This window comes from Equus przewalskii, chromosome 8 (assembly GCF_037783145.1).
Source record: "Equus przewalskii isolate Varuska chromosome 8, EquPr2, whole genome shotgun sequence".
In the NCBI taxonomy this organism is placed as follows: Eukaryota; Metazoa; Chordata; class Mammalia; order Perissodactyla; family Equidae; genus Equus; species Equus przewalskii.
Genome location: NC_091838.1, coordinates 65,449,079 through 65,521,167, shown reverse-complemented (window position 1 = coordinate 65,521,167; position 72,089 = coordinate 65,449,079). Strand labels below are relative to the sequence as shown.

General features: G+C 38.7%; 1 long non-coding RNA gene across 1 annotated transcript; it reads left to right on the top strand.

The window, feature by feature from the left end:
- The first annotated feature begins 18,393 nt into the window (after window positions 1–18,393).
- Window positions 18,394–24,791, top strand: LOC139085334 (uncharacterized). The gene is made up of 2 exons (XR_011543617.1): window positions 18,394–18,501; window positions 24,463–24,791. It is a non-coding gene; the product is annotated as an uncharacterized lncRNA (long non-coding RNA).
- The last annotated feature ends 47,298 nt before the right edge of the window (window positions 24,792–72,089 follow it).

Here is a 72,089-nt window from a genome sequence, read left to right as displayed (position 1 = left end):
ATCATTTTGTTTCTTTTTAAGAGTTTTCCAACAATGTTCCCTCAGTTTGGGATATAGTAAATTGTTGAATTGAATTGAATGGAGAGAGAAATTCCTGTGGTTTGGAATCATTGCCTCCTTATTTCAGCATTTCCTAATATTTTCAGACCAAATTTGGTGGTAAATTTCTAAAATGAAGCAGTTTTCCAGACCATTCCATCCAACAAGATTTAAGCATATCCTACCATGGATAGAACATGAATCCCTGGGTTCAGCATAACCCTTTATCAGCTGAGTTACCTGGAGAAAGACACTTAACTTCTCTAAGCCTCAGTTTTCTCAGCTGTAAAAGAGGCTAAATTAACAGCCAACCCCAGGGTTCTTGAAGATTAGGTGGAATAATGATGTGAGCACTCAGTCCAATGCCTAGCACAGAGTAAGCACTCAACATATATTAATATTGAATCAACTGAGCAGCCGTTCCAATTAATAATGCTTTTCTTCTAGGCCTACAAAGTATGGCACTCTGTGTGCAAAAGAATCCTAACTCCTTTGTACTGGGATTTTGTGACATCTTTTGATTTTTAAGAGGTGATGTGCTGGTGTGAAAATGGATCTGGACTAAAGTGAAATATCTGAGCTCTAGTCAGAGGACATGGAATTTGAATGAGTCATTTTGCTTCCCTGTATCTCTGTTTTCCTTATATCTAGAATGAAAATGATGCTCTTGCAAATTTCTTTTGGAAAAAGACTGTTTAAATGAGAAAATCAACTCAGTGGTAAAATCTCTAACCTGTCCAATGACCTACAAAGACTAACGATCCTGACCCACTAATGAGAGAAAATTCAGTAATTTAGCCACACTTTCTAAACCGCTCTCTCCAGTGATGAAGTACTCAAGGTTAGGTGGGGTTAAGCATGTAGTAAGTGGACATGGAACTTAGTAACGCTAACTGGCCTACATGAGAACTCCATTATGACCCCTGAAAACTTCCCTAGATGTTTTCTAAACCAAAAGAAACATGATAAGATACACAGAAATGGGCATTGTAGGCAATCTTTTGGCTCTTCCATCACTCTGAAAAGGAAGGAGCATATATACTACCCCAGCTTAATTGTTGATAAAGCTATTTCAGCATCTCTGGGGGCTGCACAATGTAATGGAATGCACATGAAATCTGGAATTCCAGGTTCTGGACTCAAGTGCCAGTTCTGCCACTTTCCAGCAGATTGAGTGCTCAATTTCCGCATGCAAAAATGAGGGAAATTAAATAATTCTGCACCAGAGTGTTGCTCTGAAGACTTATTGGCAAAGCACAGGTAAAAAGCCTAATTTAATTACGGCTCTTAAAAACCAGGTAAGAGCTAGCCCTGATGGCCTAGTGGTTAAAGTTCAGTGCTCTCTGCTTCAGTGGCCTGGGTTTGCTTCCTGGTCACGAAATTACACCACCTGTTTGCCAGTTGCCATGCTGTGGCGGCAGCTCACATAGAACTACAATGACTTACCACTAGGATATACAACCATGCACTGGGTCTTGGGGGAGGGGGAAAAAAAAAGAGGATGATTGGCAACAGATCTTTCCCTATAAAAAGACAAAGACAGTTAATGTTAGTCTCTCTCCTTATCTGAGCAAGGCTGTCCTTTGAGAGCAACTGGCCCTCACCATCCAAGTTTATGGAAAAGGGAAAGAAATAAACTCTGGGATCAAAAATAATTTTCCAAATCAACTTAATTTTGTTTGCATCAAATTCTTACACCTGAGAAATAGACGTCTTTGACCTCTGCCTGGTGGTGGTTTATAAAGAGAGAGAAGTTGCTGGTTAGTTATAACAACAATTACATTTCTAAGGGACGTTATATACAAGATCCAAATGTCGGATAATTTGGCTAGATGATTTATATATCCAGAGACTCTATTATCTCATTTTTCCATCCTTAACCCCCACTAATAACTACTTTCACAATCCTGTTGCATGCTCTAGAAACTCAAGATAGGTCAAGATTTCACAAGGACGTCTCACCTCACACACACACACACACTCACCCCACATGCACCGCCACCGGCTACTGCCCGTACTGTGCCTGAGGGAGAAGAGGTAGGATTCCCTTTCACCTCCATCCCAGTCATTTATTAATTAATGCCACCCTCAGTTGTGTCTGTTCAGGCTTTTCCAAAATCACCCAGATATTTCTCTTTTTAATGGCTAATTTTGTGCATATCAGTCTTCCCCAATTGATCAAAGCAGTAGTAACATGATTGACTTGTCCAAGACCTTTTGTTCATCTTTGAATCCCATCAAAACGCTTAGTGTGATACCTGGCATATGCTGGATTCGGAACAGCTATTTGTTGAATTGATTTAATCATAGACTCGTTAGGATTGGAAGGGAATTTAGGGGTCATTTAGTCCAATCTCCCACTCATTGACAATTGCGTTTTAGAGCTGTGTCATCCAATATGAAAGCCAGTGGCTAGATGTAGCTACCGAACACTTGAAATGTGGCTAATGGGATTGGAGAAATGAATTTTTAATCTTATTGAATTTTAATTAATTTTAATTTAAATATAAAAGCTAATGTTTCCATTATTGCAAAAGTTTTAAGCATATTTGGAATAACATGGGTATGAGAATCTATTTTTTCAACTGTAAATGCTCTAACACATAAATACAGATCATGTGTTTATAATGAAAATTTAACTTCCTAATTGACTTCTGTGAATGTTAAATACACCTTAGATTTTGAATATTAGGTACAAGAAAGGCAAAATATATCATTAAAATATTTATATTGATATGTTGAAATAATAATATATTTTTAAAATTAATTTCACCTGTTTCTTTTTACTTTTTTTAAATATGACTACTGAAAAATTTAAGATTTTATGTGGGCTCACATGATGTGTCTACTGGACAGTTCAATTTAGGAGTTTCCCAAGTAAAAATTCATTCATCCTTGGCTTCCTCAATGATTATATGGACAGCCTATTCCATAAAATGGCTCCATTTGTTGAAAGGATTTTTATATTTATGGAGTTGCAATGTTTTTGCATTCTTCTGCTTATAGATTCTATTTTAGTTTCTGAAAAAACAAATCTAGAATAAAAATTTTTCTTTTTCATGTAGCAACCCTTCACAAATTGAAGAGAATTATAACAGTGATAATAAAAGTAATATTAACTGAGCATTTATTGTATTCCAGGCATTGGACTATATGCTTAACATGTTGCTTCATTCATCCTTTGAGATAAGCAATGATATTCTCATTTTACGGAGGAGGAAACGAGGCTGAGAGGATACAACCAATTGCATATGAGAAGTACTTAGCATAGTACCTGGCACACAGTAGACATTTAAATATGAGTTGACATTACCGTCATCACTATTACTTCTGCTGCTTTTTTTATGATTCCAGCTATTGCAGATGACAAGGAGGCCCTTTCTTCTCTGTTACCAATCAGGGATTGAATTCTCCTGCATTGTCAGCTTGCCCATATGAGCACAAGCGGGCCTAATACTATCTCATACTGTGGTGCCATGGGGAAGGCAATTCAGGTGCACGTTATGGACAGGAGTCAAGTGCTGTTGACTTTTGGTTGCAAGAGTTTAGTCCAAGTCCACACCAGGTTAGTTGTCCCAGGAGGAGCTGAGGTTAGAACACGTGGCCAAAGGTACTGCAGACAGGTGAAGTTGGAAGGATCTGGTGATATGGAATAGGCACCTGAATCAAACAAACAACTCATTTTGCATAGCATTAAGAACAAAGTGGACTAATCTAGAAACATACTTACGATGCTGTTCCTGGCAATACTATATTGAGACTATGACGTGATTCTTAATATTTCTGTTAAGCTACCATGTGACCTTATTCTCTATCAACTATGATATATTTTCTATTTTCTGAATCAGAAACTACATTTTTAACACAGGCTGATTGAATACGTGGTTTTTGGTCATATTACCTTCAAACTTGAAAGGCTCTCTCCTTGAAGAGATGGCCATTTCTGAACCAATTGGATATCACAATGAGAAAAGAGAGAATAAAAGAGCTCAGCACAAAGTAACTCGACATATAGAGAGAGAGGAATTAAATTGTTGCTTTAGTGAAGGTGCCACAAGTGTCATTCAGCATATAAGTATATGAACTTTGTCTCAGTAAATGAACTAGCCAAAATGAGAACGTTAATTTATCAGAACAGATGTGGTTCAATGACATGAATAAAGAAAAAAATTAACATGACTTATTAGCAGGCATTACTAGAAAAAACATTGAATCTAGGAAGTTATTGACAAAATAGGGACCTGAGTAAGCAACATAACTTTGTGGAAAGGTGGATAACCGATTAAGTGGAGAGATATATGGGGATGTGTGTGCGGTGTTTGTGTGTGTGAGTATAATATATAAATATGTAGTTACCACGTATTGATCCCTTACTACGTGCCAGACATTGTGCTAAAGCGCTTGATTTTCTTTAAAAAAAATCTTATTTAGTTTAATGACAACATATTATGTTTGTCTCATTATTGTTCCCCATTTACAGACAAGAAAATTGAGTTATAGGAAAGTAAGTAATTTGTATAAGACTAGTGGCTAATAAGTGGTAGAACCAAAATTTGAAACAAGTATTTTAGTCCCCAGAGTCCCTGCTCTTAAATAGTTATATACAGTATGTACTAACTTTTTGAAATTCAAAATGATATTAGCTACTATTGACTGAGCACATATTACCATGCAGAGAACTGGGCTGGAAATGTCACGTGTACTAGTTCTAAATCTTAGAGATAGATTTTAACATCTCCATTTTACAGATAGAGGAACTAAGGCTCAGAGACGTTAAATAACTAAGAAACTAAAATAATGGTGGAAAGAAATCCTCCATCTGAAGAACAACACAGACAGTATAAATAATGCAAAAATGTACAGAGGGCATGCAAAACTGGAGGGTACTTATAGACATCTGCTGTTGTTGGCATGGTATGGCCAAGAACCACATATAACTCATTGCCGTGGACCTACATTGGGGGACATAATTCTACTTATAAAATATTTATATCTACATGTGTAATTACAGATGACGACCAAACTACTAAGAAAATTTAATCCTTCTGATGTGAAAAAAAATAAAATCCCTAAAATATTTCCATGATTTTAGGGTCATGAAGTGCTTGTGCCATCACAAAAGAAAGCAACAGGAGGGTTTGTATATTCAGAGGTCAGTTCTTTTTATTTTTGTGTGAGGAAGATTGTCCCTGAGCTAACATCTATGCCAATCTTCCTCTATTTTGTGTATAGGTCGGCGACCGGGATCCAAACCTGTGAACCCCAGGCCACTGAAGCGGAGCACGCAAACCTAACCACTATCCCACCGGGCTGGCCCCTCAGAGTTGATTTCTATGCAACTCTAGTAAGATAAGTAGCACATCAACAATAGTCTTGGGCTGGTACATTTTTAAGTTTTTTTGAAAAAGCAAAGTGAATTTCTACTTCTTCAGACGTTTAGTGAGCACTTATGCTATAGGAATTAAAATTATAATAAAAACAGAACATCTTTCTGATTCAGTGCTCTGGTATATTGTACTCTATTTGATTTAAACATGAGGGGGAGCATCACCAAAAAAAAGAACAACACAACAAAACCATATTGTAGAGCTTCTCACTGTTCCATGGATTTGTCCGTAAAATAAAAATCATGCCTTGCATACGTGCTATAACATTGCTGTAGTCACTATTCCCCAGCATTGGCAGGGTTCTAGTATTGGACAGTATTGACTATGCATCACTTTTCAGAAATCCCAGTCACTTCCAGCCTGGTTCCCAGACTGATGGACAAAATACATGTGTAGATGCTAAGTCAACTGATAGTGCCAAATGTATTAGTTTAGATAGACTAACCAAATAGACTCAAATTATATAGTGATTCAAAAGCAATAAATGTTTCTTTCTCACTCATGAAACAGTACTAGGCTGCTGAACACATCAGAGGGATTTCCCTTCTCTACACAGTAATTCAGAACACGGGCGAGGGAGATTTGCCATCTTCAGCAAATGGCTTCCAAGGTCACCTTGGAGATTTTACGCATTCTAGCCTGCCAGAGGGAGGGAGAGTATGAGAAGTATACCTCAGAGGTGCAGGCTCAGAAGAGACATTTTTCACTTCTACTCACATTCCATTGGCTGGAATTTAGTCACTGGGTCACATGGAGCTACAAGGATGGTGAAAAATGATGTCTGATTGAGTGTGGGGAGAAAATGGAAGCATGGATTTCTGTTAAAAGCTTGAAGTCACCTCCACATGGTGCACCTCCAGTTATCTGTCGATGAGCATCCTGCTTCACGCAAACAGAATGTATTCACCCCTCCCCAGGACACAATCCAAATTATTCTCATCAATTTAGTATATCCAGCTCAAAGTCTGGAATGTCTGAGCTGTGTGAAGTTCTTACTTTCAAGGATGGATGTGGTTTCTCGTGGTCCAGTAAATTACAAAGTAAAAAGGCAATGGTATCTGTGCTACCACAAACACACACATCCAGTAGACAATGTGGAATAAAGACAGGATAACTATAACCAAAATTCCTATTTGGAAAATAGACATATGAGAGATACTCAGATATCTTTGGTCAATCAGTGATGGAGTCCTGCTGGGCAGGCCTTATGAAGCACCCCTATTCCGGGAGTAGGGAAAGGTGTTCGATTAGACCCAGATTCTCCTCCTTGGAAGGAGCTCCCAGGACCACTGTTCTCCATGGCCTTGACTCCACTCACTGGGAGACTCTTCCACAAGGCCAAGTTTGAAGGGATTGTTGAGTGTAAGCAAGCCTGGGGGGATGCACAGTTTTCATAGCATCCTTCCTACTTCTGCAGCTTAGAAGTTGTAGATTTATATATACATATACTCAGATGCTTTCTGAGGTGAGATCTATGTTTTGGTCAGTTCCAAGTGCCAGTAATCAAACCCAAGTTTTCCTCCTGGATATGTCCCAGGACTCCTTTCTTTACTTCCTCACTCATATGCCACCTTTTTCAAATTGACGGTGGCTTCCTTGAAACCTGTGAAACAATAGGCTTGGGACGAGTGGTGGGCTGGGAGGGTAGCACCATCAATCTGGACTTTGCTACAAGGGACAGATATTTTTTCTAACTCTGAAGTTTTGAAGAGTGTTTGGTACTCAAAGCCTTTTTTAGTCTAACTTTCTACACAGCTAGGAATTTTTCGCAATTGCATTTTCCAACCTTAGAGGACCCACATGTCTGGACTCTGTCCTTCCATTTCATTTCTGTATATGAAGTGGGAAATCTAAGCTCAATTCTCATAGCTCCTTATTTTTAAAAACAAGAGGGGCCGGCCGCATGGCCGAGTGGTTAAGTCCGTGGGTTCCGCTTCAGTGGCCCAGGGTTTCGCCGGTTCAGATCCTGAGTGCAGACACGGCACCACTCATCAGGCCATGTTGAGGTGGCGTCCCACATGCCATAACCAGAAGGACTCACAACTAAAAGTATACAACTATCTACTGGGGGGATTTGGGGAGAAAACCAAAAAAGAAAAAAAAAAGATTGGCAAATTGTTAGCTCAGGTGCCAATCTTAAAAAAAAGAAAAAAAAGAAATTGTAGGGACCAACCTGGTGGCGCAGCTATTAAGTTTGTGTGTTCCGCTTCCGAGTCCTGAGATTTGCAGGTTCGGATCCCGGGTGTGGACCTACGCACCACTTATCAAGCCATGCTGTGGCAGGCATCCCACATATAAAGTAGAGAAAGATGGGCACGGATGTTGGCTCAGGGCCACTCTGCCTCAGCGAAAAATGAGGAGGATTGGCAGCAGATGTTAGTTCAGGGTTAATCTTCCTCCAAAAAAGAAAACAAAGAAATTGTAAACATTAAAATTCTGGTTCATTTCGAGGGCTGGCCCCATGGCTGAGTGGTTAAGTTCACGGACTCTGCTTCTGTGGTCCAGGGTTTCACCAGTTCAGATCCTGGGCATGGACATGGCATGGCTCTTCAGGCCATGCTGAGGCGGTGTCCCACGTAGCACAACCAGAAGGACCTACAACTTGAATATGCAACTATGTATTGGGGAGCTTTGGGGAGAAGAAGAAGGGGGAAAAAAAGATCAGCAACAGATGTTAGCACTGGTGCCAATCTTTAAAAAAAGAAAATTCTGATTCATTTCAAGAATCTCCCTTAGAAAGCTCAGTAGGTACTAGGTCTGCTTTCCAAGTGATTTCTGATGACAGATTTTACCAAATATTTTTCCCAGTGTAACAGACAACACTACTATTCAAATATTCACTCTCTATCCTCCAACTCCATGGAAGCAGTATACTTTCCCACCCATTGATGTCTACTATGGACATATGACTTGGTTAGCTAGTAGGGTGTTAGCAGATGTGACATAAACAGATATTTGAAATGTGCTTGGTTACTGAGTTTGCCCTCTTACAAACATCACTACTATTACCACGTAAACATCTTCCTCTGAGCAGCTGCTGCCTTTTTAAGTCTGGGCCCCAGAATGAATGCACATGGAGTATAACCGAGCACAATCTGCAGCTAGAATTCAAAGCCAGCCAGGCCTGCAGATTGAAGTAGGGTTGCCTAGCCAAAACCAGTCTTGAACAGCTCTCTCAGCTAACCCACAGACGTGTTAGTGGGAAAAAATTATTGCTGTTGAAATTGCTGAGTTTTGGAGTGGTTTGTTATATAGCAACGGCTAACTGATACACTTTGCATAAAATGGATCTTCGTCTTTATAGGCTCAAATATCTTTTTCCTTGCTGACAGTTGCTTACTGTCCTACCATGGGACACAGATTTTTTACTACTAAGATGAATGTCACCGTTGCTGTTGCTCCTACACCTGCCCCTACTCCAGCTCTTATCTCATTCTACCTTTAGCTGAGCTCTTACTGTCTTCTAGGCACTTCATATGCTTATTTTAGCTAATCCTCATATGACCAATGAGAAAAATGAGACTCAGAAATAAACAGAGAAGTCAGGAAAAAAACTGTTATGTCAAATTCCGACATGTTAGATTACATGTCTGTGTATAATCACGTTCATCTCGGATGATCTCAAGGGTCGAAGTGAATGAACTATAGTTTTGCACACACACACACAGACACACACTCCTTTAAATCCCTGACAGTGGCGACTACAAGCTTGCTTAAGGTAAGGAGACAAGAGAGGTATTTTTCATATATTTTTCCAAGACAAATGTACTATATTTCTCAAAATTCCTTGGAAATTGGAGGCCATGCTACTTGTTTCCAAAAGATCAAATTTACATAATTTAATCAAAGTTATTCAATGCAATGAGATTAAGAACTCAGTCAAAAATGTCCGTTGATCCTTTAAAAGGAAACAATCAATTAATGACTAATATTTGCATTCAAATTATGCATATAATTATAATCTGAGATACATATTTAGTGAGTAAGGCAAAATCACCCACTAGTTGATCTCATCCAGGGTTATATAGTGTTTTGTTTATTTCTGTATGATTGGGGAAAACTTCTATTCTAATATATAGTTAAAAACATCCCTCTATGATAGGTCGTAAAATAGAAAGATAACAATAATCTGATGCAGGTACACAATTATAAAGCTAAAGGAGACCTGAAATCTTATCTGCTTTATTCATGCTCAAACTTTAATTTTGTTCTGCTTGGAAGGGATGAGTCCAGACCCCAATGTCCTTTGTACCTGTGTCTCTACCATCTCCCAATGTTGTCCATAAGGAGTACAATAAAACCTCTAGAACTCATTCAAGTACAATTTGAAATCCACTGATTTCTCTTTATATGTAAGAAAAATAGAAAATGAGAGAAAATAAAAGAATGATTGAAGGTCGTACAGGCAATCATCCAAGTGACATTTTGTTCGTTTTGCCCTCATCTTAAATATTTCATCTAGATCTATCAGTTGCTGAGAAAGATCAAACCTTCAATTACAATTTCTTCCATTAATTCCTGTGTCACATTTCCTCCTGTAAATGTTCCAGAAAAATCTAATAAACAAATAATAATCCATATAAAGCCTCCCCTCTCTAACAGGATTGCCAATTTAATAAGAGTGTTCAAGCCTTTATCTTAAAGAAATATGTAAGTGGAAACATGAAAGTCAGAGACTTTGGAGAATGCAAGATGCTCAGCCATCCTCAGTTCACACCATGCACACTGATATGACGTAGCAGACACCATTCTGGATTTGCATATATTTACAGGTAGCTTCAAGTCTTCACTCTACTACACAGTACTTCTGTGACTTGGGGCCACCACCTAACCTCTTTGAGTTTGAGCTCTCATGTTTTAGAAATGGAGAAAAAATAATATGGAAAGCATTTTGCAAACTCTAGAATGCTATAAAATAGTATTATTACCGTACACTGCATTCATAAAGACTGACCACATAATTAAATCACATTCTATCCATTTACCAAAGTAATTTTTTATTTAATGATCATTTCCCTTTTGCCTAACTCACACCTATGTGCAGCAAAAGAAGAATGGGAAAGTGGTACCTACCCTAGACCCATAAATATGGACACGATGTCAACTTATACCAGGAAGCGATTCCAATTTGATCAACTAAGCATGGGTAATAATTTTTGGAAATGCATTTTTGGCAGTGTAGGGGGTAGGTACAGTATTGGAGATGGGGAGGAGTTAAGGTTGTAGATGGAAGAGCAACTTGTCTGATTATTCTGAATCTTTGCAATAGCAGGAAAAGAAAAGAAAATACATCAGAACTCTAATCAGTACATTTTCACTTTAAAGGGTAGCTGTTAACTCCCTTGTCTTTGTCTGTTCACAAAATACCATAGAATGAGTAGCTTATAAATAACAAACATTTATTTCTTACAGTTCTGGAGGCTGGGAATTCCAAGATCAAGTTGCCAGCAGATCCTGTGTCTGGTAAGAGCCTACATTCTGGTTCATAGACAGCTGACTTCTCGCTGTGTCTTCACATGGGGGAAGGGATGTCTGGGGTCTCTTTTATAAAGGCATTAATTCCAATCATGAGGGTTCCACCCTTATGAACGACTCACCTCCCAAAGGCCCCACTTCCAAATACCATCCCGTTGGGGATTAGAGTTCAACATATGAGTTTTAGGGGTACACTAACAGTCAGTCTGCAGTGTCCCCTCAAGCCCTCTGTATTCAGTTGTAGTAGAACCACTTTAAAAGATTATTTACTTGAGCCAGCCCTGGTTGCCTAATGGGTAAGCTTAATGCACTCAGCTTCAGTGACCTGGGGCCCACTTCCCAGATGCCGGGAGACCTAAACCCCCATCTGTTCAATGGCCATGCTGTGGTGGCAGCTTACACACCAAAAAAAGAGGGAGATTGGCAGTGGATGTTAGCTCAGGATGAATCTTCCTCAGCAAAAAAAATGCATATATTTAATTAATTTACCCCTCTAAACCCACACCTCATTTTCTCCTCCCCACTTTGTGCCCTTGTATGATTTATATCAATGGGTGTCTTTGCCATCTGTCTGTGCCAGATGGAAACGCTGGCAAAGAATGGAGGAAGAGAGGTGAGGTTAGAATACTTCCTCCCTAATGGAACTATTCCCTTGAATGGTCACTGAGGGGTTGACTATATCCCTGAACTGAAAGACACAGCTCTGGTCAGGTTAGCCCTCTCCACCTGACTCATCCCGGGTTCCTGTAACCACCGGTTTAGGGTGATAACAGCACTTGGATGTTACTGTCCTGGGGACATTATCCTGTCATTTGTAGTTTCCCTGCTCCCTGTTAAACCCTCTTCAAATAACCCATTGTGAAAACATCATTTGTTTCCTACCGGCCCGAAGAATTCAAGCACCTACTCTGTGTCAGGCAGTCCTAACTCCACTTGTTTAGATATATATGTTCTGTTTGTTTTTTTAATGTGTAAGAATCACTTTTTTTATTTATGTATAGTAACACTTGATATTGATCATTATTTCATTGAAAGAGAGTACCCTTCTTGACTCTGCCTTCCTTATTCATGATAAGAAATAAATTAGACTTACAAGATCCAGGCACTCTACAGAACAGACTCTTGACTGGCCTCTCTGGACAGTGGTTTTAATGAAGGCTACTGGAAAGCTCGAAACCAGAGTCTCCTGCCCTGTGCTTTTCTGTAAGCTAAGTGAAGCTGATTGCTGCATAGCTTCCAAAGTACTGTTTAAAAGGCCTGGCTTCTCTCTCCTCTTAGACCATTTCCAACTCACACATGTGAACAATCTGAGCCTCGCCAGTGTATTTCCTGACAGACGCAGCATGTGTCAGTTTTATTGCTCATTCAGACTTGGGAATTGAATTGAACGCAACAAATGCTTATTGAGCCAGAATTTTGTGCAAAAGCACAGATTAAGTGCTGTTGAGAATACAGAATTAAATTATTGTTATCAAGAATGAAAAACTTGAAATTTAAGAAATATTTAAAAAAAATTTTTTTGCAGGGGACAAGTCATGCTAAGCTAACATTTGTTGACAGCCTTCCTGCTTTTTTTCTTCCTTTTTTCCCCCTAAAGACCCAGTACACAGTTGTGTATAGTTGGAAGTTCTTCTGGTTCTTCTATGTGAGCCACCATCAAAGCACGGCTACTGACAGACAAGTAGTGTGGTTCCACGCCTGGGAACCGAACCTGGGCTGCCAAAGTGGAATGCACTGAACTTTAACCACTAGGCCATCAGGGCTGGCTCAGGAAATATTTTTTAATTGAAACAATAACTATTGTTACACAACTATTATTTTACAAAATTTTACTAGCTATTTGTTCATTGTTTCATTCCATTTAAATTTCAGAAAAATGTTGCAAGGGAGTGATTATTTCTATTTTTTTATTTTTTATTTCTTTTAATTGCAGTAACATAGGATTATAACATTATATAGCTTTCGGATGTACATCGTAATATACTTCGAATTCTGTGTACATTACATCATGTTCACCACCCAAAAACTAATTATAGTCCGTCCCCTCACATGTGAGCCTAATCCCCCTTTTTGCCCTCCCCCAACTTCCGCTATGGTAACCACCAATCCAATCTCCGCTGCTATGTGTTTTGTTTGTCGTTGTTTTTATCTTCTACTTATAAACAAAAAACATAGAGGCTTAGACATGTGAAGTATGTTACCTAGGATCACACAGCTAATAAGTGGGAAAATAGGATTTGGATCCACTGATTCAGGTGTGCTGGGTGCCAAAGCCCACGTTCATCACTGTAACCCTTGAAAATGGCACTAATATTATTCTGGATTCAACATAGTTGAAGGAAATGATCTTCCAAAATGTCTGCTGCTCATCTAACCATAATGCCTTCTCCCTTTGAGCAGCTGTCAGAATACAGGCAAAATTATACCATGAAATGTGTATTGACTCCTGCAAGTGGAGTCAGGATGAAGAGGTGGAGGGGCAGGGAAGCAAGTCTCCTCCTTGGCTGAGTCTGCCCAACAGTCAGATGGTTTTTACAGACTGGCTTTCAGACCTGGAAAAGTGAAGAGTCCTGGAGAAAATACAGTATGCTTTCATCCCTTTGGAAAAGCATAGAAATCTCGCTATTGTTCAGTCTTATTGGATGCACACTTGTCTGTAAACAGAGAATATTAGAGTCTCTTAATGCAATCGGGGTGCTTATGAATTAAGGAGAAATGCCTTGATTTCTTCACTTAGACAAAGAATCCTTTTTTTAACATGACTAACCATCTGCTTCATGAACCTTATTTCAAGTTGTTACAAAGAAACGTTTCTTTTTTATTATCACACAGTACCAGTGTGTCTTTTCCTGGTTACATACTATATTGGAGTGCAGCTATGCCCTAGAAATTTCCTGTTTAAGAAAAAGGAGCTTAAAATAGAAGAATTAAATAATTGACACTCTGATAAAGCTAGCACTCTCTCTCCGCTCCAGGACAAAAGACTGATCTTGGGAAAAACCTATTACTAGTCTCTTTCTGTCACAGGAGTCTGGTTGTGTCTACATCATAATTCAAGAGGTAAGTGATCTAAATTCTTTATAGCAGAAAAAAATCTCAAAGGAACCTCTTTTCTGTTCCACTTTCTTAAACAGGAAACATATTTTGCTTTTTAGCCTAAATGACCACATCATTTGCATCTTGGGAAGCAAATGAAGTTTCTTCCCAAAGCTATGATTTCTTAAAGGAGCTCTCCATAATTAGTGAGTAAAGCCAGATGTCTTTTCTACAAGCCATCTTTTTTCAAGATGAAATTTGGCTTGAGGGGTGGCAGGTGGATGGTGGAGATGGTCAATGTGCACGTGATTCGGGAACAGAAGAGAAGTAAACCTTTAACTTATACTGTATACTCTTGCTTTCGTTCACTTATTTTGGAGGTAGGAAGTTACCCACTGTTTAAAGAGATCAAGTATGAACCAGACACAATAGTTGTATATGTACTATGGAGCACAGAAGCCAGTGAAAAGGGAAAGGCTGGTGATGATGTTCCATGCAAATCTTACCACAATACACACTCCAATCCTCTTTCCTAGTTTCTGGGAGCACTTTTCTTGCCTGACATGGTGTGGAATGGAAGGTGGATTCAGGACATGAGCCAGCTATGTGAATCACTCCCCTGAGTCTCCGTTTCATTTGTAAATTGGATGAACTGAGATAAGACAAACCTCCTCTGTCTCAAGCTCTAATATTCCATACACTAAAAAGCAATAGTTTTCATAGAATTCTTCCTCATGGCAAAGTCATGTCTTCAGCAGAAGTTTTTGAGCTGCCAATGTAAACATCAGAATTTCTTAGTACGGAATATAATCGTTATCAATATGATGATATCTGGATCACCATTGTTCTGGTCCCTGATCTCATATCTTGTTCCATGTGTAGCAACGGCCAAAGTTCATACTTTGGGAAGAACTGAGATATTGACAACCACCTATGGTGAAGGTTGGCCATTGTGTCTGAAACAAAATAAGATTGACCATTGTACTTGGAACACAAGGGTTTAATAAGAGTTCATTTTGCAAAAAGGCAGATAACATTGTTTGGAAGAGACTGTAAGAGAGTTTGGCTAGAGTAAACAGTCTCTGATATTAGAACTGGCCTGGGCAGATACATTCTCCAGACTTCGAATACTACAGTTGTGACGTATCATCGTTTGACAAGATAGTTAAGTCGCAGCTTCATATTTCCCAAATATCATTCATATGCCACTTGCAGGAATTTTGTGAATTCACATTTTTGTTTAAATAGATTCATCAATTTAATGTCATTGATTTATTTAAAAGAACTTTTTCACTATTTTAAAAACCATAGGTAGAAGTAAACCAGACAATAAAGAATAAACAAAACACTTCTGCCAAATTTTAAAAGTTAAAAGTAAGCAAAAATTAATGTTAAAAATGAGCACTAAAATCTCTTTAACACAGTCTTTAAAACATATGCGGGCATGCTCTGCCCACCTACCTCTCCAGCCTCCCCAACACTCTCTCTGGATTCCTTCGCTCCAGCCACAGTGAACAGCTTTTAGTTTCCCCTATCCTGCCTCTTCCTCGTCAGGGCTTTTACGGGCTATTTTCCTGACAAGCAATCCTCTTCCAGAGCCCCTTCCCACACTTCTGTTTGATCCTCCGGTTTCAGACTTCGGTTCAAGGTCACTTCCTCAGGAAAACTTTCCCTGTCTCTGTGACTAAGACAAATTTTCCTATATCTGAAATCACTGTGCACCGTTCCTTTATATACCTTACTCTGTGGCAATTCACATTTCTTTGTTTAATGCATGTCTTCCTCAAAAGACTGGAAGTCCCACGAAGCCATGCCAGGTTTTGCTCACCCTGGCATCTAGCCTGATACTTGATAAATAGTGAAAACTGGAATCCTTATGGCAGGTCAAGCAAAAATGAGGGGTGGGACATGAGGGAAAGTCTTGTATTTTTCTAGAAAGAGAGAAGCAGTTTTCCCCCTGCAAGAAAGCAACTATTTCTCAGGTAAGGGGACACAAATGGAAGTGATTCTGGGATGGAGAGGTTGAATTTCAGGGTTCTCCTCATCCCCAAACCTCTATAATCTAGCCATTCCAATCGTTGGGATTCCATTCTTTCTCAATTCTTATTTTTACATATAAATACCCTGGTAACTCTGTGATTTAACAGATTAAAATAGACATGGATCCATTAAGTAAATGTTTATTCATGAACAATCTGAGGTCATCTTGTATACCATTAATGATACTTATACCACACTTTAGGAAACCTTGTTAGAGTTAGTACGGTGTTAACATTCTCAGAGGCCAGCTTCTATCATATCCTTTTTTTGAACAGAGTAACTTAAGGGCTCATCCATGCCTACAAAATCAAAAAACTTGACTAAACTTTAGGATCTCAACCCATCTTTTCAATCTTATTGCCCAATAGTATTCATCACTTATCCTATGTTCCCAACAAGCTGAAAATTCCATAAATATTCCCTCCTCTGGCCTCAGGCTTATGCTCCTTCTTCTGTTGGGAATGTGGTTACCCCTGACCTTCTCATAATGTCTAAATCCTACTTATACTTCAAACCTATCTTAAATATTTCTTCTTACTTAAAGCTCTCCCTAATTCTCCTAAGTAGATTTAATCTTTGCCTCCATTGAAAGGCATAGCCCCAAAATTTCTTCTAGTTTCCGTTATAAAATGTATCACTTCTTACTTTGCATTGTACTACTTTATTCCCATATCATAACACCACCAATAAACAACCAAATAATTAAACTGTATGCTTCTCGTGAGGCAGGGTTTCTGTCTTATTCACTAATTTCTCACAGTGCCTGGCATAATAAATACACTCAATGAAATATATAATTATATAAATGAATTTGATATGTTCAATGTTAAAGAAATGCATACATTTTCTGGGTCTGACATTATTTATTTACTTATTTTAAATATATTTTATTCACATATTTTATTTATTTATTTTTGTTGGTGAGGAAAATTGGCCCTGAGCTAACATCTGTGCCAATCTCCCTCTATTTTGTGTATGTGGGATGCCATCACAGATGGCTTGATGAGCAGTGTGTAGGTCCATGCCAAGGATTCAAACCTGTAAACCCTGGGGCTGCCAAAGTGGAGTGTACAAACTTAACCACTAGGCTACCTGCCCAGCCCTGGGTCTGACTTTAACATCTCATCCCATCGCCTATGTGTGGGATACTTTGGTGTGGGCAATCTTTTTCTTCCTGCTTATAACTCAGTTTTTCACAAAGAGTTCCAAGTAGAGAGACTGGGCCTCTCCTGTAGCAAATTTCAGTCTGGCTGGGGTAACAATGCCAACTTATGGCTTAAGAGCAGGGTCTAATTGTGAAAATACATCAGGCCAAGGGAAGATGAGGAGGCAGGGAATGCATCATAGGACCTTGGAGATCAAGGACATCCACGTTCTTTGATAAGCCATATTTTTATTAAGTTTAGGAAGGATCTCTTAAAGTGGGATGCCCCTGTTTTTAGATAAGTTTTTATTTTTTTTGCTAACGTAGTCTGAAAAGTAGAACTAAATAGTTCATAATAGTGATAGACAGCTGTTATTTGTACAAATCACAGTTATTTATGTTTCAATTCCATTCAGCTACTCTAATGAGTGCATCTGCAGCCAACTTGGCCATCTTGCCTGAGCTTTCTCTCATCCACAAACCATTTGTGGACTACTCCCAAATTAATCATTCTCCACATTCACCACAGCACCCTCCATACCACTCTTCAGCTGAAAAGCTTTCAACTGCTGTTGCTCTTTGCCTAACAATTTAAAAACTGTCTTTAGCTGGGCACTCGGTGTCTTCTACGGTATGGACCTAACTAGCTTTTTAGTTTTTCATACTCAAGTTCAGAAAAGTAAACTGACAGTCTCTAAACTGGGATGTTTCTAAAATATTTTGATTTAGTTAGAACTATTAAAAATATTGTGTGAGTTATCAACATTTAAAAATCAGAAGAGAACACACGAAAACCTAGCTTTCTGTCCTTTAAAAATTCAGACTCTGTGGCAACTCTGAATCTTCATTCTTGTGTGACAATACTCACAAGTAGCAGCAAGTAGCAGTTGTCCCCTTTAGATAGTCAGACTCTCTCCAGGTCTTTGCAGGCCCCATCGTTCCCTATGACTCTTGCATGTATCAGCCTTATTCATTTTCATTCCCTGTCAAACCTCTGCAGATACCTGTATTTGAGGCCCCTACGCTAGCCATACTGGATAATTCGCTGTAGTCTAATTGTCTTGCCTCTACTTGATTCTTTGTATTGTCCCTTCTATATAGGTGACCCTGCCCCATTCTGTCTCCCATCACAGCCAGCGTCCTCATAAATACTTTTCTAACGTGTCCTACCAGATATGCCCTATCCATTTTTTCATCTTCATAATATCTTATAATTTATTTATGAAATTCTTTTTGTCTATCTTAAAATATGATTAATTGTGTTTTTGATCCTTCTTGAGTTGGACAACGTTTGACAGATGACTAAGAGCATAGACTTTGGTATCAAACCAACTTGGATTCAATTCTCCACTCAGCCACCCACTGGCTCTGTACTACCAAGTAAGTCCTTTTATGTTTTAAAATGTCAGTTTCTTTATCTGCAATGTGAAGCTAAGACTCTTACTCGTTTCATAAGGTTTTGTGAGGATTAGAGGAGATAATATATGAAGAGGGATTAGTATAGCTCCCGGTACCTAATAAGCGCTCTCTAAATGTTAACTGTGCTAACTCTTATTATTAACATGACAGCATTCCTGGCAGTTGTTTTCTCTGTACTTTTTTAAAGCAAAGAAACTTTGCAGCTGAATAATCAAAAGGACAATGGTCCAGTCTTATTTGCAGTCTATGAAAGACACAGCAACAAAAATCTTATTTCATCTCTTTTACTAGATAGTAAAACATTAATATCTGACATTTACATAGCACCTGCAGAACATAAAACAGCTGGGGTTGGCGTTTCATAAAGGAACCCTCAAAGGGTTCTACCTTCGGGACAGATCTCATTAAAATTAAAGCAACATGACATTATCACCCTCCTTAAAGGAATGGCAGCATTATACATTTTAACAGAGAAACTGACTGTAATAGAGCTCAAGAAATTATCTACTCCTTGTATAAAATTCTGTCACTCTATTATTCCTTCCTGGAATACCACGCGTAGGTCAGATCAACTTCCTTAAGAAAGAAATAATCAGAAATTAAATGATAAAAACATAAAGAGACTATTGTATGGGGTCAAAACAAATAATGAGGTCCTTACCATTTGGGAGAATGATTGCAGATGAAGGAGGAGAAGACGGAGGAGGAGATGCACTTATTACCCCCAAATACTGTGCTTAGTACATGATCTCGCATGATCCTAACTACACCAAGAAGTAGGCACTAGTACACTCTCCAATTGATAGACACAAAAACTAAAACTTAGAAAGGCTACGTAAATGGTTTATTGTTATACAGCCAGTGAGTGCTAGAGGTAGGATGCCAACTCAGTTCTCTTTGTTCCAAGAGCTCTATTCTTTTTCATTATGTTCTAATACTGAAGGGGCTCTGTGGAAGTGTCTAAACAAATGAAATTAATTCATTCAATAACCGTTTATGATCTCCAGGAGTTTTGCTAAATTCCACATAACTAGAATTAAAGAAGACTTTGGGACACTGAGAGAAGTAAAATTAAAGTATGCAAATGGAATTTCTACTAAATACTCCAGTTAACAATCATTACCTACAATATGGGATATTTCTTCTAAACTTTGCTAAAGTCAAAGAATAGCAACCCATCCATAAAGAGTTTTACAGAGTATGAGCATACTCTTGAATACTCTTCATATTTTAATCTTGAAATCCTGTATCACATATTCGGAAGTCTTATTTGGCTGAATCTTGGGTCTGATCTCTGAAGTATTTCTCTTTTTAATATGTTCTTAACAGAATGGACAATCATCATATCAGTTGGGAACGAACTGTAATTTAAATTTGAGACACATCCAAGTATGATTCCATTGCCATGTAGATCTTATGGGCAGAAAATAAGACCAATTCTCTCTTTCTGGGAGAAAGGAAGACTAACATGAGCATTTACTGCATGACAGTTTCTTACACATATTATATTGTCTAATTATAAAAACAAACCAGTGAAGTCAGAATTATTATCCCCAGAAGTAGAAACCGATGCAGCACAAAAGGAAAAGATTTGCCCCAAAATGAATGACTCATAAATAACTGAGCCAGTTATTCAAATACTGGCCTCTCAAGCCCCAAAACTCACAATAATCTCTCACGGCAGGAAAAAACAAATAGTTTTCTATCCAAGTTCTGAAGGGATGTTTTTATACAATAAAAAAACTTCATTTTTTCTTTCTTTTATTTTTAATTTCTAAGGAGATAAGAGATCAAAGAGAGATATTTTTAAAGCTGTATTCTTTCTATGATCAAGAGTAGTGACAGCATTCACTGCAGGTAAAAAACTCCTGTTTGGTTTGGGAAAATCTGTCAATGGGCCATTAGGTTATGGAAATCTGATATGGATTTGAAGGTGCAGAAGCTAAACTTCTCTATCTAATGAAGCAAACAGATGTGTTACTTACACAGACATGTTCTAATATTAATTGATTTTTTTGTTTCCTCTGCAATGAAAGCAGAGAGAGACAAAAGGAGAGAAAACTTGGGATCACTGATCTGATAGGGAGAGAGAAGAGTCTAAAGTTTGGGATGAGTAGCTCTGGGACAATGATGGTCAGCAGTGACTCTTTATGAAGGAATGAGACTCAGGGATTTTGGAAGAAATGATATATGTTACCGAGGTTAAAGTTTTTCTTTTCTGTTTTATTAACTTCTTATGCTATCTTCAAAGTCACAAGAAAATCTAATACACACAGGAAATGTGTATCAGATATGCCTCGGAAGCCCTGTCCTCACATGGAGCAGGTCAGTAAGCATTAACACCCAATGCTTACTCAGTGTTTACATTGTGCAGAGCACTGACCTCATCTATTTACGTATGTTACGTCATCACAACAAATACAGGCAGTAAGTGCTAAGTGCTTTTATTATGTCCATTTTTTTCTGTGGAAGCTGACGGCCAAAGCGATTACATGCCTTGGCCATGATTACATAGCTAGTAAATTTGGAGCTGGAATTTGAATCGCTTTCAATGACGGTGGTAATGCAGCCATCCCCACATTTGCCTTTGTCAGAGGCCCATTGCATTGGTAAATAGCATTTCAAAGAAAAAGTTATTTGGGAGGAGTTTCCACAGGGCATGTCAATGCCTGAGATTGAGGGATTAGTGAAGAAACTGGCTATAGGGCGGATCTGACACAAAAACTCTTCCCCAAATAGTCTATCGGAGTAGTGGAGTGTTAGTCTATTGGAGTGAATCAAGCAACCTATGCACGGTTACAGACGGAGGGTTAAAGGAAAGCATTCTAGCATTTCTCTCATTTATTTTTCAAGGTTTCTTGGCTGACCTTGCACACAGAATCTTAGATCATTGCTACCTGGTTGGGGCACATGGCAATACTTTCTGCTTACAGATATCATCTCTACATATTCCAGCAGAAACCAAATGAATCACGGATATGAGAAGTAGAATCTTATTACTAGAGAGAACTCTGGAAAAATTAGAATGCCTCCCAAGTTTGGCTTTAACATTTTCCAACTTCTTATTCAACTAATCTCTTTCAATTCTTTCTGCTTCAGTCTTTTTATCCCATTCTTATCCTGTCTGTGTAGATAGTACCCTGAATCCCACCCCTAGTCCAGGAGTTCTGCAATCCAGTTATTGTAAAATGTTACAAAAACACAAGGCATACTTACCTTGCTATTAATATTGTCTTGTGATTAAAACATATATTTTTTAGAATGGCTGCAAAGTCATACCTATAATAGTGCTCTTTCCACTTATTACTTCGGCAGTTTTAAAACATGGCTGCAAATCTTTGACACTGGTCCTATCCAGATATGAAGTCTCTGTCCTCTCTTCTTGCATCTGGATGGGCTTGTGACTACATACACCAATGGAATATGGCAGAAATGTCGTTACATGACTCCCGAAGCTAGGACTTAAAAGGTCATGCAACTTCCTCCTTGCTCATAGGAACACTTTCTCTGGGAGCCCTGAACTGTCACATAAGAGAGCTGACTACTCTGAAACCACCATGATGTTGAAACCATGCATATGCATTCCGGTCAATAGTCCCAGCCAAGTTCATTCTTTCTGCCATATCTGCCAAGGCATGAATGCAGAAGCTGCCAAATGATTCCAAGCTCTAACCATTCAATTCACCCTCAGCCATTTGAGTCCTTACAGCCAAGGCTCCAGACATTATGGAGCAGAAACAAGCCATCCAGGTGTGCCCTAACAAACTGTTGTTTTATGCTACTTGGTTTCAGGGTGGTTTGTGTGTAACATCAGATAACCAAAACACCAGCATTTTAATATGCTTTCAAGAATGGGAGAGAAAGAGATGGAATGACAGCTACTATTAACCTGGAACCTGCGTGTAGGAATATGGTTCTCCACAGGGCATCTTCTGCCAGTTCTATCTCAAAAGGAAAAAGATTGAAAATTCCTGCCCTAGATTATTTGAGTCTACTGAAGGAGAGCCGTACCATTCTCCACTCCTACCAATACACCTCTTAAAATCATCTCATCTCATCTCTTGCTGGGTTAGATATTCAATTTCAACTGCAAGAGACTCAAATCAAACAAGTTTAAATTTAGCAGGAGGGTTTTTTGGCATGTATGCCCAGGAAGAATACTAGAGCAGCACAGAGAATCAAAGAGCTACAAGGAACAGGGCATGATTTCAAGAGACTTGGCTCATCAGGACTGTCTCTCACTCACTCCATTTATGTTTAATTTCTAATTTCTTTTTTTGGCTTTGTTCAAATATTATTGAAAATAGTAACCAGCACCCAACTTCATAAACTCCACCCTCACAATATCAGCAGAAGGAAAGTTTTTCCCAGAAGTCACTTAATAATCCTACAAAAGAACCCTGAGTTGACTTGCTTGGGTTACAAGCCTGTCCCTTGGACCAATTATTGTGTCAATATGGGGTGTTATGATTGGTCCAGCCTGGGGAGCATGACATCCTTGTGCTGAGGCACAGAGGAAATGATTGACTGCACCCCTGGGTCACATGCAACCTGGGAAAGATTCTCCAAAAGAGCACTTGGACTGGAAGAAGGAAGATAAAAAATTGCAATGGGAAGACAAAAAGCTAATAGTAACCCCAGCCTACTATGATTTTTCTTCCGTAAGTAAATAAAAGATTTATTGGTTCAGGCAGTATACCGTGTCAAGATTCTATAAAATGTAACATTTGGCAAAACTATACCATTGTCCCATATATGCCTTAAACTCTGTACTATATTTCAGTAATAATACTACTATATATTTCAGTAATAATACTTAAAAAACCCAGTAAGGTCAAAGTATTTATTTGGAAAAAGAAGTTTCTATGGAATTATTGGAAGAAATTACAGACCAAATTAATTTAAATTGCTTATTTTTAATTTTCCCTCTTAAATTGTACCCCGAATAAATTGAATTCTTATGCAACTTTACTAAAATAGAAAAAATAAACCTCCAAATAAAATTTAATAAGCATTCTCACATGCATTATTCATAAAGGAATTGCTTAATAAGTGTGAGTATATTTTTGTGTAGACATATTTGCCCACATACATTGGAAGTGGAGTGTACAAAGTCCTTTCCTAGCTTGTAAATGTCAATTTTATATCATAGAAGGTGCCTGTATAGTAGGAAAGAAATCACGATATAACTGAAAAAGTTCTGGGTCCGGAATTGGAGAAGATCTGGATTCATTACTTACTACTGTGACCTTGGCCCAGGCACTTTACCTCTCTGAGCTAGTTTCATCTTTTGTTCAGTGAGGTTCATAATGAAGTCATGACACATTTAAGTAAATGATTTAATTGATTAAGTCAACTTAGTTGATTGCTTATGTCAAAATTTTGCTTTAAACAAGACAAGTTAGAAACCAGATTTTCTCAGATCCTCCCATGGGCCAAATCCAAGCCCATCATCTGTTTTTGTAAATAAAGTTTTATTGGAATAAAGCCACCCTCATGCATTTGCATGTTGACCAAGGATACTTCAGTGCTCCAAGAGCAAAGTTGAGTATCAGGACCAAACTATGTGACCCACAGAGCCCAAAATATTTAGTACCTGGCCTCTTCACAGAAAAAGTTGACAATTTTTGCTTTAGTTCAATCCCTTCTAGGGAGGGAATTCTCATGAATTTCATGTCATTCCAACCTTCTTTCAGAAACCCTAGCTAGTTAGAGCAGAATTTTGATCGCTTATTTTCCCAAAACAAACTCTTGGCAAATAAGTTCAGTGGCCCATACAACTACATTGAAGCTGCTGCTTCACCAAGGACTGGGTAGGAGTTCCGTGTTTTTACCTCTGTCCCACCCAACCCCACTGTATCAACTGGATGATATTCATAAGCTCTTTCTTCATCTTTGTTTCTTCTTCAAATTCTGTTCTAGAATAAATGGAAGAGGACCGCTATAGTCGGAATGTTTGCCCGCCAACCATCTCGAAATTCGTATGTTGAATGAACTAATCCCCAACGTGATGGTATTAGGAGGTGAGGTCTTTAGACGGCAAGAAGATCATGGGATGCAACCCTCAAAAATGGGACTAGTACTCTTACAAAAGAAACCCCAGAGAGATCCCTTGCCCCTTCTACCACGTGAGGACACAGAGAAAAGACATAGAGGAAACAGGCTCTCACCAGACACTGAATCTGCCAGCGCCCTGATCTTGAACTTCTCAGCCTCTAGAACTGTAAGAAATAAACTTCTGTTGTTTATAAGCCACCCAGTTTATGGTATTTTATTATAGTAGTCCAAATGGACTATGACTGGTACATAAGTTTGAGTCACAGGATCATTCATTCAGGAAAAAAGCTGTTATGATGGTGATCTGAGAAAATGGAGCACTGAATTTAGAAAGTTATGGAATAATTCTTAGAGGATGCAAGGAATCTGTTTCTGAAATAATTGGATTGTCTGAAAGAAATGGAGGTGTGGGCTAGTAGGACAGCTGCTCAAGGGAGTGTCCTTTCACTTACTCTGCAGCTGGAAGCAAAGAGATTTACTGAATATTCAAATCAATAATCATTAAAGGTGTCATTACTAATTTCTTTCTGTAAAATAATGCATGAGGTATGCAGAGAGCTGAAGCCAACAGAGGGCACTATGAAGGTCACCTAAAATGCCCATAAAGTGACCCTGGCCAATAGACCAAGTGACCGATGGACAGGGAAATGTCACACAGAGAGAGGTAAATGAAGCAGTCTGACCCATGGAGATCTTGACTGGCAGGACCATTGCAAAGGAGTTTTTATAGATGGTTCTGCAGTTTTGGGCTTAAGTAAGTGTGGCAGGCTCCTGTGTCATCCAAGCCTTCTATGGCTTGAAAGTGACATTGGTAGAGAAAATGTTGACTCATTTATGATGCCAAAGCTAACCTGGGAGGAATAGGACCATGGGAGCCTCAGTTCAGAGCATGAGTCCTAGGGGCAGGGACAGGCTAAACGAAGTACTTCCTCAGAGTGGCCTGGAATAAAATAAACAGTGTGAGTTGGAGGGAGATAAGGCACAGGTGAAAGAGAAATTCCAAAGATTAAGTCCAAGGAGTGGAGTGAGGCTTTAAACAAGAAACACGTCATTGAGAAGGTTAGAAACCTATTAGGAATCAGCGTAAATTGGAATAAATGGAAGGGGACAAACCATTAGGATAGAAAAAATGGGGAAAAGGGCATGTGTCCAGGGCCCCATTCTTAAACCGGATGTGGGCTTTAAGGAATGGGGACAGGTCAACTGAGTTAAAGGCATAGGACTTAATGCATACTTAGAGCGTTTCAGACCATTGAATTCACCTATTTTTTCAATTCCTGATAATGTGAGTTTCACTTTGTTTTAATGAAGTTATTTTTGCATGTTGCAGCCAGTAGAGTTGCAGAAGAGAGATTGTTCCAGGTATCCAAGAGGGGGCTCAAGATTGCGGACATGTCTATAAGGTAAATAAGAGCCCCTTTATGGCATGAGCCTCTCAGACTAAGATTTACACCTGACTCCCTATTCTGGTTAACCTATTCTTAGAGCAGGATTCTTCTCACATAGGTCTGCTTAATCTACTATGTTAACAGCATCTAATTAGTTACAACTGTTCCCAATACTTATCCATGTCATACCCCATAAGACTGACCCTGTTATGCTTGGAACAGGTAGCAACTTTGGAAACACTGCCTTACAAAACCAGAATTGCCTACTTAGGAACATTCTGGGTAGGCTGAATAACACATCCTTCTCCAAGTGTCTAACACCATCTGGAAGCATTTTGTTTTTCATGAAAAATGCGGGTCACCTGATTATTCTATGGTTCATTGCTTTAAAAAATGTTTCCTAAATAAAAATAACTAACAAAAAAAATTCAAAAGTACAAGAACAGAACACTTTTATACAGTCTTTTATTAGCATGATTTCAGTGGCCAAGAATTTAGAGGGGTCAGCTCCCAAATAAATCAACATGGAAATGACGTATTTGGGCCAGAGGATATTAAATACTAATAAGACAATATGGCAAAGATTAAGAAGAGTACACTTATAAAAAAATCATTGAAATGTATTTAATTTCCGAGAGCTACTACCATACTCAAATCTGATCATGCAAAATTCATGTTTAAAAATATTTTAAAGAGAAATGCAATAGTCATTGTTTGTCTCCTTCTTTACCTCCAAACTTTCAAAAATTAAGATCAAAGGATTTTTACTTATGGATTTTGATTTATTCTACTGAAGAGAGTAGAAACTAGTCCTTAGGTTTTCGCTGCTTGAAAATGATAAACATAGAGCTAGAAGGAATTTTAAAAATTGATAACCAAAGGCGCTAAAATATGGAATTAGTTACCTGAGAAAGAGAAGACTAAGTATGGAATTACATTCTAGAGCAGATCTTCAAAACAGAAAAAGCTTTGGGGGCTAGGCTTAAATGTGTGAAGTAGGAAGCTGTAAGCAATGTGGAGAGGTAGAGACTGTGGAAAACTAGAGAGGGTATTTTCCATCTAATGAAATTCAAAATCTCACCATCTAAAATGCCATGCTGGAATAAGGCCAATGTCTACTGTATCTTGAATATCAGCAATTTTTGATGCACACCAAGTACTTGCCATGTTTCATTGTGCTGCACTAGATAATCATTATCAGGCACTGTGCAAAATCTTCAAATACTTTTTTTCATTTAGTCTTTAACTCTCTGAGGTAGGCATGATTATCCCCATTTTATGGAAGAGGAAACTGAGGTTGTAGTCAGGGCCTAGGATAATTCATGGCACAGAGAAGGTGCTCAAAAAACATTTGTTGAAAGTTTAAGTGAGTGACAAAACCTCTGCCTTCTATAGTTTATGCTGTGATGTGGGGCTGAGACTCTGAAAACTTTATTTTCATCTGTTTGTTGGGTTCTGATTAGGTTTTGTCAGTAGGAGCCATGAGAAGGAACTGGAAGGCAGGAATTGGAGAGAGGACTTCCCCTTTGAGCTTGCCATTCCATTCAGCATCACCCCAGCAACTACCCTCCTCCCAAAAGTGGGAGTGGGTTCTGGTCTTCAGTTTCTTTGACACTTCCAGAACCAGCCTTACTACGTCCCTTCAGAGCTACCAGCAGCAGCTGGTCCGTGCCCCTGCTCAGAGGTCTGAGTGCTAGCTCTGCGAGGCCTCTCCTCCAAGCCCTTGAGGTATCAGCATCAGCCAGGTGGCGCTTCCTCCTCAGAAGCCTGAGTCCTTAGCTCCACAGGGACACCTGCCAGTTCCTGAGTACCAGCAGTACCAATCGGTTAGCTGCTTCTCCTCAGATGTCTGGATCCTGTCTCTGCAAGGCCCTTATTTGAGTTTCCAGATTCTGAGAACCCCAACCCCTTCCCTCTATTCCTCTAGCCTAAGGATAGAAACTGCTTCTTGTGTTACCCCAGTGTTTTATTATTTTGCTATTTCAGACTTCCAATCCCAAATTAACCAGTTATAAATATTCTTTGATAATATTAAAAAAAAAACAGAATAACACTAGGTATTTTGACTGGGGTATAACTGATACAGGATAGCTACCTTTTAGAGATTTGGGGATTAATCTATTTCTGGTTCATAGTAGATTCTCATTACTTACTATTTGATTGCTCATTTAGAGAAAACCAGAGCATTACGTCTCTCTCCCAGGTTAATATCTTCTATATATTCGATAAGCATACCTTCCATGCCTGCGTCCAAGATAATGCCAATAACGTCAAACAGCACAAGGCTAAGAATGCAAACTTATTGCTTGTCATTAGGACCCATTGGCTTCATTCTTTTTAGTCAACGTTCTTTATGTATGTTATTATCTCTCTACAATGGGCATAGATTATTTTCATCATCAGATAATGATATTTTAATTTTGAGAAAAAAAGAAAACAGTTTTGGCTGTAACACAATGAGCACTGGCTTGGGAAAGTTAATCCTAGCTCTTGTGCTGACTCATTAATGTGTGACTGTGGGCAGGTCGCTGAGCCACTCTGCTTTCCAGTTCCCTTAAAAGTAAAATGAGGAACTCGAATGGGGCAATACCCAAGATTTCTTTAAGCTTTCTTACTCTAAATATTTCTGACAATGAAGTGATTTTAAACCAACTATATTTCCAATAGCAAGAAGCTGAAATTGGGGAATGAATGGTTCTTTCTTTAAGCAGATGTGAGGCTAATTATATCAAACCCGGAAAAAATCCAAGTGAAATGAATTTCGCAAAAATGTCAGGACTTCTATGGTCAATTCACTTTGAGCCTATGAGGAAAGGAAGCTAGTCTAGCCAAAATTATAATTGTGATGAAGCTGCCCATGCCTTCTTACCATGAAAAAGCCCCTCTATAATAATGGCAGGGCTGGTGGTATGATGTGATCATAATGCTATCCAATTATGTGGGAGTAGAGTATGTGTTAAACTTGCCAACTAGAACATCAAGTTCAGTTAACAATTCTTTGTGACCCCCAAACTGCCACTGTGGCATCTAGCTGTCTCCTCACCAGGGACTTCAAACAGTGCAGCTGACACCACAGGCAGCAGCTATCTGAAATTCCTCTCCTATGTTTTTAGAAAGAGATAACCACAACCACTGAAGTCAAAGAATTTTTGCAGCTTCCCTACTGCCCAGAAAATATCCTCATTCCAAAGCAGTAAAGTGATAAGAGCCTAAAATATCTTCAGAAATAAAAGACCAGCTCAGAAAAGACAGAGATTTCATTCCCGTGATTACCTCTATAACAAAACATTTTTCCTGATCCTTTCTTTTCTCTTTTCTCCCTCCCTTCCTTCTTTCCTTCTTTTATTCTTCCCTGCCTTCCTGCTTTTCACCACTTAAAAAATATATACAGCCTCTATATTTATTAGGCTATTGCAGTTCTAAGCACTGCTTGTCCAGTGAGGAAAATCATAGCTCCTAAGTTCAGGTAGCTCTCAGTCCAGAAGAGTAAAAAAATCACATACAATAGGCAAATTGAGTCTTATTTACTACAGTAAAGCTACATGTAAAATTCAATAAAAGTACAAACCAAGTCAGAGTGGGAAGTTAGTGCCACCAAAGTAGGGATGCTTGACATGAGTCATGAAAAATGAGTAATAGTGATGTGACAGAGGAGAGGAGGAAGAAAGGGTCATCTAGACAGAACGAGTAGAATGTGAATAGTCAACTGAATGAGAAGAAGCCCAGCAGCTCCACAGATCTGTGAAGCAGAGCACTGTGGCTGAAGTAGGAGGTGTGTAACGGAGCAATGGTAGGGAAGATGAAGGAAACAGCAGAGGCAAGATCATGGAGCAAATTGATGCGACACCACTGTTTAGATCTTCATTGTACATCACAAGAAATCTTTGAAGGGAGCTTGACAGGATCAGATTTGCATTTTAGAAAAATTATTTTGGGGTCAGTGTAGACAATATATTAGAGCAGATGACACTGGAAAAAGATATTAGAGACTATTGCAGTGTTTCAGAGAAGATCTAGGAACATTTGGGTTAAGATGGCAGCAACTGGAGTAGCCAGGAGAGGACAGATAGGAGATGCAAAAGAAATGGAGTTGAATGACTGCATACTGGAGGGTGTGAATGAAAGAGAAAGAGAGGTCTAGGGTTACTCCTAAGACTTTATTTTATTGCTATTTGTTTTTATCTTTGCCAGGTCTCAATTTACATGCTCAGAGAAGGAATCAAGTCCTATGCTTTGTGGAAAAAACTCTGCTAAAGTTGTCTCTCCTATCTGTAATTGTGGTACCTGAAATCCTTTCATTGTGGATATTTATTTCTGTTGTTTCAAAGGTGTGTTTTTCCATGGGAATTCCAAATTACCTTGCATATTACTCCATGTAGGACTAATAGCATAAGCCAATTATTCTTAATTCTTCAGAGAAGTGCTCCTAAGAAAAATAAAATAAATATAAATACATATTTTTCTCAGAGAATTGTTGGGCATAATATTTTTCTCCTATGTTAGCTTTAATACCGAAATAATACTTTAATGACAATGTTTTTCACTAGCACCCAAGAATAATTTATGCTGTATGAATATGTGTGAAAGTTAAGCTATGGATTTTTGTAGCCTCCATACTACCAGGTACCTACAAGGACAAGGCTTTCCCATTTTATATGCACAGCCTCAAGTGCTTCTCAGGAGAGACTGTCCACATTAAGGAGGACGATCTTAGCTGGATAAGCCAGATACAAATCAACTGGAGGGAGGAATATTGGATATTAGTGGTCCAGCACCAGAAAATAGAGATGAAAGGAAGGGATAAATAGAAGGCTATTTAATGCAAACCTCTCCTTAAAGATCTGTCTGTATGTATAACACTTAAATTAAAACACAGTAAAGAAGCTAAGGTCAGAGATGCATATCTGGGAATCATTAAAATTGCATGAAGAGAGAAAAAAGAAATAGGGCAAGAATGAAATCCTAGGAGATTCCAACACTTAAGCAGAAAAAATAAGAAGCCTATAAAATAAGCCAAAAATGTCAAGAAAGTAGAGAATCTTTTTAAAAGTACGGTCAGATCAGGCCACACTGGGGAGATGACCTTTGAACAAAGGTTTGAAGAAGTTAGAGAGTTCGCCATGTGAGTGTCTGAAAGAAGATTATTTCAGGTCTAATAAAGAGCCACTGCAAAGTCCCTGGAATATTCGAGCGACAAAAAGGTCAGAGTAGCCGGAGTGTAGTGGGCAAGTAGGGGGACTGAAAGAGATGCGGTCAAAGATGTTGTGGTGAAGGGTCATGTAGATACTTAAAGGCCGTTGTCTTGTCTCCTGCTTTTACTGAGTGAACTCGGACAGCATTGCAGGATTTAAGCAAAAGAATGAAACACTCTGACCGCTGTGTTTGGAATAGGTGATAGGACAGGCAAAAGCAGATACAGAATTACCAGTGAGAACACTATAAGGCAAGAGATAATGATGGCTCAGATGAAGATAGTAAGAGTGGAGGAAGTAAGAATTGCGTGAACTGTGAATATATTTTAAAGGTAGGACCAATAGGATCTCCTCGTAAAGTATATGTAGGTGTAACAGGAAGAGAACAGTCAAGGATTATTCTGAGTATTTTTGCCAGAGAAACTTCGAGAATGGAATAACCATCATCTGAGATAGGAAAGGCTGTGAATGGAACAGGTTTTAGATAGAAGTACAGAATTCAGTTTTGGACATGTAATTATTGAGATAAACTTAGATATTCAAAAGGAAATTTCAAGAAGGTGGTTGTTATATGAGTCTGGTATTTGTGAGACAGCCAGTCTAGAATTATAAACTTGGGAGTCATTGGCCTACAGAGGGAACTTAAGCTATACGACTAGCCGAGATCGACAAGATGGCAAGAGTAAATCAGAGGAAGATCATTGACTAAGCCTTGGAACCAGAATGAAGACAGAAAAAGAAGGAAGAAAACCCAGAAAATGCGGAAGCCTATAGGCTGAGTATACAAAGTATATGTACAAGGAGGAAAGCAATGGTCCAGTATGTCAGATGCCACTGATACATGAGGATGTGGCGTGAAAATTGGCAACTGGATATAACAACACAGAAGTAATTAGTGGACCCGACAAAAGAAGTTTCAGTGGAATGGTCATCATGAGAACCTGATTGGAAACAATTCTTCAAGGAATGTTTATATAAATGGGTATAAAGAAATTGGGTAAGCTTGTAGGGGAAGTATGGTAAAGAGAAGTTTGTTTATATTTTAAGATGGGATACAAATAGCTTATTTATATGCTGATGGGAATATGTAGAGGAATGAATGGGAAGTGAAATAGATATAGTGATGTTAGAAGACATTCATAAGAACCTTAATCTAGAGGAAATAGAGAGTACCAGGAGGGTTTGTACAGAGGGTCTCAGAGTCAAGGGAAGGTTTATGAACACTTTTTTAGGATAATATAAATTAGGTTATGGGAGAAAAAAGAGCCAGTAGAATTAAAATGGCATAATATACAGAAGAAAAAGAAATCATAATCAGAGCTGGTCCCAAGGGAGATGAGTGGAGATAGTATAGGAATACAGATGGAGACTTGATTGGTGCACACAGAGATAATTCCTCCACTGATCCTGTAAGGAAGGAGGATACAGATGAGATGAAAGCTTAAGTAGGGAAATAAAAGTGAGGATGTGTGCATTTTTGTGATAATATAGAAGGTGAAAACATCTGAGGAAGAGAGTGTGAGTGCTAAGTTTTGGAAAGAAGTGAACTTTGGAACATTTGCTGAGGGAAAGAACAGGATCATGACTAAGGATAAGTGAAAAGATGGATTAACTGGCTGAGATTAACGTCTGGATAAAGTTGAAAAATCGTACATTTATAGTAGCATGAATTTATGTAATATAGGGATTCTTTTCCTGCAGTATTCTTTATAGCCCAATTGTAAGAGGTGAGAAGGCAAGATGGCAAGTTGATCCAGGGTCCTAGTTTGTGAGGCAGGTGCTTTGGAAATAAAAGAGAGCAAGACTTGGTATTCAAGTTGTGACAATGATTAACCATGAAGTCTAGGGTAAGTATGAAGTAAATGAAGCGAAGAGGGGACATGCAGAGAAATAACTGGCAAAACAAGGAATAGATGGTGCCTTGAGGTGGAAGAGCAAGTTACTGTGAAAGCTGGAAGAGATTGGTCTGGACTCATTCCAGATGATAAATTAAGGGTGTGGATGCATGAAGTGAAATGTTGGGATAGTCAAGATGACTTAGAGCAGAGTTAGATGGGTCATTTGCATTGATTTTTGAGTCACTGAGGATATTGGTAGGGTACACAGTAGAGAGGAAAATTGTGACCCAGGTATTAAAGTCTTGTTTATTCCTTGATAGAGCCTAAGTTAGTCACCTATCCATTGTAGCATTCATGGAGTTTGCTAAATCCTAATTGAAGATCTACTGATATGTGTGTGCTGATCCCTGATATAAATGTTCCCTTGGTATGTTGTAATAATTTAATGACTTCCCTGAACACCCAACCTGTTACTAATGCAAGAGTTAGGAACAGGAGAGAAGAGAATTTGATAACTGTTCCCATTAGTATAGCTCCATAACCAACTCTGGTAGTCCACCCTTATCCAGTTTTGCTTTTCACGATTGCAGTTATCCATGGTCAACCATGATTGGAAAATATTAAATGGAAAATTCCAGAAATAAACAATTAATAAATCTTAAATTGCACAGCGTTCTGAGTAGCATGATGATATCTCTCACCATCCTACCCAGGATGTGAATCGTCCTTTTGTCCAGATTACCCACACTGTATACAGTACCCATCCATTAGTCACTTAGTAACCATCTTGGTTATCAGACTTACTGTAGCTGTAGCACAATGCTTGTGTTCAAGTAACCCTTATTTTACTTAGTAAGGCCCCAAAGTGCAAGAGTAGCGATGCTGGCAATTCGGATCTTCCAAAGAGAGGCTTTCTTTAAGGAAAAGGTAAAAGTTCTTGACAATAAGGAAAGAAAATCATAAGGAAAGAAAAGAACTTGTATGTTGAGGTTGCTAAGACCTACAGTAACTTTTATTAATGAATATTGTTATAATTGTTCTATCTTATCATTAGTTACTGTTGTTAATCTCTTACTGTGTCTGATGTATAAGCTAAACTTTATCATAGTTATGTATATATAGGAAAAAACAAAGTATATATAGGGCTCAGTACTATTTGCAGTTTCAGGCATCCACTGGGGGTCATAGAACATATCCCCCATGGATAAGGGGAGACTATTGTGCCCGAAAACTTTTTGACATAAAACAACTATTTTATTAAGTTCAAGATTCGGAAGGTGAGGAATTCAGAGAGGACTCCACAGCATCTGGGGCCTCAGCTGAAGTAACTCAATGGCCAGTGGTGACCGGACAGTTGACGCTGGAATTATCAGAAGGTATCTTCAGTCGCATACCAGGTGGTTGATGCTGACTGTCAGCTGGGACCTCAGCTGGAGCTGTCAGTTGGAACACCCGCAAACAGACTCTCTTGCTTGAACTTCCTCGCATGATGGTAGCCTCAGGGCAGTAGACATTTTACATACTGTTTTGGGGCTCCAAAGGTGAGGGTTCCAAGAGAACCATATGAAAACTGTATAGCCTTTTCTGACCTAGCTCTGGGAGTTACATAATGTCATTTCTACTACGTTCTATTAGTGACAAGTGAGTCCCTTAGGTCAACTTAAATTGAAAAGAAAGGGGCACAGTACTCACTTCTCCATTGGAGAAGTGTCAAAAAATTTGAAACATGTTTTAGAACTGCTAAGTGGAATTCATGGGGATTACTTAACTCTACTCCCAAGTCTAGTACTAAATGTTTGCTGAGCCCTGTTACAAATGTTTCTTAATTCCAACTATATGATGCTCTGGAAAAGGAAAACTATGGAGAAGGTAAAACGATCAGGCCTTGGGGAGGGAGGGATGAACAGGTGGAGCACGGAGGACTTTTAGGACACTGAAAATACACAGTGTGATGCTGTAATAGTGGACACGTCATTACACATTTGTTCAAACCTGTATAATATATAGTACCAAGAGTGAGCTCTAATGTAAACTATGGACTTTGATTGATTATGATGTCAACTAGGTCCATCAATTGTAACAAATGTACCATTGTGGAAGGAGATGTTGATAATGAGGAAGGCTATACATGTGTGGGAGCAGGAGGTATATGGGAAATCTCTGTACCTTCCTCTCAATTTTGTTGTGAACCTAAATCTGCTCTAAAAATATAAAGTCTTAAGAAAAATTAAACTGGAGCCTACCCGGTGGCACAGCGGTTAAGTTCACACATTCTACTTCAGCAGCCTGGGGTTTGCCAGTTCGGATCCCGGGTGCGGACATGGCACCGCTTGGCAAGCCATGTTGTGGCAGGCGACCCACATATAAAGTAGAGGAAGATGGGCACAGATGTTAGCTCAGGGCCAGTGTTCCTCAGCAAAAAAAAGAGGAGGATTGGTGGCAGATGTTAGCTCAGGGCTAATCTTCTTCCAAAAAAAGAAGAAGAAGAAAAAAATTAAACATAATAGAAGCTGTACATAAATTAAATTTTAAAAAGACAAATTCTTCCTCCATTTAGTGTCTTTATTATAACTGAGATTTCCCAATTTTCTAGTCAGTGTTTGAATGTTCTCACCCTCATAAAGTGTGTTTGAGTACATATTAGTAATTCTCTTCATAACTGAAAAGCCATCAATTACATGCTGTAGAGATTCATAAAAACCACCAGCAAAACCACAATTCTTCGTAGGAAAAATTACACATCCAGAGGTTCTTTCAATAAAATTGGCAGTAAACAATACAGACTCATTTTTCCCATTCTTTTTCAACGCATGTGACCTCTTGGCATGTTGCGAGCTCATGTTATTTCAGTTGTCCTAGTAATTCCTTGTGTTTGTTTAAGAACTGACTAATGTTTATCACTAAGTATAGGTTACTGTGTTGAGGGAACATGCTTTATTTTTATGCTGATGTAATTTAAAAATAGACCAAGTAAGTAAAAGGTAACGGTTTGAAGCAAACGTCCTTTAAACATAGGATACTACTCTGCAGTGATATTTTATGCATTTTATGTGAACATTGAATCAACTACTAACTCATTTATTTCATAAAAAATCCAATTAGAACATAAAATTTCCATTGTATTTTGAGGTTTGCAAGGGACCAGTGAGTTCAATGAAAAGAGTGGGTTAAGAGTGTACTTCCTAGAATTAGAGAGTTCTGCGTTGTAATGTTAGCTTCCTTGCTTGCTAGCTGCCTCACCTTGGGTAATTACTCTGAGCCTCAGTTCCCTTTTATGTAAAATGGAGTTGTTTATAACAAGCTCATCTTTCTACCAGAAAATAACTACAAAATATGGATAAAATACAAAGAAAAAAGAATAGCCATGCATGTCACCGAAAAACTAAGACAGTCAGGACTTGAAGGGTAAAGATCCTGATGCAAAGGGAAATACATTGAAGTGAGCCGCACATTCATTATTGCTTCTTTCTTGAGATATTTGCTCACTTGTCGGCATTGTAGGGCCTGGAGTCTAAGCAGACAATGGCAACTAAGCATCTCTACTCTCAGTGATTGATGCAAGGATTGTAAAGACAATGCATGTGAGCACTTAGTGCAGAGTCTAGAATGTGGTAAGTACTCAATACGTATGTAAAAGGACTAAAACAAACGCGACAAATGGTCTCCTGTTCTCCCATTGCCTTCTCTCTTTGTCCCCCCACTTTCTTTCGTGTTTGCTATCTAACTCCCTCACCCCATGAACTTTGACTTCCTGATAAACCACAAGGCTTCCAAAAAGACCAGTTCTTAGAAAATGCTATTCTGGTGGGTATTGTGATTATACCAAGGACCACAAGGACATATGACTCAGAGCATCTTTTCATATGCTTATTTTACATCTGCATATCTTTTCTGGTGAGATGTAAGGGTTTAGTTTTAATAATGACTATCTGTTAAGGGGATCATACACCTGACACTATCTCCTTTAATACCTTTAGCAATCTTCTAGTTAGATAGTGTTAAAACCTAATATTAAGACAGGTATAATTCGTAGATAGGGGTTTGATGCCACTTACAGGCTTATGACTAAGGCCATGTTACTTAACCTCTCTAACACTTCAGCTTCCTCATCATTATGATGACAATAATGATAACACCTGCTTCAAAGGATTTCTTTTCAGATTAAATACGATGTGTGTAATGTGTGCACAGGTATTGATACATAACATTCAATAAGCATTCTTATGATTATTATATATGAGGTACTGAGGCTTTAAAAGTCAATAAAAACACAATTACATACAGCTTGTATGTGTCAGAATTGCAAATCAAACACTCACTCTCTGATTCCAGGATTTGTGAACTGAATTGCTATACTGTATCTTTCTCCAAGTCTGTGGGCTGTATCTCCCCAATGAACAAATCCGGAGTTATAGGACAGAGCCAACAAGCACGCCAAATATTGTATAGCGGGCTAAATGATAGTCCCCCAAAATCTGTTCATTTTGTAATTCCCAGAATCTATGAATGTTACCTTATTTAGAAAAGGGGTCTTTGCTGATATAATTAAATTAAGGATCTTGAGATGAGGAGATAGTCCTGAATTATCCCAAAATCCAATGACAAATGTCGTTATAAGAGTGAGGCAGAGGGAGATTTGACACACACACACAAAGGAGAAAGCCATGTGATGACAGAGGTTGGAGTGATGGGGCCACAAGCGAAGGAATGCTGACAGCCACCAGACTCTGGAAGGCAGAAGAAACAGAATACTTCCTAGAGCCTCTGGAGGGAGCGTGACCTTAACAACATCTTGATTTCAGACTTCTGGACTACAGAACTGAGAGAGAATAAATTTCTGGTAACTTGTTATGACAGCCCTAGGAAACTAATTCACCTCTTTTCAAGATTTATTTAAATTTTAAATTTTAAAATAATTTATTAATTACCTCAAGTCCCACTTCCATAATCTTGTCTAATAAAACTAATATCAGCCTTGTTTTCCTGCAACTCTCTTTTCAGTGTAACTAGTATCTTAATATACATATTCCTTGATTTTTAGCTATATGTATCACATAATTTGGCATTCCATATTATTTTCTCATTTCTTCACGGTTAATTTTGTCTCTCCAACTAGGATGCAGGTTCCCCTGAGCTGGAACTATCTAGTAATTTGTTTATAACACATTCACATCATACCATGAAGCTGGGTCTTGTCGGCCCTCAAAAACACCAATCATTGATTGATTAATTGTGATTGATCAACTAAATGAGAAACTAAGAACTTCCATAAATATAAAAGCAACGGGATATGCAGGAAGGACTAGAGACTTCAAAGTCAAATAAACCTGAGTTTCAGCCATTTACCAACTTTGTGATCTAGAGTGAAAGTTACTTACAGGCTGAATTGAAATTTCCTCATCTGTAAGCAATGACAATACTTAGTCTCCAACCTGTTTAAGGTAAATACAACAACGTCGTATGCAGATATTGGTTGTTTTGTTCTTCCCAGAATACATTCACACCTTCTTGTGGTTATTGTACCTTATTTTGCCGCACTAGCTGAGGTCTCTTTAATAGTAGTCAAGGTGCCATCTGCTCCTCGTCGTGTGACCCAAGGTAGGCTGTCAGACTTTCTTCTTGGAATTTGAATCTCAAAACCAGTGATAATTAATCCTGAAAATAAGGTGCAAGATGACTTTCTAATGCATGAGCCCTGAGATAACTCATAATTTCCTGTAACCTAGAAGACAAGAACTTCCTAAAGGATAGGAGCTTCATTGGTGCCTGTCCTTTCTAAAACCTGGTTCTTTAGCTTTTTCTTCAATCCTAGGATTCATTTCGTAGGACTGAATTTCCTATAAGTTTTTTGGTTGCCTATGTTTGCCACAGCATTCAGGTTGTTTTTGCTTTTAACCAAAGATTCCTGAATGATACATGCTTGTCCAGTGACTGGGACATTGTGGAAACCCAATCAATTGGAGCAGTTATTATCAGTGATGTACTCCATGTAGAACACAGAGCCACACACACAATAGACTGGCTGGTATAATTTGCGGGTGGTATTTTCTTCCTTTCTATCTCTACTGGGGGTGATTTTGTGTTCCCAGGGACATTTAGCAATGTCTGGAAACATTTTTGGTTATCACAGCCAGGGAGCTGCTACATACACACAGTGGGTAGAGGCCAGTGATGCTGCTAAACATCCTACAATGCAGAGAATATGCTCCCACAACAAGGAATTATCTGGTTTAAAATATCAGTAGGACTAAGACTGAGAAACCCTGCTCCAGAGGAAGCAGGACAGCACACTATAATTTCCAAGGAGTAAGTGGCATTATTTAGAGTAATTAATACCTGTGTTTAGAATCAATTAATTTACTCCTGGAGAAAAAAAAAAATGAATCAAGACAGTGATTGCTACAAAAGTTATAAAGATTTTAAATTCTTTCTCAGCAATGTGCCAACTATATCTGATCAATGTGCCCAAGCCATTTGTTATCCTGGGTTTTTGATGACTTCTTTGAAACGTTGTGTTAATTAGCAGTGTCCTTCCTGTCCCTTAGCTCTCACTCTGTCCTCAATTTCTTTGATTGAAGAAAGCTCTCATCCTTGAATGTGCTACATCTCTAACGAGTGTCTGGCATCAATTGTCTCCCTTTGGGAAATGACCTAATCAACAAAATCAGTGCATATACATATTTACAAAGCCCCCCAAAGGGGGAGGGGTTTAGGAAAAGCCAGTTAGAGTCTTAGCCAACCAAATATTCTTTTACAATCCAAATAATCTGTTCCCTATTTTCCTCTCTTTGTAACTGTATTGCCCATCGGCAATACAGGGCTTTGATAATGATGAGGATAATGAGATGAACTTCAAGACAGGTTACAAAGTAAAGGAATAATCAGAGAGAAAAATAAGGCCTTCACTTTGGGAGGGATTGTCTTGGCTTGTATGATAAAGGAGCTTAATTCATTCAGCTGGTGATTGGTGACTAAAGGACCTTTATTAAAGATGAGCCCCAGGCACAAATTCCAGTTCTTACAGTGGAGAGAAAAAGGTTTATATTTTGGGTCCTTTTACCTGAGGATTTTTTTTTAATTACTATGTTATTTGGCAAACTATAGTGATCTACAATTTACGTGATTAAGAGGTCCTTTAAGGGCTGTCCCTACTGGGTTTCACAAAACTCTGACAGTTTTAAATGATGCACTCAACAGAAACAGCAAATGAAATGGCAGGATGAAAATACCTTTAAATAACTTCCCAGTGCCAGGGGACATCTCCTACTGAATGTTTTCAATACTAGGATATTTACTACCTTGACTCTCTTTAAAGCACAACTATAAACTCATTTTAATTCTCGCAAAGTTCAGACTTGCAAAATGTTTGGTTATTTTCTGAGCTAACTGTATCAAAATTAAAATTAATTTTAACCAAAATGATCTTTCCCCTCATAATCCTCCGTCACAATTTCAAGAATGTAAGAAAGCAGTCCTACATTTTCTGTCACTGTTAATGACAAGAGACAATGAGAAAAGAATATTTTCTGGAAATAAGAGTTCATTAGAGCTACTTAAACTGCAGTAATGTGGAGCTTATCAATCTCATTCTCCCTCCCTGTGAAGAAGAAACAGCTAGAGCATTTGTAAGCATGAGGTCTTCTCAAAAAGGCATTCTGGAAAGAGGAGGGTGGGGCTAACTCATTACCTCCTCTAACTGCCACTCACTTGTGTGACCTTGGGAAATTACTAAGGCTCTCTGAACCTCAGTGTCCTCATCTATAAAATGGGAACAACAATATATTAAATAATAATGCCTATCCTATTTTCAGTCTGTGGTTATTGCTAAGATCAAAAAGAAATATAATGTTTGTCAAACCACTTTTAAAAGTTGTACCAAGGTAAATTGTTGTGAATATTAATAGCCATGGGTAAAAAGAGGACATATCTAGATGAACAGTTAATTCATCTGTTTTCACTGACTCGTATTTCAGTTACAATAGTCCAGTTATTTTCTAATGAGAACTCTATCAATTTAGCCATTGTTTTGTGCATGTAAAGACTGAACAACCAAATCACCACCGGCTTGCTATCATTTTCACGGTTTGCTTTCCACTATGTTATGAGTTTGGGAGCCAAAAATTCTAGAGTTAAATTCCAAATCTGTCACCTACCAGATACAGAACATGGCATAAATCAATTAAGCCTTCATTTCCTTGCATCTACAGGGTATTTAAATGTATAGAGTTTTGCCAGGAGGATCAAATGATGCAAAGAATGTAAAGTTCTAGCATAACAGCGAACACTGAATTCACGTTAGGGTTTTGCAGAGATGTTGCCAATATACTCAGGCATCTCTAATTCTCTTTTCCTCAACTTTCCAGTGCAGAGATGGTCCAAATGCCATAATGCCATGAATGGGAAAAAAGCAAACAATGAATAATATTGATCAGTCTCGTGGCTACTGAAAAGAAAAAATCAACACATAAACTTGCTTGCCAAACTCTACTATTTGCCCTGATTTATTGCTTTCCATTTAAAATTCCTGCCCTACTAACATCCTGATTCTACTACCAGAACCCACATTTAATTGAGCTTGTAATTATAGTAAGCAAGTACCAAAAAAATTATTTCTTTAGCTAGAAAAAAAAATGCCACAAATGCCTACCCCAGTTGAGCATATCAAAGCATTGTTCTTTGATACTTTACAAAATCAGACTGAACATAACAGCTGAGGCTCAAAAAAATCCACTTTCTCCATGGGAAGATCTATTTTGGTGGGGTTTGGGTTTCTATTGCACAATATTTGGCTTTGTTTTACTAACCACATGCTATCTATTGCCATCCTCCCTCTTGGAGTCCAACCACAGACACTTGAATGCTTCCATTAATGGTAAACCACCAGCATCAGTGCAAGCACAGCAATAATTCCACAGCCAACCCTGGATGTTAGGATCATAAAGAGTAGAAATCAATGGGTCTTCAAGATATAACTTTTTCTCACCTGGGGTTTTAACCAACAATGCTAAGTTTGCATAAGCCATTAAAGCAAGCAGACTGAGCAAAACTTTTTTTGTACCCCTACATGATTCTGACCAAATTAATGCTAAAGGCAAAAAAAAAAAAAAAGTTTGTGATTCTTTTTGGGGGTGGGGTTTACAGGATAGACAGCAAGATGACATTGGCAACGTTTGGGATGTTCACATTTTTCAGATGATTGCAGAACAATCAATCTCCATAAGGTAGAAACGTGGTCTTGTTTACTACACCTGACACTCGGATAAACTTGCCAAGTATCTAGGTCAAGGTAAAAACTGATATTGTTATCTTTATGTGCTCCTAGTGAAAACATTTTATGCTTTTAAGGGATTTTTAGGAAAAATTTAAAAGTCAGAGAATGTTTTATTTAGTGCCTTGTATCTTTTTTCATTCTTCTCCCAAGTGGGCTTAGTTATATAATCACCATAACGTTTCTCCCATGTGTTGCCAACATAAGCAAGCACCCCTCACACACATACACACACACACAAACACACACTCCTCTTTCCTCTCAAAACTCAGCACAAGCCTGCATTTACTTAAACTCAACATGTCTAACATTTAGGTATACTTTACATAAAGTGAAAAAAACAGGTCTTAAGTGTACAGTTCCATAAGTTTTGGTAAATGCGGACAGCCATATATTCCAAACTTCTATCAAGATACAGAATGTTTCCATCATCTCAGAAGGTCTCCTCATGTCCTTTTCCAATCAATTCCACACTTCCAACTTGCATACAAAAGCAGCCACTGCTCTGGTTTCTATCACCATGGATTAGTTTCACCTCTTCTAGGATTTCATTTAAATGTAATCACACAGTAAGTATATAAGTAAGAACTCTTTTTGCATCTTGCTTCTTTCACTCAGCCTAATGTTTTTGCGATTTGTGTTGTTAGATATGTCAGAAGTTCTTCTTTTTTATTGCTATGTAGTTTTCCATCATGTGAATATTCTACAGTTTGTTTATCTACTTTCCTGATGATAGACTGATTGGGTAGTATGAATAAAGCTGCTATGAATAGTCTTGTACTATACTCAGTGAACATATGGTTTTATTTCTCTTGGATAAATACTTAGAAGTCAATTTGCTACCTCATAGAGTTGATGTAGTTTTAACTGCCAAAATCAACTGCTTTTTAAAAGAAACTGTTAAACAGTTTTCCACAGGGGTTGTATCATTTTTTCTCTCCCACAACAATATATGAGAGTTCCTGGTGTTCCACATCCATAACAGCATTGGTGTAGTTGGTTTTTTATCCTTTCTGGTGTGTATGTATCTCATCATAGTTTTAATTTGTCTTTCCCTGGTAGATAATGATGTTGAGTACCTTTTCATGTGTTTATTAGCTATTCGTATGTATATTTTTTGCGACATGCCTATTCAAATCTTTGCAAAGCTCTCTATATATATGATATATATAAATATAAGAAGTATATAAATATATACAATGAGTCATTTGTCTTTATCTTATTGAATTTTAGGGATTCTTTACATACAATAGAAAAACTCCTTTGTTGGATCTATGTTTTGTAAATATTGTCTCACAGTCTCTGGCTTACCTGTTTATTTTCTTATTGGTCTCTTTTGATGAGGAGAAGAGTCTAATTTTGATGAAGTGTAATCCACTAATTTTATCACTTTAATGATTAGTGAAAGCTTTGCCTAGCCCATGTTTGGGAAAATATCCACCTATCTTTTCTCTAGAAGCTTTATAGTTTGAACTTTCATACCTAGGCCTATGATCCATCTTTAATTTTTTATGTATTGTGTCTGCATCAAATTTGACTTACCATCCCCTAAGGTAAACCCCATTTTTAAGGGGGTTCACTATCTGATTGTCTGAAAACATGGGGAGAGCACTTTTCCCCCTGACTCAGGGAAGTCTCCATAACATACCAGTGCTCCTTGAACTACAATAGTTAAGATAACTTTTTGGAAGATAAGTTCCAGAAGAAACAAGTTATATGGGAAAGGAATAGTTGACTTGTGAGGAGGTAGCAAGACTTACCAGGATCTAAGGATATGTGAAATTAAATTATAATATGTGAAAATAAATAATAATAAATAGCCCATGGCTGATTAAACCCTGGAGCATAATACTGTTTAAGGTTCACAGATCTTGAAGTTTAGAGTTTAAGAAGGGCGGAGTTGTGGTGCTGTTCTATTCCCCTTAGGAAAAGCACACCTAGAATGGTGTTTTAGTGTATTCTAGCCCACCATTTCTCAAACTTTAGAGTGTCTGAGAGTCACAGGAGGATGTGTATTTGTGTGGTGGTGGTGGTGGTGGTGGCTGCTGGTCATCAGTGAGATTCCAATGCTTCACATCCAGGGGTTCGGATTTGTAGGTCTGGAAAGAGGTTCAAGAATCTTCATTTCAACAAGTGCAGCTGATGTGTGCTCCTACTTTTAGAAACAGTACTCTGGTCACAAGGGGAAGCTCAAAGCATCAGAGGTGCCACTCCCTTCAGGGATTTATCCTCATCCAAAACCCCTTTCACTCCATCTTAAAGCAAAAGCCTCTCTGATCTGTGTCAAATACAAGTTAGAGTCCATGTGGACATATAATAGGACCACCATAGAGTAGGAGGAGATTTCAGAAAGCGAATGGATGCTAACTATGAATATCATTAGCTGAACATTTTCTACTTGTTGGCACTATGCCAATCACTTCTCATGTGTAATTATTGCTGTTATATTCAAGACTTAGAACAACCCAACCAAGGGACTATCATTACCCACTTTTAAACATGGAGAAACCAAGTTCCTGGAGATTAGATGTGACTTATCTAAGTCAATTTTAGAATAAAGTTTTGAATCTAGATTAGTTTGATTGCAGAGAGCATGCTCTTAGCTTTTGAGATAAATTGTTTCTCAAAGACTTAAAGGTTATATAAGGCATAATCAGGTCCAATTTATATATATATCTTAATATTTCTGAATTTTTATATTTCTGAATATTTCTATCTGCCAAATTGGTGGTTTTGGTAAGATTTGGAGTCAGATGCTGCTCCAAAAAGGAAGGCATCCCACACCAATTGGAGCCCACTGCAAACAGAATGATATCCATGGCTAAGGAGTGAATGTCACTGGAAATATTCAAGAAGGACAACTTTACAGGGCTCTCATAAGAAAGGATCCCTACCTTACTTTCAGAATAGAAACAAATAACCCCTTTCACCTCTAAACTTTCAGTGATACTACGAACACATTTTTTAAACCATCCAAGTAGTTTTCGGTGTTCTGGCTTAAAGCTGAGCTAGTTCTTTTTTTTAAATTTTCTATTGGGAAACATTTCCTTTTAAGTGGCTCCCAAACTCTTGGATAACCTTTATTCTGATTGCTATGGTGAAATAAAATGCCTGCATACCAGCAGTGAACATGGTGCAGCGTGGTATACCCTGAATGTGTTTTTTCAGCCACTGAGGACCACTGGTCTACACTCGGCTGTCACTGGCCTTCAGTAGTTCATCAGATAAGTCAAAACTGGTTCCAGAAGAAGAGAGAGAGTGACTAATTGAGAAACCCACCTTTTATGAAAAAAAGAATTGCTGCATAGCCACCTAATGATGATCACTCATTGTTAAACACTTATTCACCTATCTATAACATAAAATGTAGAGGAAAGCAAGTGGACTTGAGAATCACGTGCAGATGTTAATTCAAGGCTCTACTACTTACCTGCAAATAGAATCTCAATCAAATAATTTCCACTTGCTGTATTTCAGTTTCCTTTTCTGAAGAATGAGGATAATGATGCTATTATATGATTTAAGTGAAGTAACCTGTACAGCATCTAGCAAACTTCTTCACTTTAAAGTGTGCATTCAGCAAATATTCATTTTCTTCCTGTTTCTTTCCTACTTTCTGAAAAGGAATTGCAATGTTCAAATGATTCCACCTTTCATTTCTGTATTAATTATCTAAGACTGTGTGACAAATTCCCCTATAACATAGTTGTCTGAAACAACACACGTTTATTATCTGACAATTTCTGTGGGTAAGGAAGCTGGGTGCAGATTTCATGGGTCCTTTGCCTCAAGCCTCAGGGCTATCCCAAGACTGCAATCACGTTGCTGGCTGGGGCTATAGACCTCTCAAGGCTGAACTGGAGAAAGATTAAATTTCAAGTTCCCTCATGTGGTTGTTGGCAGGATTTAAAATCTCATGGGTTTTTTGAGGGCCTCAGTACCTTGCTGGCTGTTGGCTAGAGGAAGCCCTTCAGTCCTTGCCACATGGACCTTTTCTTAGGGTAGCAAACCACATGGCAGCTTGTTTCATCAGAGTGAGTAAGCGAGAAGAGCAGAGAAAGAGAGAGAGGTATGCAGAAGTTACGGTCTTTTGTAACCTAATCTGAACATGATATTCTATCACTTTTGTCATATTCTGTTTATTAGAAGTAAGTCACTAGGTCCAGCCCGCACAGAAGAGAAGATGATTAGATATGGGCATGAATACCAAGAGGTAAGATCATTGGGAGCCATTTCAGAAGCTGCCTACCACAATTTCTATGGTAATTTACATTTTACAAAGGGTCATCAATAACAATACTTTTTTTGACATTTATAATACTGTCATAAGTGATGTTAAATCCAAAGCCAGAAAGAAGATTCAGCAGTGTACCCAAGGTCACACTTGATGGCTGTGAGGGACAAAAGACTTAACCCTGGAAGGTATACTAATTCAGTCTCAAAATGCTTTCTATAATATGATGCTGTCCTTATATTGGTGCTTCTCACTGCTGGCTGCACACCAGGATCGCCTAAAGAGCCTTCAGAAAGCTGGTGCCCAGGCCGCAACTTAGTTCAATTGAATCAGAATCTCTGAGCGTAGGGTCCTGACAATTACCTTTATTTTTCAGTTTTCTAGTGATGCTGATGCCCAGAGACAGTTGAGAACCACTTCCAGAAGACCAATAAGGACCCCCTCTAGAACTATCCCCATCAAGTCCTTCCTTTCAAACTCGTCTCCCACCATCTCCCCTTGGAGAGCCCGTTCTACTTTTCTCAACATAATTCTAAACCCTGCCATTTCCCTCCCTCCCTGTATTTCTTCATGTTTATCCCTCCATCTAAAACTTAACAAATTTAATAAAGTGTAGGTAATTATCCTTTCATAAGAGTCATGATAAATAATCTGAGCCAGAAGAATTAAGAAGGGACATGATATACTTCTGGTCTATTATATAATTTTCAAAAGGCCAGGACAAAGTTGGGAGCTGGCAGAAAGCCAAAGTAAAAAAATGAAGAAAAGAATCTGTAAGGTGACTTTGATAGAACAGCAGATGATCTCCCGTAACTGGATCCGTGCATGTTTCGACTTCGTCCTGGAAAAGTCAAAAGCATGGCGTCTCAGGACAAGACCAGCTGAAACCATCAGGCTCTGCGAGACTCTGAGACACCACCAAAGACAATGAAATTCCATGAATCCAGTGAAATTTGCCAGTTAATCACTTGTTTAGTTGAAATGATCATTCGTCTGGAATGGTTTCAAGTCCTCTGGTGCACGGTTAGTAGAATTCCCTTTGATTCAGGCTACCCTGCCTTCAAGGCTCAGCTCAACAACTGGTGGTTGTACAGCCTGAGGCAAATCATTCAACCTTCTGGGACTCTATCTCCCCTTTTATACCATTGAGATAGCAACAGTACTTGCTTCAAAAGGCTATTGTGAAAATCAAATGGGAAAATTCACGTCAAGTGATTAACACAGTGTTTATTGTACTTACTACATCAATAAATATTAGAAATTACTACTACTTCATCTCTCTGTGCCTCCCATTCCATTTAGGTAGAATGGGAATCATAGTAGGACCTCCCTCAGAAGGCCTACAGGATTATATGGGGCATAACGTGTCTTGGCACACAAGAATGGCCATGAGAGTCTGCTACTGTTGTTAATATTGCTGATTTAAATACACTGAGCACTCCATTTTATGCAGACTTAGGAGGTCTAGGGCCCTTTCCAGACTGGGTACATATCAAGGCCCCAAAGCTGCAGTTTGATAGATATGATGCATGAGCCCATCTTTGAGGAATTCTCTAGATAGGGAATAATGTGAAGCCATTCCAGACATATAATCTTGAACTAGACCAACATCCAATCTATTTTCATCTCAGTATTGACCTTTACTTCCAAGAAGACTATGTGCTCCCTGAGGGCAGGGCCATGTCAGTCCTATTCATCTGTAGGGTGGCTAAGATTGGGGGAAAGCTGGAACTACTTTTGTCTAAGATGAGACTCACTTTTGTAAGAAAAATATGTTAATTATAATTGCTTACACATTAATTCTCATTTATTCTCAAAACAACTCTGAAAGATAGATTTGCAAGAAATATTTCTCCTTGAATTTACAAGCAAGGAAACTGAGACTTGAAGGGCTAAAATATCACTCAAACATTCATAGGCTAATAAGTGGTCAGCATGAGACTGGAATCGAGTTTTTCTAACTTTAAGACCTGCTGTCTTTCAACTATACTGTCAGAGATCCTAAGTTTGAACCTGAGCTTCTCCATCCAACTTAACCTCTCAGAATTGTTCTCAGGATGAATACACAACTTATCTGAGAGCATCTAGCTCTGGACCTGATATTAGAAATGCTCTTAAATTATGAGCTAAATCTGAATCTAGGTGGCTGAAGGACAATAGGCCAGAGTAATGTTTAGTTAAACAAATGCTCTCAAACGGAAACTTTCAGTTATCTATATTTCCTGATTAAAGATTAACCAGAAAATCTTTTTTCAATTTGTTTTAGGCACTTATTTTTATTTATTTGTTTTAATAATAAGTCATCTACCTTCCTGCCTTAAGCAGTCAACTCTAGTGCTTTCTTTTTTTCTTTAAAACTTGAAGCTTTAGTTTGATGTTTCTGAGTGTTAGTAATTCTGAATTCCGTTACCCAAAATTATATATGAAGAAGATGTAAGACTTTGACCTTAGTGTGAATAGGCCCCAAGGCCCATCTTTTTTTTTTTTTCTTTTTTAAATAAATCTCTGAAATTAGTTCGTTCAGATTGACTTTCTTCAGATGCTATGAAAAAAAATCCAGGCAATTAGCGGTTCAGTTTGGTTGGTTTCATAGGATTAATCGAGGCCTTACTATAGATACAGATAGAGGCCGAAGGGTAACATTTCAAGAAATGGTTCATTGACATTACATGTCTTTTAACTTGAAGGATCCTGTTTTGAATTTTAGCATGTTCAGATTCCCAGCTTTGAATCAAGTTGTTTCAAAAGCTCAGGGTCAATATTCTCAGTAGCAAAAACCCTCCTAAAGGCTACACAGCTACTTTGACTTTGAAAAGCAAACTAACTGATTTGGAATCTAAAACCTCAAAAGTTTTACTTGGATCCATTGTTTATCTGAGTTCTAGGAATCTTCTGTTGCTGGATCCAAAGGCCAGAAATGAATGGATACTGGTTCTTCCGTACCCAAGCCATACATTAGCTGGACAGCAGGAAAATGTTCTGCGGGGATTTAGTGGAAGGAAGTACAGAGGAAGGAGAAAAGAAAAAAGTCATGAAGAAAATGTAGAAACAAAAGAAACAATATGTTTAAAAGTTTTCCAAGTACCTCTAGTACTTGAGATAACAACAATTTATAATATTTTTCAAAGGGACTTCATAAACTACAGCAATTATTCTTAAAGTATAATTCTAATGCCAGCAGCATCAACATCACCTGGGAACTTGTTAGAGATGCAAATTTTCCTTCCCATTCCAGGTGTACTGAATTAGAAACTCAAGGGGTGGAGCCCAAGAATACATGTTTGTATAAGCCCTCCAGGTGATTGTGATGCACCCTGAACTAGAGAACCTCTAGACAAGAAATTTCAAATATAAGATCATAGTAGCGTTACATCTAACTAACATTAGGTGTTAATTAGGACTGCTGCCAAATCCTGGTTCTTGTGCTGGAATAACATTTTCCAGCAGAATTTCTCCACTTATTAAGATACATGCAAAATAAAATGCAGGTACTTAGGCAGCTATAGAAGATGCCAAATCTGAATGGGGTTAACATTAAAAGCACAGTGTCAGTGAGCACACTCTAACTAAAATAAAACAAAACTAGGAATCAAACAATCACCCCAAAACAAAACAAATACCTAACAAAAAGAGAAGTTCGGAAACTAAGATTCGTCCAGGGTCGTGACAGATGAGTTCACCTGGGCACAGACTTGTTTCCGACAGACTTTCTGTAAAGGTCTAAGTCCCTATTCCATGTCCTCTTCCTCGCAAAGGTAGATAAGCCCCGGCCTGTCTTGAAATATACAGCCCTGCAGTCCAAGATTTGATATTGTCATAGACCTTCCTAGAAGTAGCAGTTCCAGATGGAAAATCAGAGGCCCCCCTCATAGGATTTTATCAGCCATGTGCTGTGTTTGGTGCCCTGGCAGTGAAGTCGTCTAAGAGCACTCAATTTACATACCTGTGAAAATGACAATCTGACCTGATTTACCTAAGCTTCACCAAACTGCAGGTCCATATGAGATCACATTGTAAACAATATCCTAAATTTCTTGCCCCAATCTGCATAACACATACTCCCAGCCACCTGAAAATTCCCTGCTATCTCTACCCACCTCTCACTGGGTATGTCTAGAAAGTCACATGTACATCTGAAACGTATGCGTCTTCCTCCGTTCTGCCACTCCCCTACCACAACCGAAATTTACTGCCACTGTGGCAGATTGTGTCTATGAAAATTCTGTTTCCCAAAGTCCCCAGACTTGTGCCCCCTCTAGGTTCCTTTGGGGCAAATTTGCATTTAGGGAACCTAAATCCAAAGGTGATCATTGAAGCTCTGGAAGCACTGGAAACAAACCAGTGGGAGGGGAGGGGAGAGGAGAAAGGAGAAGCAATCAAGGATGGCATGATCGGAAATAAAGCTTGGGAATGGAACAAATCAAATGAAGTGCAATAGAAACCTTAGGAGGAATTATAAAGTACACGGAGTTCAAAGAACCAGGAGAAAGTTGCATCATACAAGCCAGGGGAGACATAATTTTAAGAAAGTTGAAATGATTGGTCAAGAAAAACATTAAACTGCAGAAAATTCAAGTGGTATTACTTTTGGGAAATAAAAAAAGACTGTCAGATTTACTGATAGCAGGTACTTGATTAATCTTGCAAAAGTAATTTTTGAAGAATGGCAAGTTGGCATGGGGGTAGCAGACATCAGGATTGAGTATACAAAGGAGTGAAAGAGAAGTGAGAAAGTGACTAAGGTCTATTATTTCAAGAATTATGGCAGCGAGGGGAAGGAACAGAAGGAAGGGTCGGGGAGACTTTTAATGTAAGAGATATTTAGAAATATTTCTAGGCAGAGAAGGAAAAAACTTTAAAGAGGGGTTGATTGAGGAAGCAAGAAAGAGACGAATATCTCTGTCTCTGAAATAACAGAGAGGAAAGAAAGGATGGGTGTGGACCTATCCAAAAGTCCAGAGGAGTTGGGAGGGAAGTTGAGAGAGTTTGTGCCTGAAAGCCAGGATTAATTTTCTCAGCAGAGTAAACATTCTGGACTTCTTGGCACTAACGCACACTGCAAGCTAGGGAGTTGGCGGAAATTATTTTCTAAGACATTAGACAAAAAAAAAAAAAGCCTAATTGCCTGGCTTCATAAGGCCATGAGGACCTGACAAATATCAAAATGATTAAGAAAGGCTGGGGAGAAAGAAGGGAGGGAGATAAAGAGAGATGGTTGGGGCAGGGGGGAGGGGGAGAGGAAGAAGAGAGAAAAAGAAAGGGATGAGGAAAGAGAGAGAGAGGAAAGGACAGGAGGAGAGAGAGGTGGGCTAGAGGAAGAAAATGTAAATGGAGTAGAGAAGAGAGAAGCTGCAGAAAGAAACAGACACCAACCCAGAAAATTGAAATGTCTAATTTTTTGCTTAAATTCCTAGAAAGGGGAAAACTAAACAAAGACTTAAACTCTTAAACGTTCTTGTTGACCAGCTGGCTTTCAACCAATGATAAATTCTAGGTCAGAGGTTTGGTAAAAGCTAATGCAAACCAGGGAGAGAATTTAGATCACAGAAGGAAATAAATTCCCAGGCGGAAAAGTGGTGGAGTATTTCACAGGAGAAATGATGAAAAATTTTGCTTGTAGTTGCAGTGCACATTATTTATAAAGGTCAGAGGGGAAAAAAACCACGATAAGGTATAATTTTCCTGTCTTCTTACTACAAATAAACCCATACACAGTGAATACGTCATTCTGAGCAGATAGGAGACAATAGCTGTGCTGAAAAGATTTGGGGGATTTTTTGTGTGTGTGCATTCCAGTCTACAGCACATCCCAAGGTGGTCTAGACCATTTGACAACTGCCTTCAATTTCACACTCTGTCCAAAGTGAAGATTGTTTTCGCAGTGGTCCCTCAGTGCCCCTGTGGGGAACCACTTTCTCTCTCCTCCTCTCTCCCAGATCCCTAGTAGGACCTCTCCTGGACAGTGATCTCAAACCTAGAGAATCCTGGGATGGGGTCTCTCCTATCTTCCTGCCATTAGGGCTGTTGTTCAGTGACTCATAAAAGTGCTGTGAGCAGTTACAAGTGTTGGTTGTATTTGCAAGGTGGCCCAGTTCCACGGTTTTAAACACAGGCTTCCTAAGATAAGTACTTTCCTAACCATCAAACATATTCTGAACGTATTATTGTGGTGACAATTGGAGTCAACATGGTATAGTTAAAGGATCAAACTAGATGAGTTGTGGAGTCAGGAATATTTAGGTTTGAATCCACTTTCTGGCTCTATGGCCTTAGGCAGCTTACTGAGGTTCTCTGAGCCTCAGTTTCTGTGTCTGTGAAATGTTGCCAATAACAGTATCTATCTCAGAGAGTTGTGAGGATATAAAGCAAATAAAGGGTTTGAGTATTACAGTGACTTGAATAGTGTCCCCCCAAATTTCACGTCCACCTGGAACCTCAGGATGTGACCTTGTTTGGAAACAGGGTCTTTGCAGATGTAACTGAATTAAGATGAGGTTATACTGGATTAGAGTGGGCCCTAAATCCAATGACTGATATCTTTATAAGGAGAGAAGAAGACACACAGAGATGAAAAGAAGAAGGCCATATGAAGACAGAGGTAAAAATTGGAATTATGCTGCTATAGGTCAAGCACTGCCTGGGGCCACCAGAAGCTGGAAAAGACAAGAAAGAATTCTTCCCTGGAGCCCTCAGAGGGAGCACGGCCCTGCCAACACCTGGATTTCAGATTTATAGCCTCCAGAATTCGGAGAGAATAAATTTTTGTTGTTTTAAGCCACCATTCTGTGGTACTTTGTTACAGCTGCCCTAGGAAACTGATACAAGTGTATAGCAAGTGCTCCGTGAAAGTCAGCTCTGCTTCGGGGGGGTGGGGGGGGGGTGTTACTCTATATTCTGGTGCAGTCCTTGGATTGGTAACTTAATTTGGTCCTATTTTACCAGTTTTCACCCTTCCAGGTCTCAATTTCAGCCACTTATCCACCTTTCTTATTCTCCAGACCTGGGCCGTACATTCTCCTGTAAGCTCTGAGTCCCCGCTTACCTGATCTAGCTAATTCAACTCATTCATCCATTCCATACATACTATGAACCAGCCAATACATAAAGAACAGGCTGTAACACAGTGAAGGAAACAAAGTTCCTCTTCTCATAAAATATACTTTCTGGTGAAAGGAGAAAAAAAGATCAACAGGTGTGCAGGTGAATACATAATATGTCAGATGGTGTTAGGTGCTATGAAAAAAAAGCCACATTGGGGGTATGTAGAGCTGAGACAAGGTATATATCAGTGTATCAGAGAAGATCTCTCTCTTATAAAGTGGTATTTTAATATTGACCTAAATAAAGCAAGACAGGAATGAAGTCATTCTGACAGCTGGGAGGTAAGGTGAAAGAAGAAATGAGGGCTTGGTCACCTAGAGCCTTGTAAGCCATGAGTTGGAATTGGGCTTTTGCACTGAATAATACAAGAAACCACTGGAGGATTCAGAATAGAGCAGAGCATGATTTGCCTTGTATATTGAAAGGATCACGCTAGCTACTGCTTGAAGAATAGCTTTTAAGGGGGTAAGTTGGAAGCAAGACCTGTTAGGATGTGAACACAATAAGTCCAGGCTAAATTTGACTTCTCACTTCTTTCTCGCTCTTTCTCCAGAGCTGTGATAAAAGGCAGGTGGGAGTGAAAGCATTGATCAGAAGTTACTCCAGTTCGTTTGTATTTTGCAGATAAAGCCAACCAGATTTTTTAAAGAATTGCTATGGTTTCTAAGAGAAATAGAAATCAAGGACCACTCCAGGTGTTTTACTGAGCTGGGAAAGACTGGAGGAGAAGTTGATTGGGAGTGGAGGAAGGAGGCAGACTAAGTGTGTGGAATCCAGCAAGCTGTGAATACAGCACCGATGAATTCCCTTTCTTTCCCCTGCAATCATGACTTAGCTCCCAGCTGGTGGAATCCAAAGGTGTCAAGCAATGTTAAGGGAACTCACCTAGTTTATTAAACCCAGGAAGCTGAGCTGTGCCTTCCTATAGCACATTGTCTGAAACGTAGTTTTAATTTGTTAAAATCGTATTATTGTGCAGCCCTTTAAAACATCAAATACATAATGGCCCCCCAAACAAAAGCACAAGAGGAATTGGAGCACCTGTTTTTTCATTACTGTTTGATTCCCACCTTCATACAAGAGCTGTGTCAAGTAACCCCAGCAGACCGTCGTAAATGAAAGTGGATCTCCCAAAACCCACCAGTCAGACTCAGAACTATAACGACAGCACTTGTGGAAGTGACAGGGTCAAGGTGTTGAAGATGAATCAGAGCATCTTGGATTGCCACTGAATTCTTTCATCTGCTCCTTCCAAACAATGAGGCTAAGAAGTTCACTCTTGCCGAGTTGCCAATTCCTTTTCCCCCGACAAAGCAGTCAATATGAGAAGCATAAACAATTCAAAAGTAAAACATTACCAACTCTTTCGTGGGCGAGCTGAGGAGGGAGAGAGAGGGAGGGAGGGAGATTACAGAGTGTGACTTTTCACACCAACTCTGTCTTTAGTGGATGATTCCTTCAACCATGAGAAATTCTTCAGGGAAGCACGGCTACCAATACAAGGTCCTAGGTGGTAACCTTTTATGACTCCCTCTGCAAAAAAATGGATAGGGAACTAGGGGCCTGCTTAGAAACATATGTTCTTCAGGGAGTCTCGCAAGTCTTGCTCTAAACTCTGAGCCAACACAGCTGTGACGGAGCAGAGGTCAAGACTTCACAGAAAGCCAGATGCTGCAGGGAGCACATCTTGTTTTACAGACATATGTGTGTATGGAAATGTGTGGTGTATAAATATATACATCGACATGTGTGTGTATACACTGGCAAACCCCCCTCCCCACTTCCCATCCTTTTAGGTAAACTGAAGGAGGAAGGGAGGATTTCCTGTGAAAACAATGTGTAACCCTGCTCATCTGATTAATGTGTTTGGCTGGATTCAACGTAACCAAGTGCAAAAGAGGAGTAGGAAGAAAATTTACTGATAAGACAACTTCACAAAGGGCATTCAGTCTAAGGCAATTCAATTCCCAAGTACTATTTTTGGCACTATTTAATCTAACTCAATTCAATTCCTAAATACTATCTTTTTTCCACTGTTAGGTGCTATGTGGGATGTAGAAATAATTACAAGAACAGTCACCCTTATCCATTTATAAGCAGTGTGACCTTAGGAAAGGTACTTAACCTCGCTGGTGAGATAATTTTGAGTGGGAGCATCTCCCTATTCCACCCTCCAATACATTAGATTCTTAACAGAGATACCCACAGTACTGTACCGTAGAAAAAGCAATGGGCTGGGATTCCAGTCCCAACTCTGCCACTAGTTTGCTGTGTTTCTGTGGCCAGTTCTTCTCACCCCATTTTTCCTCCCCCAAAACTATCTCCAGAAAGAGACGGTTTCTTCATTGTGAAATGAGATGATTGGATTAGAAAGAGAGTCCCTAAATAACTGCCTATAATAGAACTGAGTGGGTTCCAAGTATTCCTGCAAGGAGTGAGGCACCTGTGTAAAGAAGCAGCTATTCTCCTCTGTTGTCCCACTGCTGCCCTGTGACAATGTGGCCTGATCTAATTTTTCAAGAAAGATTGAATATCTGTATTCTTATATGAGATTGAACAATTCTTAAAAGACTGTACAAGATAAACAAAACACATCAGGATGCCCAATCCTTGCCCACATGCTGCCAGAATATATTTGTTAGGATTGGATGACTTATAACATTTCTTATAATTCAAAAATGGGTGAGTGTATGGCACAGCTGCCCTAAAAGTACCCACCATATCTTCTGCTGCTGGCAGAAATTTTGCCTCTGAGTCCTCAGTCCCTGGAGTCATTCACTTCTTGGTCTAAAGCTCTTCTGAAACCAAGTTGTCTAATTCCGAGTCTAGAGGAATCTCTAAGCTGTCCCATGGCATTCACAGCTCCACAGAAGGCAGCAACACTGCCTAGAACTTATAAGAGGACGTCTCCTGATCTGGCCAGTGAGTCGTCTCTCAATGTCTCTGACTCTATGCCCGCTTACAAGAATTGAAGTCTTTGCCTCTCCAGGCTACGCTGAAAAACTAGAAATGACTCAGCAGCACTCAGGTCCCAGAAGATCTAGACTTTTTGTGTACCAGTACCGAAAAATGAAGAAATAGGATCTATTATTATAGAGCATCCACCATACACTCGACTTGATTTGAGAAGCTTTCATATAACCCAACCAATGGAAACCACACCTAAGTAAAAGTAGGAGTAACCATTTATAAGTAAAATTAAGCAGAATAATGTCACACAAGAGAATGGTTGGATAGGGGTATAATTAGATATATGAGAGTGGTCCATATCTCCAAGAGATGGTGCTCAAATTTTTTTTGTTGCTTTTAATCAATGCATATTTCATTTAGTTCATATCTACTACATGCCATGCATACCTGCCTTTACACACTTAAAGCCTAGAGAGACAAATTGACATTGAAAAATGAGTTATATAAAAAAATAAGTAATAGAATACTGGATTGCTGAGGAAAAGTATAGTTTCATGAGACCATGTAATCTAGCTTGGCCATAGGGGTTTAGTTTAGAACATTCTTTCTCCTTCTTTTTGTTGGCTAACTCATACTCATTACTAGACAGAGAAACCAGTCATCCAGAGAGAGGAGAAAACAAAGCAGATTCCAGTTACTGAGAAATGGAGAGACAGCCTATTAAGGAAGAGAGAAAGTGTATGAGCTAAGAATAGAGAGTCAAGTATGGGCGAGATGGAGTGTGGTCTCCAGGCCTGTTAAGACTTTATTTGAAAGTCAGTAGGAAGCCATTCAAGGTTTTAAGCTGTTTTCAGTTTGTTGGATTTGTTCCTTTCTTCTTAGTCCCAGTGGGAGAAGAGAGTGGTTTGGTTTAGGATGATTACACTGAAAATGGAAAGAAGTGAGTGAATTTGAGAAATATTTAAATTTGCAATTTTTATATTAGCATAGACCAAGCTAAACCATAGCATGTGTTTCACAATTTGGGGTGCTTGAGTTCATGTACTATCATATTCCACACTCTTGCACATTTCAATATACAATTTTCCCCCTACCGAATACTAGACAACTTAGTGGATTCTATGGTTATACATATTAACATCTAACGGTGTGTGTGTTCGTCTATTCTTCATTAATGACATTGTCTTCCTTTCGTTTTTTACCTCCCCAGTTACCAATTCACTGGAACCCTTGATGTGAAAAATTCAAGTGGGGGAGAACGTCTTTTTCCTTCTGTGTTATCCTTGATTCAACATCAACAACTTGAGTCCGATATCTTACAGTTTGTAATGATTTCTTTATTTTAATTTACTCACAACACTGCCATCAGGACCACAAGTGAATCTAATTTTGGAAAAAATCAGGAGACAAATTGGAGAAACAGACATTTTTTTCCATAATCAGAATCCCCCCTCCACTTCAATGGCTACCTCTGTTACAGAGACATCCTTAGCTTACTCTTTCCTTAGGAGAGTTAATTGTCACAAGAGACCTTAGTTGTTTATGAATATAAGATTTTTGATAAGACTGCCTGCTCCCTGTTTTTATCTCTGATCTTTTGTAGGGCTCACAGGCAGCTTGAGCTAAGTGCCTGCTTCCCAGGGGTGTGACAATCAGAAGCCTTATCTACTTTTATATGCCTGTAGAAAGACAGCACATTTATACTGTATAGCCAAGCTGAGTGTTGCATTTTATATTCAGTTTTATATTATAGGGGAAAAACTGAAAAACTTTGAAATGAAAAAGATTACTGAGTATACTGTCTAACTCAGCTTTCAGATGGTCTCCATCTCTCATCATCTTTGAGCTATTTTACAATCCCGTCAGTTATAAAGAACTGATAATGAGGCAAAGGATTCTCGTCCGTTGAAATGGAAATTGTATGTGATGAATGCAATTGATTATTGTCCTATGAACATTTAAAAATTTCAGCAGTTTTGCATCTATTTGTAAAATTTTGCGACATTCTCGATATTTATGTATTGTCTGTTCTTTGGGTTCATCTTTGAACTGGCTGTAACATCTTATTAATTAATGAGTTAATTTAAAATCTGTGACCCATGCTCATTTTATATATGTATTAGAGTCATTATTTTACCATTAAAAAAATTATCCTTTAACAGTGGTTATCCATTTGCATTTCTCACTACTACTATATAAGGCAGACTTTGATTTGACTTCCAAATATTTTATATCTGGCTAAAATCTAACAAAACTAAAGGGAGGGGTAGTATCATATGTGGCAAAGACGAGCTCAGGGTCACTCGGTTCCAATATATTATTGAGTTTAGTTTGTTATGAAACTATTTGCTATCCCATCCCCCCAAAACTCAAGAAAAGGAGTTGGAAGAACTTTTTCTGTAAAGGACAGGTAGTAAATGTTTTCAGTTTTGTTGTTCATGCACTTTCTCTTACAACTACTCAATTCTGCCCCTTAGCACAAAAGAAGCCATGAACAATATGTAAACAAATGAGCAGGCCCTGGCTCAATAAAACTTTATTTACAAAAACAAGCAGTGAGCCTGGTTTGGCTACACTTGTTCTAGGATATCTGTTTCTGGAAGCTCATACTTGAAAAACAAGTTATTACCACCCTTGCAGTTGGGAAGCCTTAAATGCACTTTGGAGCTAGAGAGTGAAACATGCCCAATTTTGCAAATTCCTCTAAAGAGTGTGGTGTTGTAGGGAAGGAAAGATGACTCTGAGGTTTTCTTCTTTTTATTTTTTGGTGAGGAAGATTGGCCCTGAGCTAACATCTGTGGAATCTTCCTCTATTTTATATGTGGGATGCCCGCACAGCATGGCTTGATGAGTGGTGTGTATGTCCACACCCGAGATCCAAACCCACAAACCCCAGGCCAACATAGCAAAGCGTGCAAATTTAACCATTAAGCCACGGGGCCAGCCCCTCTTCTTTTTTTTTTTTTTTAACATGATACTCATTAGTATAACATGACACTCTTTCCTTTCGGTCTAAAATGCTCTTTTTCTTTATGACCATGGATTAATGAGATAAAATGTAATGAGTATTTTTCTCTCGTTTATCATAAACACATTGTTGACCGCACCTGGCCATCTGTATAACTCATACTAAAGAGGGAATATTCACTAGAGAAAGAAGCAGCAAAGTGAAAGGGGGAAGAGGAAACACATCATGCAATTATAAATTTCTGAATAAAGGCACCTCGGTTTTTATGCCTCAGAAATAATAAATTGAATATTTTGTTAGATATTTTTGCAGTTTTTTTTTTCTGAATATGTTTTTCTTTACTATGGGTATGATAATCATATACATATATAATTTTGTATACTTTTTTTACTAGCAAGTATTTCCCATTTTATAAGCTTTTCATTGTCTAATTTTAAATGGTATTAAAATGTTAGTGGGTATATAGTTGTTTATTTACTATTCTCCTATTCCTGGACATTAATGTTTTTATTAATTTGCCGTTATCATAACATTGAAATGAATACATTAATATGCATTTTCATATTGCCTTTAATAGCTAAGAGTAGAGTCCCAGCTGTAGAATTATTGAAACAAAGAATATGAATGTTTTAAGATCGTATGAATCAGTAAAGATAAGGATATGGTGAAGAGTTTTGCAATAGGACAGTTTAACTTCTTTTTTACATTAGAAGTAATATAAGGACATAAAATAAAGTACAGAAAAATTTAAAATGCAAAGTAAAGTATTCCTTACTCCTGACCACCTGTCATAACCCGAAGATAATGTCTTAAGTTGTGGAACAGCTTCACAGTAATTTTAATGTTCATAGAAATATACACACAACATCCTTTTAAAAACACAAATAAGATTTGGTATACATGTTGTTTTTTACATCTTTATTAAAACCGTAAGGAACTATCTAAGTAATCTGTTATTAGCAGAAATTAAGGTGATCTCCAACTTTTTTGCTAATACAACAATGTTGCAATGAAAACCTTTGTTCACATTCCTTAGAAGACTCAACAGAACACAGCTGGACCATAAATTCCTAGAAGTTGATTGCTTGGTCCAATTTTAAGAGCAATTTCCAAATCATCCTCCAGAGAGGTTACACCAATCTATACCCTAGGGGAGAGATCTTAAATTATTTAACAAAATAAAGGTTACTGAGTCCCCAGTATGTGCAAGTTACCTTTTGCTAGGCTCAAGGAACACAAGGATGAATATGATGTGGACTGCAGCCTTATCAGAGCAGGGATTACCAAGCTACGGTCCCCAGGCCAAATGCAGCTGCTTCCTGTTTTCCAAAATGCTTTAGTAAGTAGCAATGAGACCCATTTAGGACTTCTGATCTTCAGAATATAAGATGCGTGTGTTTTAAGCCACTAAGTTGGTGTCAATAAGTTATAATGTCCATAGGAAACTAATATGGGGAATGAAGGGAAATAATGACGTTGGTTACTGTTACTCTATTATACCTAAGTTACACGTGAGTTAAGGAACCATGAGGTATATGCACGTTATGTGAGAGAGAAAATCCTCCTGGCAAGGGATATCGTGTATTGTATTTTATCATTCAGTGGACTTGTTTTATCTTCCAAGGGAACCTCTCCACTATTCTTATAAAATGGATCAGGCTGTATGCTTTAAAATTCAAACTGCGTCTCTTCTGACACAGTTGACCTCGTTCTCTTGAAGATTCCAAAACAGTTTCCCAAGCCAAAGGTATGACCAAGGAGAAATGAGAATGCCCACTATTAAATCGTTTTTGGAATGGCATCATCCCTCTTTATGAGGCTAGTTGACTTCTTTTTCAGGAAGCACAATGCTGAGCCATCTGGGTCCTGGGAACTAAGCATAACCAAACTTCTGCGTCTGGTTTTAGTGGAGGAACACTTCATTAATTTACAAATTGTCTGGTTTTCTTCTGGAAAGAAAGAGCATAAAGGCTATGGTTAACAGCAAAACACCTGAAACAGCTGTTAATTTGGTTGAAAACAGAAGACAACCCCCAGCCCTGCCTCTGGCAATCTCAGCTTGAAGTTGCTTCCAACAGATTAAATGGGAGATAGTTCTTACATCATGTTCTTGGAAAAATATTTATATAAAGTAACTCACTGAGTACTCTCCTGCTCAAGTCCAAACTCTCATTCTGAGAGACCCTCCCTGACCCTGCCCACTGTACGTGTTCTATACATATGCATACATCTTTCGCACATTTGTAAGGTCTGTCCACTTCACTTAGTGCTTGTCTTTTGACTTTAAGTGTCTATTTTGGCTAATAAAAATAACAGAAGATTACTTTTTTTCTTTTTGCCTTCCTGATATAAAAATGCTAATTCTCCTTGAAGCATACTTTTGGACAAGTCAGGAAGTGTGGAAACTTTCTAAAAAGCATAAAAATAACACTTTAAGAACTTTTCTTCCTATACATGTAGTTTTAGCACAACTCCTTCCCAGAATATCTGGCTATCAGCACTACAACCATTGCCACCACTTACACAAATTTTTTGCATAATCACTCCTCTTTTGAAAATATCTGCTCCGGTCCTAACACAGTCCTCAACAGGCCCATAACCCACAACCTTCCCTCCATAATATGGTCATCCCCACCCATTGTCTAGGGTTAAGGTATCCCAAATAATAGTGTGTTCCCCAAGACAATTTCTCAGGGTTCCAGGGGCCCCATCCTCTAACTACTGAACTGTCATAATATGTGTTTACATTTACCCCTGAGACAATCGGATATCTCTTTTAAATTCATTCACACATCCTATTGTAAAGAGTCCTAAATTTACTCTATTCCTGACTTGTATAACATGGCTCTGCAGTCTCCGTGTACGTCTCACCATGCCGAAGTAGAGGGTGTTTACCATTCTTTACTCATCTGCCACTTGCACAGCTCATGTAGCAAATGACGGAAGAATCAGATTCTCTTTCCGCTCCAGTCCCTAACTCATTAAACTGTATCACAGCTCTGAAACATTTAACTATGCAATATATTAGCTGTGAGCCTTTCACATGGTGGGTGTACAGTAAATGTTCTCTTTGTTTATTTTATCCTTCTCTATAAATTCTTTACAGTGAGAAGAGCTTCTCTACATGACTTTTTCAGTTGTTTTAAGAAAATCTTACCCTGATTTAGAGGCATAACACAAACACAATGGAGGCTCATTTCTTAATCACGTAACAGTCCATAAGAGTTCATGGTGGGCAGGTGGTCTTCCACAAGGCTCAGAGACCTATAGTTGTTCTATCTTGAGACTAAGTTGTCAGATAGGGGCTCAGAATCTTCTGCCTTCACTGGGCAAGCGGGGAAGAGCAGGTGGAGAAGGGATTTGCACTTCTCAATTAACCTATCCTGAGCCACAGCACACCTCTTCCATTCCCTTCCATTGACAAGATCTAGTCATTTGGCGTCTCCCAGATGCAAGGAAGGCTGGAAAATCTCGTTTTTGGATGTGCAGCCACTTCCTACCAACAATTCTAAACACTAAAGTGGAAGCATGGATCTTGGGTGATCAGTTAGTTTCTGTGATAGAATTCAACTTACATTTGATATAAGCAGGTTTGTGAATATGCACATAAGCACACATCTCGCATAGAATCTTTTGTATATTTTTCAACCACATATCTCTCTGGTAAAAAGCAATGTGTTTTATTTTACAGGCAACATATAAAACCTTGAAGCTCATCCAAATCTATAATTATCTAATAAACTCTTTTCCTCAATTCAGGATACAAAATATGTTCACATCTGTTGTAGATTCAATTATTGGCCTTGATTCTTCATGCCTTTGCCATTTAACTTTTTGTTCCTCTACTAGAGGAATATGCTTTCCTGTCCCTTCACTTTGAGCTCAGCCATGTAACTTCTTTGGCTAATAGGATGTTAGAAAACATGATACAAGCAAGGGCTTGAAATGTACTTGTACATTTGAATATTCCCTCTGGCACCTCTACCACCACCATTCAAAGAACATGACACAGTGAGCCTGGTGGTCCAAGATTGATGAGAGACATGTAGAACAGAGCTGCTGCAGCTGACCCAGAAATCTGCAATGAGAAGCAAAGTGGCCCAGCTGAGCTCAGCTGAGAGAAGCTGCATTCTGGTGATCTCACAAATCTGTGAGAATCCTTATTGCTAAATGCTAGTGAAATACCGTGGTTATTTGTTACATAACATTATTGTGGCAATAGCTAACTGATACAAAATATTTCAGTTTTGAAATTTTTGCTCAAGAGCCAACATTTCCATATTATCACAAAATCATCTTTTCCCCTTCTGGAGGCCTTCTCCACTCTGAATTTTCCAAGAACATCTGAACTTACATGGTTTAAATTCTGATTGGTTAGCTGTCCTTCGAAATGAAAGGTAATGAAAGAATTGGAGAGTGAGATCAGTCCACCACTGCTCTTGCTGCTTGCTGCCATTACGTGTTGCTATTGAAGACTGTTCAGCAAAATCCTATAAGTATCTGTGATAGCACTGTTGGTGTAGATTCTGTACTGATCATTTGTTTCTTGAGGTTTGGGTTTTAAGAGTGTTAGTCTTTATTCACACTTACCCTCTTAGTCTCTGTCCCCCAAGCTTACCTCCAGTCAATGTGGCTACAACCACAGCACATTGTATTATAACTGGCATCCTCCCAAAACCTTTGTCTGAGACCAGGTCTACAATGAAGACCCCTTATGCTCTTTTGGGGCCTTTTCTGCCAGGCAATTCCACTCCAAACCATCAGAGAACTTCTAATAATGGGGAAGATGCTGATAGTCATCCTCCTTGAAGTCGTTGTCCTCTCCGCACATTTCATCCAAACTTCTCCAAATTACAGCTCTGATAAGCTAACAGTATTTTAAGAATTTGTATTTGTTTCAGACCACAAAAGTTTCTGGAATGCATTTATATATCTGTTCCCATTCAAGTGATTACTACCTACTAATAAATCAGCTCCATGCTAATGTTATCTCCACGTATGAGCAAAGGGCTGGCTAGTGTGATTGATAAAATATATCCCATCTTCCATCACATTACATGCAATATTCTGTTTTAAACATTATTTAAAGGGAAATTATTCAAAAGAAAGAGCTGTAAACCAGAGGGCCTTAGGGCTTACAGAATGTCAGGGCTTAAGGTATCATACAACTCACAAACTGTCAGCCAAAGTCAGTCTGCAGCCAAGGGGCGTGCAGATAGATTTAGCTGAGCCAGCAAATGTCTTTAGGTAGGGCATGCCTTCTTAGTTTTAAATGCCTGGCATGCCCAGTTACCTTATGGCAGACAGCTCCTCTGTTTAGTAGTTACTCCTTTCCTTGATCTGTAGGTATCTAATGACATTTGAATTCAGGATCTCTGTTACAGATCAGTACTCTAATTTCACAGATGGAGGAAGTGAGGTCCAACTTGATGATGTGGTTTGTTTGATGACTGATGGAGTCAAAGGTGGAACCTCAGGCTCTGGACTCTGAGCCTCGGATTATATACTGGGATTCAGAACTCATTCACATTGAAAAATGCATTGACAAGAGTTGAGCTCAGAAGCTATTATTCTCATTCCAAAGGAAAAATCGCTGCATCCAGGTGTCAGGCAGGCTAGAGTGCAAGGATGATGAAATAGCCATGGCCAGAATAAGGGAGAACAGGCCAATGGGAAGAGGAACAAGACTCTCTGCTTCCTCCTCCAGGACTGAACAGCTGCTGAGGGATGGTAAATGTTTCCTTTCTGGAGCTAGCTCTGAATTAACTAAAGGTGCCAAAAATAAAGATGAAAGGAAAAACATGTAGATGTTAAAACTGACTCTCTTTGCCCAAGTAAAACAGATGGCTGGAAAAAAGTCAAAGAAGCTAGGTTGAAGACTAAATGGGTGGTCCCAGGGGAGGCTGAGATGTCTTACTGACTAGTCCAAACTTTGGGAAATAATTCAAAATTAAGCCAAGTTAATTTAGATTGCCCTTCCTGGGGGCTGCTATCAGACTGACTGAATGAGGACCTAGGGAAAGAGGTTGTCATTGGAGCCAGTGACTTGAAAGAAAGCAAGAAGAATAAAGAATGTGTCAAGAGAAGGAAATGGGAACAAAAAACTTAGAGTCCCTTGCATCAGTGATTCTTGTCTGATAAGAGAAAGAGGAAAAAAATTCCTACTGATGGACACATACCAAGTGAGAAAGGGAGAGAAAACAAGAAATAAAACTTACCCAAATTTTACAGTGTGCATGTTAATACCATGCATTTTGGGATCTCAGTAGGAGGTACATTGGGAAAGAGGAATGATCTGGGAATAGAGAGGAATATGGGTTAACTGGGCTTTCCCATCCTACAGGAAAGGAGTGGTGATAGCCAGTTATATAAATCTCTATGATTAAGCGTTAACAAGCTTTGGTCATGGACCCAAGAAGTCAGAACTGGTAGATGAGGAAAGGATATAGAGAGTTCCAAGGAGCAGTAATTCTGGAGGCTGGAGGGTGGTGTGACCAGATGGAAGGAGAGCTATAGTTTGTAGTTGGGAAGAGAAGGAGGGCGAGGAGAATAGGATCTAGCCTCCAGAAGGTTCTGCAGAGGGATGGCTGGGTAGTCAAGATATCAGGAATCCAGACTAGTCATCTGGGGTAAAGATCAGGGCTCCAACTGCAAATGAAAACTGGATTCATCAGAAGGGATTGGGACAAAAGCCTAGATACATAGACTGACCTCAAACCACAGGGTTTAGAGCATAATTGCAAACTTAGTGGCTTCTGGTGAAAATTGGCCTATAAATACATTTCATTTAAAACCTAAGATTTTTTGAAAATACATGAATTCTTTGCCAACATTTCAGAATCAGGAGTTTTTCATATAAAAAATCTGAATCTTGGTTTCTCTTTAAAAATTAGAAAATCAAACAACATTGGTCATATGCTTTGTGGGGGCCCAATAAATTGCACCCCTGCTTTCTCACTTGAGTTTATGAATAAATTGAAAAATGAGGAAAGAAAGATTAAGGCACGAAAAGATCAAAATATCTCATTTACTGCTGACAAAGTCTTCGAAGAAGGATGTGGCACAGGTGAGCAGAAACAATCGGCATCTTAATATCAAATCCGAGAAAAATTCGGGCTTATTCAACTAGTCAGGGGCAGTACTGGACTGCTGCAGACCTTCCTACGTGGGGCCCAACTCTATAACACACATGGAGGAGCAGACGAAAACATGCACCTTTTCACTCAGGCAAATGCCAGAGAGAAAAAGCGAGAAAGAAGCAGGGCTGCGAAGTCTGGTTCTCCTCCAAACTTAACTAACCTGATCAGTCGCTTATCTCTGGGTAGGAGTAGGTGACAGGATGGAGAGAGGCCAGGAGGTCCCTCCACTTACAGAAAGGGAAAACTGTGCTCCTCTCCACTCCTGGACCTACCTCCCTCGTGTGGCACCAACAGCTCCTGGGTCTGTGTTCACTGAATCTAGGTTCTCCACTTCACCGCAGACCCTACTACCTCTTATTCATATCACAGCCAGCTTGCTTCACTCATTTACATTCCCTGCCTCACCCCTCTAGTGTTTGTTTGCAATCGTAAGTATTGTCAAGTGTTGTCAATGTGGTCATCACACCACACAACTGGCTAGTGAAGCCATATGGTTCTAGTTCCAACTTCTTGTTGTTAGTGGGAACTGAGAACAAGAGAATACAGCCTACGTATTTGTGGTCTTCAGTACAGGCAGTTGAAATGGACTGAGCCCATCAGGGATGTATGGAGTAATTATATTTAAAACTCATGGGGGCCGGCCCCGGTGGCATTCCGGTTAAGTGAGCACGTTCCACTTTGGCGGCCCAGGGTTCACTGGTTCGGATCCCAGGTGCAGACATGGCACTGCTCAGCAAGCCATGGTGTGGTAGGCATCCCACGTATAAAGTAGAGGAAGATGGGCACAGATGTTATCTCAGGGCCAGTCTTCCTCAGCAAAAAAGAGGCGGATTGGCAGCAGATGTTAGCTCAGGGCTAATCTTCTTCAAGAAAAAAAACCCTCAAAATCTACCCACTTAAGAATAATTGACTTTGCTGGAAATGGGGGGTACAAATATATTGGAGAAACACAAAACTTTAAGAAGAAAGCACAATGAAGAGGAGGAGGGCAACAATAAAATAGAAGACTCAAAGACCCATAGCCCTCTTCACTTGCCTTCTCGTGGCCCTAATATTACCGAATTCTAATGGCCTCTATATTTATCTCATCTATGATTGTATTCTTTATGTCCTACATCCACAGGGCACTCAATAAACTTTTATTAAATACATGAACAAAAAATCAAGAAAGGGGTCTTAAGGAAGAGGCTGTTTAGGATAAGCGGTGAGGAAATGTTTTATCAAATAGATTGTTGTCCATCTTGTATAGAGGGGGTAGAGATAGAAGTCAGATGATAGCATCTTGAACCAGATTTAATTCCTTTGCAAACCTTCCCTGATCTTCCCACCGTCTGAATCCAAAGCAAACTGATCAAATCCTCATCTGTGACACAACTGTTACTTACACCATATAAACATTTATTCTATTATATAATTTACTATACAGAATAAATGGTGATTTGCATATTAAAAACAGACACTCCTCTTAAAAATTTACATTCAAGAGACAGACGATACACAAATAAACAAATGGACATATGAAACATAGCAGGTTGCTATAAACGCTTTGAGGCAGACTAAAGGAAAATTTTGAACAGAGAAATAATATCCTATGACTACTTTGGAGGCTCTACTGAGAACAGATGCTAAAGAGGATAAGATTGGAAGCTGGTAAACCAGTTAGGACACTACAAAAGTTGATAGTGGCTTGGAACTTGTTGACAATAGTGGACATAGATGAGAAGTGGTTGAATCTTTTTAAAACTATATTTTGATGGAAGAAAAATGGGATTCACTGATGGTTTGGATGTGGGTTATCAGACAAAGAGACTGGTCAAGGATCCTAAGATATTTAATCTGGGCAGATGATTGAATGGAGTGCCTGATGGGTGAGCTGGAGAAGAATGCGGTTGCAGCAGATTTGAGTGACAGGAAACATTCTTTGATAATTAGTTGTTTTCTTGTCTGCTTCCTTCACTATATAACAGACTCACCTCTGTCAAGAGTTTTGTCTTCTTTCTCTTCATATCTATAATACCTAGCACAGTGTTTGACACATAGGAGGTGCTTATTCGTTTTCTTAATGTTTGGTGAATGAATTAATTACCTGGAAACAGAAAATAACATTTTTATTTCTTGAATTCCACAATACCGTAAGTTCCATTGGAGGCATAGTTTTATTTTATCACCACTGAATCCCCAGCATCAAAAACAAAGCCAGCACAAAATGTTGTTGAATAAACAGATTCTTGTTCTCCTCTCCCCAATGATATTTCTTGTCTCTGTAACTGGTTTTGGTTAGTCTGAAGGAAATAAAAAAGCAAATTAATATGTGTTTTTGGCATATTTTTTTCATCACTTAATTGATGAAAAGTTGCTTTGGAAATCAAAATTTATATTTCTTATTACCAACTAATATCATTCATACCAGCAAATCTCACAGTTTCAAATATCAAAATCTGTCCCTGAACTTTTTGTTGTTACATGTCCTTTTCCCATTTTGCTAGAATTTCATTTAAAAAGTCACTAGAATGCCAAGGAATAGTTCCAAGCACTCAAACGTGTTCTTGTGGTTTAAAATAACAGATATCTGGCTCTGTATTTAAATCTTATTAAGATGCTAAACAAATTATTTGTTGAAGTGATTCTAATTTTCTATAGTTTCAAAATCACTTTTAAACATCCATCTTTGTCCAGGACAGTTGCCAAAGCCAGCAAATGCGTCTCAGCTGGGGAACAAGCTGACACTTCCTCCTTCAGAGCCTCTTTCAACACTGGAGATTGGCTCACACATGGTGAGGAGTTAAAAGTCAGACCTGTCCTTGAATCTTCCTTTTGTTGTAGGGCAGGATTTCCTAAACTGCTTTTTCCAGAACACCATAATCTGTTGAAATAAGTTTTGGAAATTGTAGTGTACTCCCTCTGAGAGATTAATAATGCATTTAAATGCCATGCGGTTAAAAGAAATCAACTTTCTATCCAGTGCCTCTCAAACCCACACGACTACAGAATGCTTTTATAATGAAGCATGGTTAAGTCGTGAGAAATAGTGGGTTATGCAGTTCAGTTTTGTGAATGTTTTTCTGGAAACTTAGGCTGAGAAATATAGAAGACTCTTCCTTCCTCATCAGCTCAAGTGTTCTAGACCCTTCCATTTAAGTAACTCTCCTCTGGGGAAAGTGCAAACTCTAGCTTAGGTGCTGGGATCTCCACCACCCACAGAATGGGGTAGAAGGAAAAAAGTCTTGGTTTGAAAGACAGATGTTTCAAAATTTTGTCTTAGCTCTGTCACTTGATGCGTTTGAGATTTTTTGTGTGGGTCTTTTATAATATCTGAGCCTCAGTTTTCACATTTTAAAAACTAGGAATGATAAGTTATACCCTACTCATCACACGTGACTGCTATGAGAATTAAGTGTAAATTAGAGAAATCTATAAAGGGCTGCAAGTTATACAAATGTAAAGTGTAATTGTAAAATTTCCAGAAGGGTTTTCTCTTTACCAACACTGTTCACTAGAGATATAATGTGAGCTACATATGTAATTTTAAATTTTTAAATAGCTACACTTAAAAAGTAAAATGAGGTGAAATTAATTCTAACAATGTATTTTATTTAGCCCAGCATTTCCAAAATATTAATATAAACCAAGCAATATAATCAACTTAAAAACGTGATACTTTGTATTCTTATTTTTTGTACTGTATTTGAAATGCACTGTGTATTTTGCTCTTACAGCCCATCTCAATTCAGACTGGCCTCATTTCAGGTGCTCAATAGCACATTTTGCTGGTGCAGCTGTTAGCATGGCTCTAAACAAAATTTTTGTCTGCCGAAAGCCAGTGCATTTGTTCTAGTAAACTCCAGAGTAACAGTTTTTACATTACTGTATTCCTTTCTGGAGGCTTCATAGGAGAATCTATTTTCTTACCCTTTACAACTTCTAGAAGGCGCCCGTATTCCTTGGCCCATGCACCCTTCGATTTTCAAAGCCAGCAATGGCCTGCTGAGTCTCACATGGCACCACTCGACACTGACCCTTCTGTCTCTCTCTTCCACATTTAAGGAGTCTCATGATTACATTGGACCCATCTGGAAAATCCAGGATGCTTCCTCTTTTCTAAGGTCAGTTGGTTAGCAATATTAATTCTATCTGCTACCTTAATTCCCCTTTGCCACGTAAGGTAACATATTCATAGGTTCCAGGGATTACAATATGGACATCTTTGGGAGGCCACTGTTCTGTCTACCAGACTCATCTTGTCAATGATACTGTGGAGAATGCCTTTCTCTGGCCATGGTTGAATTCTCAGGCAGGTCACAGAGATGTATCCAGTTCCTCAGTAATTTAAGTAATTTTTTAAAATATCCCAGTGAAGATTTTCAATATTCCTAACTAATATTCGATTTTAATTTCTCCCATCTTCCCAACTAGTACTGCCACAGGCCTGGAAATCTGGAGTGGGTGTATGGTTAACCTCAACTTGCTTCTTTACCAACTCTTCCTCACATCAGTAGTCACTGCTTCCCATCTAGCCAGGCTCGTGGGGGAGGGGGACTGTTTTTATGGGCTTGAACCTCTGGCACTAGTGCCTTTTAATGCCATATGCAATTGCTGGCTCCTTGTTTCATTGGGTGCTCGTGTGGGCTCCTTGAAGATCCTCCACTGGGAACCTTCATCTGCATTCCTCATGATAGTCAGTGCTTCTGCTCAGTCAGCTGTTAGAACTCCCCTCACAGTGCTGGGTTTCCAGCATTCCTTTCCTCTGTTGGAGTCACAAGGATCCTCCATGCTGTCAAACCGGACAATTTACCCTAGGCTATCTCCCTTCTATGGCGGAAATGCAGCCTGCTCCCCATGCTGCCTTATAGCAGTCCAGTCTTAGCTTATGACTTTTAGGCTTTCCAAGTCTGACTCATAATACTTAAGTTCACCTAACTCCAAGAAGTTGTGTGAGTCACTCCAAGCAGTCTCATTAAAATTCTTTCATTTGCTTAAAGTAAGATAGGAAAACACTTTCCCCTTGGGGAAGATGGAGCAACAAGAAATAAAGCATAAAGACACTTTTCAAAATAGTCCCTTTTGCTTTCTTCTTCATATGTAGGCTAGAATTGGATAGTGGGATAAGACTGAACAGAACTTGTTTTGCAATCTCTTGTTACGGCATGAACAGGCAGTCAAGCACTCACTTTTCAGGGTGTCTCTTGGCACCTTTTGAATTGTTTCTGGCCTTTGGTGTCTCAGTGGAAAATGAGATATACTTATGTTATATCTATATCTATCTATTATAGTAAATCTTTATATTCATGCAAGTATAACAGGGCATTTAAACAAATTGCTGGGATATAGACACTTCTAGTGTGGTGAACCCCACCCTAAGGATCTTTTTGGGTCCATTTAAATACATAACATTTTATTTTATAACCAAGGAAAGAGGAAGAATTTGAGTACGAGACCATGTAACATTGGAAGAAG